This window comes from Gymnoscopelus microlampas (genome assembly GCF_963454915.1).
Source record: "Gymnoscopelus microlampas genome assembly, chromosome: 14".
Classification (NCBI taxonomy): domain Eukaryota; kingdom Metazoa; phylum Chordata; class Actinopteri; order Myctophiformes; family Myctophidae; genus Gymnoscopelus; species Gymnoscopelus microlampas.
The window spans coordinates 46,711,448-46,783,536 of record NC_139951.1 but is presented as its reverse complement, the minus strand read 5'-3'; the positions used below and the strand labels follow the sequence as shown (position 1 = coordinate 46,783,536).

General features: G+C 39.7%; 2 protein-coding genes and 1 long non-coding RNA gene across 6 annotated transcripts; 2 read left to right on the top strand and 1 right to left on the bottom strand.

Moving 5' to 3' along the window:
- Positions 1–29,314: 29,314 nt before the first annotated feature.
- LOC311059710 (uncharacterized protein) lies at positions 29,315–68,265 on the top strand. 4 transcript variants are annotated; one of them, XR_014602190.1, is made up of 8 exons: positions 29,315–29,622; positions 48,840–48,898; positions 55,112–55,171; positions 59,307–59,921; positions 61,102–62,316; positions 62,573–64,897; positions 65,546–65,585; positions 66,127–68,265. XR_014602190.1 is itself a non-coding variant. In XM_084077736.1 (8 exons), the coding sequence occupies exons 3-7, from the start codon at positions 48,880–48,882 to the stop codon at positions 64,867–64,869; spliced, it is 4,206 nt and encodes a 1,401-aa protein (XP_083933862.1). In that variant the 5' UTR covers positions 29,315–29,622; positions 40,213–40,270; positions 48,840–48,879; the 3' UTR covers positions 64,870–64,897; positions 65,546–65,987. The 4 variants fall into 4 exon arrangements, 3 of the variants coding, with proteins under 3 accessions (XP_083933862.1, XP_083933861.1, XP_083933863.1); XM_084077736.1 differs by lacking the exon at positions 66,127–68,265 and adding an exon at positions 40,213–40,270 and having other exon boundaries at positions 65,546–65,987; XM_084077735.1 differs by lacking the exon at positions 66,127–68,265 and having other exon boundaries at positions 65,546–65,987.
- LOC311060777 lies at positions 33,679–34,934 on the top strand. The gene is made up of 3 exons (XR_014602310.1): positions 33,679–33,739; positions 34,231–34,302; positions 34,485–34,934. It is a non-coding gene; the product is annotated as an uncharacterized lncRNA (long non-coding RNA).
- A 2,175-nt stretch (positions 68,266–70,440) lies between the features above and the next one.
- LOC311060262 (serine incorporator 5-like) lies at positions 70,441–71,848 on the bottom strand (the record flags this gene model as incomplete). The annotated part of the gene is made up of 1 exon (XM_084078398.1): positions 70,441–71,848. One exon carries the CDS (start codon positions 71,846–71,848, stop codon positions 70,577–70,579), a length of 1,272 nt encoding a protein of 423 aa, XP_083934524.1. The 3' UTR covers positions 70,441–70,576.
- Positions 71,849–72,089: the final 241 nt, after the last annotated feature.

Here is a 72,089-nt window from a genome sequence, read left to right as displayed (position 1 = left end):
CCACAACACGATGACCCATTGTTGTTCTTTTAAGCAGTTGTTTATTAAGTCTGCTGAGCTGAGCTAATAGGTTCATAACCTATTACATGTATATTCGCATTGCGGTTATATATGTTGGACTACTGTGTGTTAACACTCTGCACGAGAATGCTGCTCACACCAAAGTCCTTGTAGTGGTGGCCCACGGCAGAATGGACTAAATAGTGGTCTTCAAGAGACAAGAAGGTGGCTGCACACAGTGGTAGTCAAAGTGTCATGTGTGCGGACACCTTCTTGTCTCTTGAAGACCACTATTTAATAACGTGTTAACACACACACGTGGTGCATGTCGTTTACAAGTAATGATTAGAAAACACAGGTAAGGTGGTGTCTGGTGTTGAAGCTAGTTAGTACGAATTACTTTTTATATGGATGCCTTCTGACTTCTTGTATTATCCTGATTGCTGCTATAGATACCATACCTGTCATCATGGTATGTTTAACTTCATTACACCTAGTTGTTATATTGCATTGTTGTTTTATCACTGTCTTTGCTGAACATGTCCCATCAATATTTCAGTTATTGTACTAAGTGAGTGACAAATAAACCCTTCTTGATTGATTTTTTTGTTTTGTTTTCCTTTTATCTTGTATGACGAATGTTCATGGTAATAATGATATAATCACAGTAAGTTGGTGTCTGGTGGTGCCTCCAGTTAGTGCACTTAACAAAGTACTATTTAATCATATAATTATCTTGTTATAAAGACCATTCAACGTCATTTGGTGGTGGTGTGTGTGTGTGTGTGTGTGTGTGTGTGTGTGTGTGTGTGTGTGTGTGTGTGTGTGTGTGTGTGTGTGTGTGTGTGTGTGTGTGTGTGTGTGTGTGTGTGTGTGTGTGTGTGTGTGTGTGTGTGTGATATGATGACTGTAGTTACTATAAACACAACACCCCAAACATGGAGAAATTAAAATATGCGGGTTACTAGGGTTTAGACGGTGGCGGAGATTAGCTGGTCGCAGACAGAAGGACGGACACACGGACGGACAGACAGACGGGGGGGAAAACATACTCTCTCGCCATGCCTTTCGGCCTGGCGAGACAATAACAGCAGCACATGTATTTGTGGAAACCAGGGCAGTGTAAGGCTTTAAGTCATTGTTCAGGTTATATTGATCTGAAGGAATGTGGAGCACAGGTTTGTGGAATTAGTTTCAATAGGGCCTTTATTCAATGTATTTTCAAATGCAAATAAATAATGAAGAAACCCCACATTCTTTCCCCAGGTTAAAATGCAAATAGGCGAAATGATGGTGGCTGATGCTTCATTATAGACAATACATTCAAATGCAGAGATTAAACATGTTAATGGTCACTGGTTGTCTGGCATTGAACAGATAACATGTTAATGATCACATTATGGATGGACTGAGACCATTTTACACCTGATGGGTTTCAGCAAAACTATAGAAATAGGCCTATCACATGGAAATTATTATTACCCTTTGTGAAATGTTAAAGGTGCTGTAATAGAGTAATTTTGAAGGAGCCTTATCTATAGTTCATAAGTTTTAGTATACTTGATTGTATGCTCTGTTAATTGTGTGCTCCAAGTTAGAATACACCCCTTACAATGGTATAGTCCAGGCTGGCTCATTAGCTCAGCTCAGCATAAAAGGCAGAGCTATGAATGTGATGTTCTTGTCCTTGTTGTCTGTTATATGGTGAAAATATACAGATTAAAGCCTACTCAAGGCCCCTATACTGCTTTCAGCTGTAAGTCGGGCATTTTCACACAGATATTTAACGTGGTAATGGTCACTGGTTGTCTGGCATTGAACAGATCACCTGTTAATGATCACATTATGATGAACTGAGACCATTTTACTGCTCTTTGAGTCTGATGAGTTTCAGCAAAACTGCAGAATAGGCCTAACACATGGAAATGATTATTGCTCTTTCATAATGTGAAATGTGTTCATATAATTGAGCGATGGTTATATGAAGGGGGGATCCTGGGCTCTACCGTATTCAAGAACTTATGCAGGCACAACATTTCTTTCAAGGATTTTATTTCAATGCATGTTCACAAGTGCTTACAACATATCCGTAGAAAATACATCTTTTCTGTGTCAATGACCAAATCACAGCACTCACATGTGCCACAATGTCAAATATAAAATATGGACTATCTAATATAAAATGTAATATATGTCAAATATAAAATGTTAAATATATACATAAGTTGCATGGTCAAAATATAAATAAAAAGAGGAAGAAATGCTTCTTCTGCAAGAATATAAATATTTGCATCAGAAATGAATAGCAGCATAATATAGAATCACAGTGTTTAGTGCAGGTGAGAGACAACACTTAGCAGCAGATATCATGAAGTGTCTTATTGAAACGACGGGGGGGAAAACATACTCTCTCGCCATGCCTTTCGGCCTGGCGAGACAATAACAGCAGCACATGTATTTGTGGAAACCAGGGCAGTGTAAGGCTTTAAGTCATTGTTCAGGTTATATTGATCTGAAGGAATGTGGAGCACAGGTTTGTGGAATTAGTTTCAATAGGGCCTTTATTCAATGTATTTTCAAATGCAAATAAATAATGAAGAAACCCCACATTCTTTCCCCAGGTTAAAATGCAAATAGGCGAAATGATGGTGGCTGATGCTTCATTATAGACAATACATTCAAATGCAGAGATTAAACATGTTAATGGTCACTGGTTGTCTGGCATTGAACAGATAACATGTTAATGATCACATTATGGATGGACTGAGACCATTTTACACCTGATGGGTTTCAGCAAAACTATAGAAATAGGCCTATCACATGGAAATTATTATTACCCTTTGTGAAATGTTAAAGGTGCTGTAATAGAGTAATTTTGAAGGAGCCTTATCTATAGTTCATAAGTTTTAGTATACTTGATTGTATGCTCTGTTAATTGTGTGCTCCAAGTTAGAATACACCCCTTACAATGGTATAGTCCAGGCTGGCTCATTAGCTCAGCTCAGCATAAAAGGCAGAGCTATGAATGTGATGTTCTTGTCCTTGTTGTCTGTTATATGGTGAAAATATACAGATTAAAGCCTACTCAAGGCCCCTATACTGCTTTCAGCTGTAAGTCGGGCATTTTCACACAGATATTTAACGTGGTAATGGTCACTGGTTGTCTGGCATTGAACAGATCACCTGTTAATGATCACATTATGATGAACTGAGACCATTTTACTGCTCTTTGAGTCTGATGAGTTTCAGCAAAACTGCAGAATAGGCCTAACACATGGAAATGATTATTGCTCTTTCATAATGTGAAATGTGTTCATATAATTGAGCGATGGTTATATGAAGGGGGGATCCTGGGCTCTACCGTATTCAAGAACTTATGCAGGCACAACATTTCTTTCAAGGATTTTATTTCAATGCATGTTCACAAGTGCTTACAACATATCCGTAGAAAATACATCTTTTCTGTGTCAATGACCAAATCACAGCACTCACATGTGCCACAATGTCAAATATAAAATATGGACTATCTAATATAAAATGTAATATATGTCAAATATAAAATGTTAAATATATACATAAGTTGCATGGTCAAAATATAAATAAAAAGAGGAAGAAATGCTTCTTCTGCAAGAATATAAATATTTGCATCAGAAATGAATAGCAGCATAATATAGAATCACAGTGTTTAGTGCAGGTGAGAGACAACACTTAGCAGCAGATATCATGAAGTGTCTTATTGAAACGACGTTTTTCCAAATAGCACAAGTGCAGCAGCAGTGATAACGCCTGTGTCCTTACAGAATATACAGTATATTACTAAGAGTACTGTGATCACAAATGGTACACACGATTGATGGCAAGTGATCTCAGTTTCAGTTGACTGTAGTGTCTTAGGTAGCATAGTGTCCTGTCAGGATCAGTGTTGGTGGACATCACCATCTTGTGGCATTGTCATTGTCAAACATGTACTGTACACTGCATCAAATAACAATAACTAGGAGTACCTTACATTTGTAATCGTTGTCCCCACAAACACCTTAGATCAGTCTACAGATGAATGTCCCACAGTTCATAGAGACATCGTCACAAGCATGCACCTCCAAACAGAGACTGCCAGTGGCGGAGCGTCCGGGGAGGCAAGGGAGGCGGCCGCCTCCCGGCCCGCGACCCTGGAGGGCCCGGCCACCGGGCCCTCCAGGGTCGCGGCCCCGACCCGGTCGCCGCGACCGGGCCGGGGCCGCGACCTCTCCGCGGCGCCTCTCCGCCTCTCATTTAATTAAAGCAACAACATAACCCTAACCTAACCCTATCCTAACCCTAAAACCGAAATAAAGTGACAAAAAGCCCCCCAAAAGGTGACCCGACCCGACCCAAACCCGCAAAATTTTCCGCGCGCTTCGCGCGCGGGATGTGCACCCACGCACGCGCGCTGCGCGCGCGTGGTGGCACGGGGGGGGCCTGATCACTGTGCTCTGCCTCCCGGCCCGGCTTTCAGTTGTTCCGCCACTGGAGACTGCATACTTACTATGAGACGCTGTGAGGTTTCAGGTCAGACATGGTGATGAAGGGATGGTTCAACACCTGGTCAGGTGTTATCCTCTCCTTTGGATCCAGATGAAGCATTCGTTTCAACAGGTCCATGAAGACCCACATGTCACCAGTTTCATCAGCATCGTCACACAGGGAGGTGAACACTTCTTCCAGGCAGCAGGTATCATCCAAGAGGTCTTCATCGTCTGCCTCAAACTCCTGCTCTATGCAATACTCCTCTGGTTTCTAGAAAATACAAAACAAAAATATTTTCAGTTTTAGTGATTTGATTGAATGACGTGCAAAGATAGCCTACTCGAAAATGTCAGAGATTAAGTTGTTACTCCAATATTAGTTGCAGTCATACCTTAAATCTCCATGTATCATTGTCCTTGGTGAAAAAGCTGCAAGTTGTTTGTCCAGCATCCAAGAGAGATTGTTCTGGCATACCAAGCGTCAAGAGGATGGATTGAAGCTACAGAAAAACACAGGATATTTCACTTAATCAAAATGTTTAATTTAAAAGTCTTATACAAACTTAGTGTGTGTTTGGTCATTGACCCTTACCTGTACATGTCCTTGCAGAGCGCTGGTATGGTTCAAAGCGATGCATTTTCAGGCCCCTTCTTCTTGTCTCCTGGCCTTTAATGTAGTCATTGTGTGTTTGTTGAGTCCTCTTTCTTCTGCTGCTTTCTCTAGTTTCAGATGCTTTCTCTAGGTTCAGATGATCTGTTCTGAAGAAAACACTGAGCCCACATTATATATGCAGTCTAGCCAGGGTACTTAGGGAAGATGTTACCTGGTTGGTCAGAGTAGCATGGCCCAGTCTGACCAATCAGGTGACACCTTTCCCAAGGTGTATGTGCAGGGGGGGGGCTGTTTCCCTGCATTGTTATAAAGAACTCTTATATTAAAAGGCTATTGATCCAATATACTTAATATATTTTTCTAAATGCATTGTGTAATGTAATTACTACTTTACTTCAACTGTCAGTCAGTCAGTTTAGTTAGTTTGTTATTACTTAACAGGTAATAACAGAAACTAATGTTTTATATAGAAGACATTCTTCTGTATTCTCTTATATTTCTGTTTCATTGTCTTGTTGTCCTCACTGTGATGCTTTTATCAAGTGATGTGTGGGATGTATTATTATTTGTATTTACATTAATTGCAGTGTTTCACCTACATTTTTACTGCAAATTATTATTAACAACAAAGTAGTCTATTGTCAGCAGTATTTCTTAAGTTCTCTTTCCATATTTGTACTTCATGGATTTGCTTGTGTGTGTGCGCGTTCCTGGTTATTTTTTCATATTTCTAATCAATTGAAAATCTCTAGTGTGCTTTATATGTTCTTATTTGATGTCTTATCTTTATTTACAGTGAAATCCAGTGGTGGAAAGTAACTAAATACATGTTCTTAAGTAACCAACAAATTTGAGGATATTTTACTTTAATGGAGTATTTAAAAATGTCAGTACTTTTACTTCTACTCCACTACATCTCATAGGCAAATATTGTACTTTTACTCCACTACAGTTATTTTTGAAAACCTTACTAGTTACTTTATAGATTTGTATTATTATTACAAAATATGCATTAACCACTTTATCCCTATATACTTCGTTCTTATTAACAACAGAGACACAATAACAGCAACACATGTATTTGTGGAAACCCTGGAAACCAGGACAGTGTAAGGCTTTAAGTCATTGTTCAGGTTGTATTGATTTGAAGGAATGTGGACCACAGGTTTGTGGAATTAGTTTCAATAGGGTTCTTATTGTGCTTTTATTCTATGTATTTTCAAATGCAAATAAATAATGAAGAAAACCCACATTCTTTCATTTAAATACAGAGATTAAACGTGTTATTGGTCACTGGTTGTCTGGCATTGAACAGATCACCTGTTAATGATCACATTATGGGTGAACTGAGACCAGTTTACACCTCTTTGAGTCTGATGAGTTTCAGCAAAACTACAGAAATAAACCATAGTGTTTGTTCAATAACAGAGGTCTCCCCATGTCTCCAGCTCTTGAGAACAAATATTTTATCCAATCAGGACAGAGAACTCAACAGTATAACTGAAACACAAGCTGATAAATGATCTTTGAAGGGTTCTCTCTCCTTATTGGATGGAATTTCTAACTTGATTATTGTGACTTGGTCTTTTTCCCCTAAAAATATGTGTTTTCAATGAATCTAACATGGTTAAATGGAGTTTACAATAGTTACAATGGGCTTGTATAGGAAGGGTGTCTGATAAAATGAATAAATACTGAATCAAGTAACTTAAAAATCAAATAACAATAACTAGGAGTACCTTACATTTGTAATCGTTGTCCCCACAAACACCTTAGATCAGTCTACAGATGAATGTCCCACAGTTCATAGAGACATCGTCACAAGCATGCACCTCCAAACAGAGACTGCCAGTGGCGGAGCGTCCGGGGAGGCAAGGGAGGCGGCCGCCTCCCGGCCCGCGACCCTGGAGGGCCCGGCCACCGGGCCCTCCAGGGTCGCGGCCCCGACCCGGTCGCCGCGACCGGGCCGGGGCCGCGACCTCTCCGCGGCGCCTCTCCGCCTCTCATTTAATTAAAGCAACAACATAACCCTAACCTAACCCTATCCTAACCCTAAAACCGAAATAAAGTGACAAAAAGCCCCCCAAAAGGTGACCCGACCCGACCCAAACCCGCAAAATTTTCCGCGCGCTTCGCGCGCGGGATGTGCACCCACGCACGCGCGCTGCGCGCGCGTGGTGGCACGGGGGGGGCCTGATCACTGTGCTCTGCCTCCCGGCCCGGCTTTCAGTTGTTCCGCCACTGGAGACTGCATACTTACTATGAGACGCTGTGAGGTTTCAGGTCAGACATGGTGATGAAGGGATGGTTCAACACCTGGTCAGGTGTTATCCTCTCCTTTGGATCCAGATGAAGCATTCGTTTCAACAGGTCCATGAAGACCCACATGTCACCAGTTTCATCAGCATCGTCACACAGGGAGGTGAACACTTCTTCCAGGCAGCAGGTATCATCCAAGAGGTCTTCATCGTCTGCCTCAAACTCCTGCTCTATGCAATACTCCTCTGGTTTCTAGAAAATACAAAACAAAAATATTTTCAGTTTTAGTGATTTGATTGAATGACGTGCAAAGATAGCCTACTCGAAAATGTCAGAGATTAAGTTGTTACTCCAATATTAGTTGCAGTCATACCTTAAATCTCCATGTATCATTGTCCTTGGTGAAAAAGCTGCAAGTTGTTTGTCCAGCATCCAAGAGAGATTGTTCTGGCATACCAAGCGTCAAGAGGATGGATTGAAGCTACAGAAAAACACAGGATATTTCACTTAATCAAAATGTTTAATTTAAAAGTCTTATACAAACTTAGTGTGTGTTTGGTCATTGACCCTTACCTGTACATGTCCTTGCAGAGCGCTGGTATGGTTCAAAGCGATGCATTTTCAGGCCCCTTCTTCTTGTCTCCTGGCCTTTAATGTAGTCATTGTGTGTTTGTTGAGTCCTCTTTCTTCTGCTGCTTTCTCTAGTTTCAGATGCTTTCTCTAGGTTCAGATGATCTGTTCTGAAGAAAACACTGAGCCCACATTATATATGCAGTCTAGCCAGGGTACTTAGGGAAGATGTTACCTGGTTGGTCAGAGTAGCATGGCCCAGTCTGACCAATCAGGTGACACCTTTCCCAAGGTGTATGTGCAGGGGGGGGGCTGTTTCCCTGCATTGTTATAAAGAACTCTTATATTAAAAGGCTATTGATCCAATATACTTAATATATTTTTCTAAATGCATTGTGTAATGTAATTACTACTTTACTTCAACTGTCAGTCAGTCAGTTTAGTTAGTTTGTTATTACTTAACAGGTAATAACAGAAACTAATGTTTTATATAGAAGACATTCTTCTGTATTCTCTTATATTTCTGTTTCATTGTCTTGTTGTCCTCACTGTGATGCTTTTATCAAGTGATGTGTGGGATGTATTATTATTTGTATTTACATTAATTGCAGTGTTTCACCTACATTTTTACTGCAAATTATTATTAACAACAAAGTAGTCTATTGTCAGCAGTATTTCTTAAGTTCTCTTTCCATATTTGTACTTCATGGATTTGCTTGTGTGTGTGCGCGTTCCTGGTTATTTTTTCATATTTCTAATCAATTGAAAATCTCTAGTGTGCTTTATATGTTCTTATTTGATGTCTTATCTTTATTTACAGTGAAATCCAGTGGTGGAAAGTAACTAAATACATGTTCTTAAGTAACCAACAAATTTGAGGATATTTTACTTTAATGGAGTATTTAAAAATGTCAGTACTTTTACTTCTACTCCACTACATCTCATAGGCAAATATTGTACTTTTACTCCACTACAGTTATTTTTGAAAACCTTACTAGTTACTTTATAGATTTGTATTATTATTACAAAATATGCATTAACCACTTTATCCCTATATACTTCGTTCTTATTAACAACAGAGACACAATAACAGCAACACATGTATTTGTGGAAACCCTGGAAACCAGGACAGTGTAAGGCTTTAAGTCATTGTTCAGGTTGTATTGATTTGAAGGAATGTGGACCACAGGTTTGTGGAATTAGTTTCAATAGGGTTCTTATTGTGCTTTTATTCTATGTATTTTCAAATGCAAATAAATAATGAAGAAAACCCACATTCTTTCATTTAAATACAGAGATTAAACGTGTTATTGGTCACTGGTTGTCTGGCATTGAACAGATCACCTGTTAATGATCACATTATGGGTGAACTGAGACCAGTTTACACCTCTTTGAGTCTGATGAGTTTCAGCAAAACTACAGAAATAAACCATAGTGTTTGTTCAATAACAGAGGTCTCCCCATGTCTCCAGCTCTTGAGAACAAATATTTTATCCAATCAGGACAGAGAACTCAACAGTATAACTGAAACACAAGCTGATAAATGATCTTTGAAGGGTTCTCTCTCCTTATTGGATGGAATTTCTAACTTGATTATTGTGACTTGGTCTTTTTCCCCTAAAAATATGTGTTTTCAATGAATCTAACATGGTTAAATGGAGTTTACAATAGTTACAATGGGCTTGTATAGGAAGGGTGTCTGATAAAATGAATAAATACTGAATCAAGTAACTTAAAAACTGTCTAGGGTCCTAAAAAAAAAGCCTGAATAGATGTTGAATGACCCAAAACATATTTGAAACTAAAATATCCCTTTAATATAATTGAGCAACAGTTATGTGATGAAAAATATTGAAGCAGGGACTGTACCAGATATATAAGAATGTACACCATATTTGTTTCAATGTAACACGTTTTATTTCAACCATGCTTACAACATATATCACTAGAACAATATTATGTACAAAATGCATGATGTGCTCATTTCTTCTCTCTCTCTCTCTCTCTCTCTCTCTCTCTCTCTCTCTCTCTCTCTCTCTCTCTCTCTCTCTCTCTCTCTCTCTCTCTCTCTCTCTCTCTCTTTTGGAATGCCAACAATGATGTGAAACAGTAACCAGAGAACTGGATACTAGAGATGATCCAAATGAAAGAGAGAGAAGACAGATAAACAGCTGACCTAACAGTAAAAACACCATGTACTGTCTGATATGAACACAGACAGGACACACTTCACAATGTGAAGACGTATACTGGATGAGGATGGAAGAGAGACCACATCTTTTCTGTGTCACTAACAACACTCACAATATCGAATATAAAATGTCTAATATAAAATGTCTAATATAAAATGTCTAATATAAATATCTATAAATAAACTGCATGGTGAAGATAGAAATACAATTAAGCAGAAATAATATAGAGAAACATTTGCGGCAGCTATGAACAGCAGCAGATATCAATTCAGTCTCTTGGCCTCTCAGGTGAGAGAAAACAACCAGCAGCAGATATCAGACATACGTGACAGTACCAGTGCAAAAGCAGTGGAGTGTAATCTCTCCATTGAGTCCGTTGTGAGTTCAAATTGTTTCACAAAACAAAAACCTCCACCTCATGATCCCACATTATTTGTGGACTATGAGGTGGTGATGTGAGACATGGTGATGAAGGGATGGTTCAACACCTGGTCAGGTGTTATCCTCTCCATTGGATCCAGACAAAGCATTCGTTTCAACAGGTCCATGAAGACACACATATCACCAGTTTCATCAGCATGCAGAAAGTTGAACACTTCTTCCAGTGAGCGGCATTCTGTTCTGCAGGCTGTATGTCCAGCATCCAAGAGAGATTGTGCCGGCATACCAAGCGTCAAGAGGATGGATTGAAGCTGCAGAAAAACACAGGATTATTATTTCACATTATTCACAATATTTCATGTAACAGTCTTAGGTAAACATAGATCCTGATCTAAGATGAACACAGTAACTTCAGTAGAACTCACCATATCATATTCAGTGTCCCCAGAGAATAAATCATGACTCAGCATGGCATTAGCCACCACACAGCCCAGTGACCACATATCAAGTGCTTCTGTGAGTGGGAGATCCAGGAATACTTCTGGTGCTCTGTGGGTTGTAAAATAAAAGGATGTTAGCAATATAATAACTGTCTGTTCAATTGCAGTCATTGCACTTATGTGCTTTCAGTAGAGAATACCAGGCCAATACAATTTAACACAAAATCTAGCTCATAATATTAACTCACCTGTACTCAAGAATCGGTTTGATCCTCCATTGCTTAGTCTCAGAGGCAGGAACGGCGAGACCAAAGTCGATGAGTTTGACTTTGAGGGGCTGTTCTCGTTGGTTCACCAGCATGATGTTCTCCAGTTTGATGTCTGTATGGATGAGACCTATACCCTTCAGGGCCTGGAGTGCAACGGCAAGCTGCAAGTCAAGAATAAAGACCATGATTAATATGTGCAGCACAAGGTGGTGTGAAATGCAACCGAATATTTGTCTTCTTAATGTGTAACCATCACTTATCATTTCAAATTCAAAACCAATACCTGCTGTATGATGGGTCTTATCTCCGCCATGGACATATGAGAATCTCTCCCATTCACAAACCCCAGGAGATCGATATCCAGAGACTCAAACACCATGCATTGAAATCCTTTATGCACGAAGCTGTCGAAATATCTCACTATTCCACACGTGTCAGGGTCCAGGACTTTCAGCTTTTGCAACATGGTCATCTAGGAATACAAGAAGACAGATTTAGACATGGGGCATAACATAACAAATTATGCCAACACTTTGAAAAGCTCACAAAGCAATGCTTACCTCGTGTTCTGCCACTTTATCGTAATTGCTGCGTTTTTTCAAAATCTTGATGGCCACCGTGTCCCATGTAGACGTTTTGATGGCTTTGGCCACCGTCCCGTAGCCTCCTTCCTCCATGAAGCTCAGGAGGATGTACTCTCCATCATCCAGAAATTCCTGCTCAGCTATGCACATCTTTGGATCAGAGTGTTGGGTGGAGCTGGTGGTCACCATGGTCAGTGGTGTTGGGGAAGGGACAGTTGAGCGCAGGGGGGAGGTGGTGGTCAGGATGTCAGCGTAAACCGCTGGGGAAGGGACATCATCATCACCATCCTGCTCATCTATGTCCCACTCTGGATTAGAGCTAGTGGAGCTGGACACGCTGGAGTGTCGGGGGAAGGCGGATTTGTGTTCGGCCGAGAGCCTTTGAAAAGATAGCTGCTTTTTCTTAGCACCTGTAGAGAGAGAAGAGGGAGAATTTGGATTATCATACGCACAAGAAAATCAATCACAGTAGTTTTAAAGCCCTGATTGACACACTCAATAAATTGTCACACACAATTACGCATGCATGTGTCTGCTTGCTGTTCTAATCATTGGCCCTTACCTGTACATGTCTTTGAAGAGTGCTGGTATGGTTCATATCCATGCTTTTTCAGGCCCCTTCTTCTTGCCTCCTGTTGTCTCTTGGTCATTAATGTAGTCATTGTGTGTTTGTTGAGTGCTGTTTCTTCTGCTGCTTTCTCTAGGTTCAGATGATCTGTTCTGAAGAAAACAAACCCACCCTATATATGCAGTCCAGCCAGGGTACTTAGGGAAGATGTTATCTGATTGGTCAGAGGTCAGAGCAGGCCCACTCTAGTAACACCCTTGCCAAGGTGTGTGTGTGTGGGGGGGAGGAGGGGGGGGTAACCCCTGCACTGTTAGGCCTATTTATCCAAAACAATGTACTTTACAGTATATGTTTTTCTAAATGCATTGTGAAATCTGATTGCTAATTTAGCTCAACTTTATTATGATCACAGTCAGAGTTAGTTTATTTGCAAGTGAACATATGAGAAATTGGACTTGGTTTAATATTCTCACATAGAACACGTTTGAATATATAAATGACGGTGGAAAGCGTAAAATATGATTAAAAGGGTATATATAAAAGGGCTGTTTTTTATATTTGTTTCTGTACTGTAAATGTATTCTCTTATTTTTCTGTTTTATATTAACTTTGTGTTCTTTCAATTATCTTTGTGCTCTTTGCATAGACCATGTCCATTTGTTTTCAAAACATATTTTCTTCTATATGCGTTTGAGCCTATAACCTTTACATTTCTAATATAGGCCTATTAAATGCAGACTTGTCATTCTAAAAATACGCTGCTTAATATGAGAAATATTCCCCCATAGTTATTTGTTATATTGTATGTGACTCTAATCTCGACCTAGACAAGTCTTCTAGCTTGCCAAAAGAAATGACCCGTACTGTTTCTCTGTAAATATACTTGTATTGCGCCTTCTATTGATGATTTATTGTATAGCATTGTATGTCTTTCTGTTTTGATGAACTGAATACATATATGACCACAATGGAAACAAGTCATCAGGGCTTTTTGTGTTATCCTTTAGCATTATTATATAACTGTACTTTTTGCAAACTGTTAATAAAGTGTTCAGTCAATCAATGTACTGTGTGAGTTTATTTTGTTCACATTTGTATTGAATTATTTGTACTTGTATGTAAACAGCAACAGGTTGTTCTTTAAGAATATGGACACCTGACAATTTAAGGCTTTGAGTTCAGGTTGTTCTGAAGGAATGTGGAGCACTCACATGACATTAGTTTCAATAAGGTTGTGATTAAGCTTTCATTCAATGTATTTGAAATAATGAACAAAGCCTGCATGCATTCTTTCCCCAGGTTAAAATGCAAATAGACTAAATGATGATGGCTGATGATTCATCGTAGACAATACATTCAAATGCAGAGATTAAACGTGTTAATGGTCACTGGTTATTTGCCATTGAACAGATCACCTGTTAATGATTACATTATGGATGAACTGAGACCAGTTTACTGCACTTTGAGTCTGACAAGTTCCAGCAAAACTATAGAAATAGGCCTATCACATGGAAATGATTACACCTTCGTGAAATGTTAAAAGTGCTGTTAAAATAGCTCTAGTAATCACTGCTATATTGTTTGTTCAGTACCAGAGGTCTTCCCATGTCTCCAGCTTTTAGAAGATACATTTTTGTCTTATAATAACCTTGGTTATTATAACAAAAACAAAATAACGACCAGCTTATATTTAGTTTATATTCTAATACATGTTATTTCATACAAGCCAATACATTTTCCATGTTGAACTGTGAATACATTTTTACTTGTATGAAATATGCACACTGCTTTATTAATCTCACCCCTGAGAAAAATACTCAATATTACAATACAAAACATTAATAACAATTAAATTGTTTATTGGCTTAATAAAAGTAGGTACATGATTTGAATTTGAAGGGGTAAACATCTAACATCACAAAGATATAATTCACTACTATAGGCCTACTAGTATTTATGAATCTATGCTATATTTATTATGGTTATGTAGGCTATTATGTATTAGTTTTGTATAATAATTACATAAAATAATGTTAAAACATTTAGTTAAAACAGTTTTTTTTATTGAAAAGCAATGAGGAGCCACCATGATTTTTTTCTTTAATTTCAGCAACAGTAAAGAAATACGCCATAGTGTTTGTTCAGTAACAGAGGTCTCGCCAATGTCTCCAGCTCTTCAGAACATATATTTTCAGGTCAGGATACCTATTTCATCGAATCAGGAGAGAGAACCATACAATTCAACATATCCATCAAGACACACTCAACAACCTTATTTTGATATGCCTGGTATACAGAAAGAATTTAGTTGACATGTGTAACAGATATAGTATGGTCTGGGATGGTGTGAGAGCCCTTATGTGTATGTTTTGTTGTTAGTGAATGTTTTGTGATTGTTTTTTGTCATTGTTTGTATGTTGTGCCTGAGGACCCCCTGGAAGACGAGATGATGCATCTCAAGGGATTTATCCTCCAATACATAAAAAAAAAAACTCATACAGGAAACAGGATAAACAAGTGCAATTAATGTGTGTGGATAATAATGAATAAATCATGTTCACCTGAAGTTAATCACTACTCAGACAAATTGCATTGAATTAGCTATTCTCATTGCTTGATTTATTTTTTTCATTTACCTATGGATAAATACATTTTAATTATGTTTAGGCTATTGCCTTCTAAAGCCTTTATTTTATTACTTTCAACGTGATTGAAGTTTCATTTTTATTTTTTGGTCAGGCTGCTGTAATTCCACTTTTAAGCAAAGACAATACAATGTGTGTGTAGAGAGAGAGAGAGAGAGAGAGAGAGAGAGAGAGAGAGAGAGAGAGGCACACACACATCAGAAATAGAACATTATTTTGTGGGGATAATAACTAATAAATCATTTTCACATGATATTTCCGTAGTTCTGCTGAAACTCATCAGACTCAAAGAGCAGTAAAATGTTCTCAGTTCATCCATAATGTGATCATTAACATGTGATCTGTTCAATGCCAGACAACCAGTGACCATTAACACGTTTAATCTCTGCATTTGAATGTATTGTCTATAATGAAGCATCAGCCATCATCATTGAGCCTGTTTGCATTTTAACCTGGAGAAAGAATGCAGGTTTTCTTCATTATTTGCATTAAAAATACATTGAATGAAACAAGCAAAACCCTGTTGAAACTAATTCCACACTCCTGTGTGCTCCACGTTCCTTCAGAGCAACACAGCCTGAACAATTCACATTGTCATGTAAAATGTGTTTTCATTGATATCATCATGAGGTGAAAAACAATATTGGATGGTTATCATTGTTGTTTTAGTATTTGGGACGGGTGAGTTAAATCACAGGTTAAAATTGACCTGTTAATACCAAAAGTGTCGGCAGCTTTCTATCACAATGCAAGGGTTAATCACTTTGAATTACTTTTACAAAAAAATATATGTGTTTCATAAGATATGAGTTTCAAATGATGTAATATAAACAAAATAAACATACAGGTCAAAAATTGAAAGAGTGGGTTGAGAGAGTAAAACTAAAATATAACAAATGGGGGGGAAACAAACAAAACAAAAAAGCCTATTTATTTCCTATGTTAAGGAATATTTTTTAGAATTACAAAAATCTTAATTAGAATACTCTGTTTACCTTAAAAGCAATAAACAGTAAAAACAAAACAAAAAACACAAGATTGAAAAGAAATATAGAAAAATCTTGTGTAACATGGTCTAGCTATATATGCACAGAGCATGGAGATAATTTGAAGGACATTTGAATACAGGTTTTAAAGAAGTTGAAATAAAACAGAAACATTAGAGAATACATTTACAGTTGGCCTACAGGATAACTTATATTAAAATAACCACTAAAAGGCAGCTGCAAACAGGAAGGTCTTTATGAATATACAATTTATATCTCACTTAAGTATAAACTAATGATATGACTTCACTCAACCATTACTGTTCACACTGACAATGTATGCATCACCTGCTCTAACCAATACTCACTTATTGTAACTTTGATACTTTAATTTGTCTCTCTTTAATCATATGTTACTTCCCACTCTGATGTCTTCTTCTTCTTAGTTGTTCTCCTTCATTTGCTGTATATATTTTGTATTCTTATTCTTTCCATGTGAGAACAGAACACCAAGTCCAAGTCCTCATATGTGCACATACCTGGCCAATAAACTGTTAGTGTGATCATAATAAAGTTGAGGTAAATTATCAGTCACATTTCAGAATGCATTTAGAAACATATCTAAAGTACATTATTTTGGATAAATAGGTTCTCAATATAACAGTTGGATATAACGATGCAGGGGTCCAATACCGCCACCCCACCCCCCTCAACACACACCTTGAAGGTGTTACCTGACTGGTCAGAGTGGGTCACACCCTGACCAATCAGGTAACATCTTCCCCAAGTACCCTGGCTAGACTGCATATATAATGTGGGTTTAGTGTTTCCTTCAGAACAGATCATCTGAACCTAGAGAAAGCAGCAGAAGAAAGAGGACCCAACAAACACACAATGTCTACATTAATGACCGGGAGACAACAGAAACTGAAAAAGCATCGCTTTGAACCATACCAGCACTCTTCAAGGACATGTACGGGTAAGGGTCAATGACCAAAAAACACACAGACATATACAAACTCTGAATACAAACTTACAAGCAAACATTAATCAATAATATTGCAAGTCAACTGACCATAAGTGTCATTTATTAGTGTGGCCTGAGTCGCCTAAACATGTCTAGATATGTATGACGACATTGTATTAGATTAGAAGTGAGGTTACTTGAGCAAATACATTGCTGAATGTGATTGATTGATTGGTTGTATGCTTACAGTAACAGTTTTCAGAAAGTACAGACGTACAGTATATACAATAAAAAACACAAAAAAAGATATCCAGTGTGTCAATCAGGGTGATCGGGGCTTCTCTGGCATTTTGTTTTATACTAAATATGGTCATGGGTGGTATGGCAAGGAAGGGAACTAGATCTTCTTTTGTGTGTGATAACCCAAGAGTCTAAATTCTACCTCTTCTCTACCTATAGTTGCTAAGAAAAAGCAGCAGCTCTCAGCTGAACCCGCCATGGACACATCCATCTTCCCCCGACACTCCAGCATGTCCTGTTCCAGTGGCTCTGAAGCAGAGTGGGACAGAGATGAGCAGGATGTGTTCAAATGTGATGGCCCCTTCCCAACGACTTACATTGACATCCTGACCACCACCTCCCCTCTGCACTTTGATTCAGAGTGGGGCACAGTTGAGCAGGACGTGTTCAAATTTACCATTGTCCCCTCCCCTGCGGTTTATGTTGACATCCTGACCACGTCCGCCCCCCAACACACCATCGTGACCACCAGCTCCTCCCAACTCTCTGATCCAGAGAGGTGTATTATAGCTGAGCAGGACATGCTGGATGGAGGCCAGTACATCGTCCTGAGCTTCATGGAGGAAGGAAGCTATGGGATGGTGGCCAAAGCCATCAACACATGTACATGTGACATGGTGGCCATCAAGATAATAAAAAAACGTAGCAATTACGATGAAGTGGTAGATCATGAGGTAAGCATTGCTTTGGGAGCTTCTCAAAGTTTTGGCATCATCTATTATATGATGACACCTGTCTAAATTTGTCTTCTTGTATTTGCAGATGACCATGTTGCGAAAGCTGCAAGTCCTGGACCCTGACACATGTGGAATAGTGAGATTCCACGACAGCTTTGTGCATAAAGGATTTAAATGCATGGTGTTTGAGTCTCTGGATATTGATCTCCTGGAATTTGCGGAAGCAAGAAATAATTCTCCCATGTCCATGATGGAGATAAGACCCATCATACAGCAGGTATGGGGTTTGAAATGATGAAGTGATGGCAACACATTCAGACACAAATATTCAGTTGAATTTCACACCACCTTGTGCTGCACAAATTAATATTAATCATGATCTTTACTCTTGACTTGCAGCTTGCCATTGCACTCCAGGCCCTGAAGGGTATAGGTCTCCTCCATACAGACATCAGACTGGAGAACATCATGCTGGTGAACCAACGAGAACAACCCCTCAAAGTCAAACTCATTGACTTTGGTCTCGCCGTTCCTGCCTCTGAGACTAAGCAATGGAGGATCGAACCGAATCTTGAGTATAGGTATAAGAGATACTTTTTTTTGTCCTGGCCTTGCCTGCTCTCCTGTAAGCACACAAGTGAAGATTCAAAGTGTAATGACTGCAATTGATGATAGTTATTATATTGCTAACATCCTTTTATTTTACAACCCACAGAGCACCAGAAGTATTCCTGGGCCTCCCACTCACAGAGCCACTAGATATGTGGTCACTGGGCTGTGTGGTGGCTAATGCCATGCTGAGTCATGATTTATTCTGTGGGAACACTGAATATGATGTGGTGAGTATTCTACTGATGCACTACACAACATAATGCATTCTGATTCAGCCCAGAATAAGCATACAGTAGTTACATGTTCATCTTAGATGTGGATATATTGTGATTATGTGAAATATCCTGTGTTTTTCTGCAGCTTCAATCCATCCTCTTGACACTTGGTATGCCAGCGCAATCTCTCTTGGATGCTGGACAAACAACCTGCAGCTTTTTCACCCAGGACAACGATACATGGAGATTCATGGTATGACTTTTGCTGTAACAACTCTCTGAAATGATCTAGTATCCTTGCAAATATTCATTCAAATCGCTACAACTCTAACTTTGTTTCATTTTTGTCTAGAAACCAGAGGAGTATTATGTTGTGGAAGAGTTTGAAGCAGAAGATGAAGATGAGAGCTGCTCACTGGAAGAAGTGTTTGCCCTGCATGAAGATGCTGATGAAACTGGTGACACGTGGGTCTTCTTCATGGACATGTTGAAACGTATGCTTCACCTGGATCCAAAGGAGAGGATAACACCTGACCAGGTGTTGAACCATCCCTTCATCACCATGTCTCACCTCACCACCTCATAGTAATTCCACATAATGTGGGATCTTGAAGTGGAGGTTGTTGTTTTGTGACACAATTTCAACACACAACGGACACAATGGAGAGATTACACTCCACTATACTGAATGTATATCTGCTGCAAATGTTTCTCTACTTGCACAAGAACCATTCTGCCTAATTATATTTCAATTTTGACCATGTATAGACATTGTATGTATATTAGAAATTGTATATTAGAAATTGTATATTAGAAATTGTATATTAGAAATTGTATATTAGAAATTGTATATAAGAAATTGTATATAAGAAATTGTATATAAGAAATTGTATATAAGAAATTGTATATAAGAAATTGTATATTAGACATTGTAAGTGCTGAGATGTGGTCAGAGACACAGAAAAGATGGATCTTTCTTTCATCCTCAGCCAGTATACGTCGTCAAACTGTAGGATTCATATCAGACAGTACTGTGAGGTCAGCTGCTGCCCACTGCAGCATGTCTCTCTGTATTCTCTCTCTTTCATGTAGATCATCTCTAGTGTCCAGTTTTCTGGTTACTGTTTCACATCGTTGTCTGCATTCCAACTGAGAGAGAAATTCACTCTCAATACATTTTGTACATACGTTTGTTTTGTGATATATTTTGTAAGCACAAGTTGTAAACGTGGTTGAAATAAAACGTGTTACCTTGAAAGAAACATTGTGTACAACGTTATTATTATCAAAGAAACTCATCAGAGTCAAATGGGAGAGTAAAATGGTCTCAGTTAATACAGAATGTGATCATTACTGTAACAGGTGATCTGTTCAATGCCAGACAACCATAAACAAGTTTAATCTCTGCATTTGAATGTATTGTCTAATGAAGCATTATTTAGCCGATTTGCATTTTAACCTGGTCCAGATGAAATAATGTGGGGTTTTCTTCATTATTTGCCGGTTTACTGGGTTCCTGGCTAGTGCAATAGATCCTTGGTTGCCATTGTACACCTCGGTTTGTGCATACTGATATTAATCAATAAAAAGAGTAGCTGTTGTAAATACATACCAGCAAGTGCCACCACAATAAGACTACTAGAATGAATGTTTTCAACGACTCCCAACGACTAATAATGGATAATAATGAATAAATCATTTGCACTTGATATTTCTTTAGTTTTGCTGAAAATAATCAGACTCAAAGAGCAGTAAAATGTTCTCAGTTCATCCATAATGTGATCATTAACAGGCGATCTGTTCAATGCCAGACAACCAGTGACCATTAACACGTTTAATCTCTGCATTTCAATGCTTTGTCTATAATGAAGCAACAGCCATCATCATTTATACCATTTGCATTTTAAACAGGTGAAAGAATGCAGGTTTTCTTCATTATTTGCATTTAAAATACATTGAATGAAACAATCAGTTTCATCACAATTCCACACACCTGAGTGCTCCACATTCCTTCAGATCAACACAACCTGACCAATGACTCTGTCATGTAAACAGTGTTTTCATTGATATCAATACATAATAAGTTAGCTACTGTATGAGGTGAAAAATAATATCGGATGACAAATCAATCATTGTTTTTTTTTTCTTACCAAAAGTGTTGGCAGCTTTCTAACACAATGCAAGGGTTAATCACGTTGACGTACTTTTACTCAAAACAAATAACACGATATGAGTTTCAATTGATTTAATATGAACAAAGTAAACAGGTAAAAAATGGAAAGAGCCGTGTTTAACAAATAACATCTATGCACAAAGTATGGAGAGACTTAAAAGGGCATTTGAATAAAATGTTTAAAGAGGTTGAAATAAAACTGAAACAATTGAGAATACATTTACAGTAGGCCTAGAGAATAAATTATAAATAAAAACACACTATAAGGCAGGGGCAAACAGAAAGGACTTAATGAATATATAATTTATATCTCACTTGAAAGTATAAACTGATGATATATGACTTGACTCGTCCTTCACTGTTCACTGACAATATGCATCACCTGCTTTGACCAATACTCACTTATTATTTTTACTTGTATTTACCTTTCTAATCACTCTGATATCTTCTGATACCACTCTGATATATTCTTCTTCTTAGTTATTCATCTGCTTCATTTGCTGTGTATATTTTTTTCCATGTGAGAACATTACATTATATCTTCATATGTGCACATACCTGGCCAATAAACCAACTCTGGCTGTGTTCATAATAAAGTTGAGCTAAATTATCAAACACATTTCACAATGCATTTAGAAAATATATAAAGTACATTATTTTGGATAAATAACTTCTTAATATAAAAATGCAGGGGTCCAATATCCCCCCAACACACACCGTGGGAAAGGTGTGTGTTGACACCTTGGTCAGGGTGGGTCACGCTCTGACCAATCAGGTAACATCGTTCCTAAGTACCCTGGCTAGACTGCATATATAATGTGGGTTCAGCGTTTTCTTCAGAGCAGATCATCTGAACCTAGAGAAAGCAGCAGAAGAAAGAGGACTCAACACGCCATCATGTCCTGCTCAACTGTACCTTCCCCAACACCATTGACCATCCTGACCACCAGCTCCTCACAACTCTCTGATCCAGAGAGGTGTATTATAGCTGAGCAGGACATGCTGGATGGCAAGTACATCGTCCAGAGCTTCATGGTGGAAGGAAGCTATGGGATAGTGGCCAAAGCCATCAATACGTGTACATGTGACATGGTGGCCATCAAGATAATAAAGAAACGTCGCAATTACGATGAAGTGGTAGAACAAGAGGTAAGCATTGCTTAGGGAGCTTCTCGGTTTTGGTGTAATTTAGTATATGACACATGTCTAAATCTGTCTTCTTGAATTTGTAGATCACCATGTTGGAAAAACTGCAAGTCCTGGACCCTGACGCATGTGGAATAGTGAGATTTTACAACAGCTTCATTCATCATGGATTAAAATGCATGGTGTTTGAGTCTCTGGATATTGATCTCCTGGAGTTTGTGGATGGGAGAGGTTCTATATCCATGATGGAGATGAGACCCATCATACAGCAGGTATATGGTTTTGAAATTACAAGTGATGGCAACAAATTGAGACAAAGATATTCAGTTGAATCTCACACCACCTTCTGCTCCACATTAATATCAATCATGATCTTTATTCTTGACTTTCAGCTTGCCATTGCACTCCAGGCCCTGAAGGGTATAGGTCTCATCCATACAGACGTCAAACTGGGGAACATCATGCTGGTGAACCAACAAGAACAACCCCTCAAAGTCAAACTCATTGACTTTGGTCTCGCCGTTTCTGCCTCTGAGACTGAGCAATGGTGGATCAAGCCGAATCTTGCATATAGGTGAGTTCTAGCTACTAATTTCTGTTTATTTATTGTGTTTATGCTGGCCATATCTGCTTCACTGAATGCAAATGCAAGTACATATTCAAAGCAATGACTGTAATTGATAGTAGTTATTATATTGCTAACATCCTTTTACAACCCACAGAGCACCAGAAGTATTCCTAGGACTCCCAATCACAGAGGCACTGGATATGTGGTCATTGGGCTGTGTGGTGGCCAATGGGATGCTGAGTCGTTATTTATTTTGTGGGAACACTGAATATGATGTGGTGAGTATTCTACTGATGAACTACACAACATGCATTCGGATTTTACTTTGAATAAAAATACTAGTTACCTGTGTTGCAATGCTGAATTGGAACGTGGTTGCACTGTATTTTAATGACGTTACACACACGTCGCTTAACAACTACACTGCAGGTCACACAATGGACAATTGATATGCATATAGGCTCATTCCTATGTTAATTCGCCAGGTGTCTTTGAAAACTTGTTGAGGTGTGAATTTAAAGTAGCTTTAAATCTATACGCGTACCTGCACATGCTCCTGGTCAAATAGGTGCAAGGACGTGCAAGGCCGTCCTGTGAGCATTGCACCACTGCTAGTTACGTGTTCATCTTAGATCTGGATCTAAGTTTACTTAAGATTGTTACATTAAATATTATATGTGACATATTCAGTTTTTTTTTGCAGATTCAATCCATTCTCTTGACGCTTGGCATGCCAGCACAATCTCTCTTGGATGCTGGACAAACAACCTGCAGCTTTTTCACCCAGGACAACGATACATGGAGATTTATGGTATGACCCCCCCCCCCCCCCCCCCACACACACACACACACTCTAAAATGTTCATGTATCCTTGCAAATACACATTCAAGTCACTGTGTAACTTTTTAGTTTATTCTTTTCTAGAAACCAGAGGAGTATTTCATACTGGAGGAGTTTGAAGCAGAAGATGAAGACCTCTGGGATGATGATACCTACTCACTGGAAGTAGTGTTTGCCTTGCATGAAGATGCTGATGAAACTGGTGACATGTGGGTCTTCTTCATGGACCTGTTGAAACGAATGCTTCATCTGGATCCAAAGGAGAGGATAACACCTGACCAGGTGTTGAACCATCCCTTCATCACCATGTCTCACCTCACCACCTCATTAAGTCCACATAATGTGGGATCTTGAGGTGGAGGTTGTTGTTTTGTGACACAATTCTAACACACAACAGGTACAATGGAGAGGGAGCCATGCGTTAATCCGACAGACCTTTTCTCCGACTATGTGGCATCCGCGTGCGGTTAGGGTTAGGGTGCGGGTTTGGTTCGGCTGTTGCACTGGTACTGTCACATACAGTATGATATCTGAAGTGTTTTCTCTCACTTGTACTAGAGACTGAATGTATATCTAGTGCTATTCATAGCTGCTGCAAATGTTTCTCTAATTGCACAAGAACCATTCTGCCTAATTATATTTTAATTTGACCATATATATTTGATATTGTGTCTTAGACATTCTATATTGGACCATGCAGCTTATTGTATATTAGACATGTTATATTAGACTTTGTGGCACAAGTGAGTGTTGAGATGTGGTGAGTGACACAGAACAGATGTGGTATTTTTTCCATCTTCAGCCAGTATACGTCTTCATAGTGGGATCAGCTGTGGGGTCAGTTGCTGCCCATTGCAGCATGTCTCTCTGTATTCTCTCTCTTTCATCATCTATCAGGCACTGGTTACTGTTTCACATCACTGTCTGCATTTCAACTGAGAGAAGAAGATATTAACATTTTTTCTTTGCTTATATATGTTGTTAAGTTGTTAGCATGTGTAGCCACTAGAGGGAGGCAGAGATAAAGTGATGTCATAAGTGACCCAGGTATTTAAAGCCTTTTGAACAGGCAGGTAGCAGATCGCCAATCTGTGGGTCCTCACACCACACTGGTGCATGTTGTGAGAGAGGGGGCTGTTGGTGTGCAGCTGCTGACCTGGTAAATGTTTACTTGTTTCCTTGCTTTTACTGTTGTGTTTTACTATTGTGTTATTTTGTATGGTCTACAATGAGATTTCTGGTGCTGTAGTGTAGTCTTGGATGTCTACCTGTCCAGTATTGTGTGGGGTGTGGCCTCTTCAGTAATGGGTTGGCATGTAAACTGGAGAATTGTGAGTATTATGTGATGTGTGTGTGCAAAGAGGAACAAAGAAATGGGTTGATATGTTTTCAGTCTGCCTGCATGTGTGAAACCATCACCTGATTCGGATGCTATCAATGCATTGAATGGGACATTATCACCTTTTATTAGACCATTGAATGGGCGAAGTAGGCGACCTACTTATATTTACCCGCGATTTATCAGACCATTCATTGGGTGTTATCAAGACATACCAACGGAGATGACTTAAATAGTTCAGTTTCGGTTTTGGTTGTTTTGGTTTCGGACCATGACGGAGGCGCGCAGTCTCAGGCGAGCTGGAGCCCCGCGAAGGACCACCGAGGGAGCTAAAGCGACCGAGTTGCCGTCCTGAGTGGTGCGACGCTCGCCTGAGCCTACTCAGCGCCGTTGGAGTTATGTACCGATAGGCACAGAATTGTAAATATTGTTGTGGGGACTGCTCCGCCTCCAAAGTAGGTCAGTAGCTCCTGATTACGCCCGATGAATGGTCTGACAAATCGCGGGTAGGTCCGTGTATCGCCTACTCGTCACCATTCAATGGTCTGATAAAACGTGATAATTTCCCATTCAATGCATTGATAGCATTCAAAGCAGGTGAAACCATTGAGAGGAGTCTCATGTGTATAACCTTAAGAGCTATCTGGTAAGGTAATCCTTTTATTGGTTTGCCTATTGTTACATTACCTGTGATATTTTGCAGATGGTCTTAGTCTTATTATATTGTGTTATATTACATGCTGTGTGCTAGTGCATATTATGAACACATTATGAACTATGTGCTTTGTCGTTGGTTGTAGGTTCATGTGGAACAAGCTGTATTTTTGTACCCTACATTGTGGTCCGTCTTACACTTAAGTTATTTGTGGGGTAACACATGGTTGTAATAAAACTTGTTACATTGAAAGAAATTGTGTATGTTCTCATATATATAAATATGGTACGGCCTGGGGTTTATTATCGGTTTCATCAGATATAAGCTTTTTATGTTTATTCTGTTGTGTTCTCACTGGACACAACAGTTTGCATTTGTATACGTGAATGAGAAGTTGAGAACTACCACTATAGTGATGAAGGTGCTTCGTCTATGAAAAAGGCAACGTGTCACGGTTTCATAATATTTGTCTACTAAATGTAGTGGCGTATAGAAGTATATAGTACTGGAAAAATGGACATACTCAAGCAAAGTAATAGAACCTCAATATTGTACTTACTGTACTTGAATACAAGAACGGTCGGCACCAATACCTGCTCGGCACCATGCAGGTCTTTATATAAATATATAAAGCAGTGTTTGATTTATACATTCCATGCTTGTGCAAGTGCCTCAATAAATGACTTGCTGAATATTTGCTTTGTTCATGAGGGTCTGATGGGCTCAATTACAGGTCTATATATCTTATTTAATGGGTACAATTTGACTGTCATGTTTCATGTCCTGCCTCTCTGTATATTACTTTAGTGGCAATATTTAACCACTAGGTGGTGTTACTGTAACATATAGTACCACCACCATAAGTGAAGGACATTGGATTCTGATGGACTGCTATACTAAAGGTGTGTGTTAATATGTGTGGGTTTGTGAGTTCATGTTTTTCTGCTTTGCAATAACCACACATGTCCTCTCAATGATATACATTTGAGAAACATGTTGAGGGCAATTGCTTGCTTTTTTGAATTTGTTTTTATCCAGGGTTTGGTTTCATTGAGCACTAATCTTCCAGCAATGTCCTGCTTCACACTAACACAGTTTACAGTTTAGGCATTTAGCAGACGCTCTTAATCCAGAGTGATTTACAGTAAGCAAGGACACAAGATAATACATCATAATACACATAATACATCAAATGCATAAAAATAGTAATCTAATAATAAAGTAATACATAAGTAAACCAATAATCTAAACTAATACATATGTAAACCAAGAACCTATCATCAGCCTACATTGAAACTATACACACAGGATGCCAGGTCAACAATAACCTGGCATCTGTCTACATAACATGCTCTCTAAGTTACATTTTAGCCTTTGCATAATCCTGCAAATTATCGTCTCACCACACAATGATACCATAGCTAGATAGATATGGGTGTAAAAAGGCTATATTACCCCTTACATTAATACATTAATGCAATCTGAATGCAACTCTGCACCTAATGCAACACATTGTGCTAAATATTATTATTTCCATAATACACAGACTCTCTCTCACATGCACAAATGCACACACACGCGTGCACACGCGCACACAGCAAATGTAACATATGTTTTTTAAAGTCTAGTTGTCTTAATCATTTGGTGCCCCTCCATGACTGGTGCCCCAGGGCACTCGCCTCATACTGTCAATGGATGATCCAGCCCTGCTTAGAGCTTAGTTTGGTAGGTTGTGAGAATCACCCAGTTACACAATTATTTTCGATAAGTAGGATGAAAACATTTCGTGACCATTGTGCAGATAACTATAGGCAAAAACACGCACACAAATTACAATGGCATACATGCAAGCAAAAGTTGCTGCTGTAAATGTCTTTGGATTTCCTGAACATTGTTTGCACAGTGAGCACCATTGACTAAGAAAAGGGTAATCTAGTCATCTATGATTCAACAACTCCATTCAATCCTCCATTTTAGTTTTAGAATTGCAGTTCATTTTGTTTTGTATGCTTTCACGTGCACACATACGCCTACGCATAGAATGCAGTTGGCATGAGCACAGCTCCTGTGTGTGTGTGACACGCAGGAAAGAGAGAGGGAGGGAGAGATTCACCGTCCTAGTAAAAATGATGCTTAAAGGTCATGATTATACATAAAAGTGTTGTGTTACTTTGTGACATTGCAATCAAATATTGTAGGTATAATTCACTGCAATTATACAAAGAGAACAACGGTGCGTTTGCTGACTGGTTGTCAAAATGGCAGACCGACTTCTACTTGCAGTACGATAGAGGAGGGAGGACAGAGCATGTGTGTAGATATGATCAGTTGTGAAGAAAACCAGTTTCTCTGCAGCTCACCACTTTAAATACTTTTTTATGCAAAACTGCAATATGTGCAATATTGAGGTTATTGCTCACACATAAAAACACAATTGAAAGAAAAACGAAGAGTTCTAAACTGGACGTGTTCCTGAAGTTTCATAGAGCCCAGGATTCTAGGGTTAGTTCAAGTGTGTTTTAGAGTACTTAGAGCCTAGGTTTGTAGATTACATCATTCTTGCCTTTCTGTCAGTAGGTCAAGAAAACATTTTAGGACCATTGTCAGGCAAAATGCGCACAAATAGTGAAACATGCCAGCAAAGGTTGCTGCGTAAATGTCTTTTGACGTCCTGAACATTGTTATCATCGTGTCAATCATCACCTGTCACGAATCAAACCCTCCAGTTTAGGATTGCCGTTAATCTTGTTTAGTTTGCTTTCACGTTGGCATCAGCCCAGCTCCTGGACACGCAAGAGATGTATGGAGAGGGAGGGAGAGAGATTCACAATCCTTGTACAGAAAATGTGATGCATATTAAGTATGCCGGGTTTAACAATGTAGGCATTTAGTAGACGTTTCTATCCATAGCGACTTACAATAAGCAAGGTAATCACAGCAGAGAGACTTTCTAGAGTGCCTCAAGAAACTAGGATCCCAGGGAGAAAAAAACAAATTTATACCCTTGGCATTAACTAAAATAAACAAAAGGCATTACCATAGGTACATTTAGGGTAGGGATGTGGTATACATAGGCAAATGGAAGATGTGGATTATAATGTAGGTTATTTATTATATTGTATTCTAATACAATCTGTTATGCAGTGAGATCCTAGGGTGCATGATAGATACATAGGGCAGTAGTAAACATGATTAACAGTCTTTATGGTGGTATCATTTTCCTGTCACAGCTCAAGCACATTGCTGTACTTCACCCAGTGTGTGTGTGTGTGTGTGTGTGTGTGTGTGTGTGTGTGTGTGTGTGTGTGTGTGTGTGTGTGTGTGTGTGTGTGTGTGTGTGTGTGTGTGTGTGTGTGTGTGTGTGTGTGTGTGTGTGTGTGTTGATATATGAGGGCCACTGTGAGCATTGAGCAATGTACATTATCAGGTCATAAAGGAATCTCAGGTGGAGGTGTTCAGACTTGTTCAACTGAAACAGTGTACCAGGACATGCAGGAGTGTGTGGATGTGTGCCAGGTACAGAGAATGAGACAAAAAATACAACATTTAACACAATGTTGAAATCAGTCACTTCAAACCCAGCTATTTTCACATCTGTTCTGTGGGTTTATACACTTAAATAAACATTGAAGGTGGAGGCTTATTTGTGAGAATGCAATGTCAGTAGCCATGGATCTTAAGCAACCTGTGTTCTTCTGTTGTTGACAACACAATGACCACGGATGTACCTCCCTCAGAGGGCGGTACTTCTGAGAAAATGTTTGCAGAAAATAGCAGATCAACAAGGTCACCACACGTCGCGTTGTGAGCTTGTCGATCGGCTGTTTTCTGTGAATATCTTTAATGTCGAGCGAAACCAGAAAAGGCATTAAGCTATAGAGCCCTAAGCGACTCAACTCAACAATGCATGAGGTTTAAGAAGTTAAGAAAGAGTTAGAGAGAGGGCGAGAGGGAGAGAGAGGGTGAGAGAGAGAGGGAGGCAGAGGGAGGACTAACTGTAGACAGATACAGTAAGTGAAACTTGACTCCATGTCATGAAGCTTGTTCATAATGTCGCTAACTTGAGGAATAATCCTGAATACCGCCGTGAGACGACCATTCAACCTCCACACTCACTGTAAGTAGCTTACTATATCACTGCAAATGTATAAATATAGGCTTAGGCAACCACTTTGTTGTTCTGGCTCCTATTTATTTGTATTGAGTCACTGTAAAAGTTTGCCAGGCTTTTAAACTCTTCCCACAGTTTTTGCGGCAAACACATGACCAGATCCACTGGGAATCCACTTGTATTCATATAGCTAAGTGATGTGTTTTATATTTTAATTCAGTGGTGCCCTTGGGGAACCCTCTTTATACAGCTGATCACAAGCTGAGACCACCCCATGTGCACTCATTCTCTCTCTCTCGCACGCATACACACACACACACACACACACTCACACTCACACTCACACTCACACTCACACACACACACACTAGCAATACATCATGTTGTGAGCTTGTAGATCTGCTACTTTCATTATTTTAGAAGTACATTAGGAAGAGATGCCATGGGGAGAAGCCGTATTATTATTTTTTGGTCATGTAAAACGGGAAATGTAACTGCCTATTTAGCAACAACTCTGCAACAGTGGTGAAGAAAGGGAACTTGGAAATACACTTTATGGCAAACAACACATGATTTGACTAGACTTCTCCTGCCGAGAAAAATAAGGTTAAGTCTAACTTCGAAACTATGAGTATTCCTGTATAGGCAAACAATACCTATTGTATTAATAGACTCAGCCCAGCATACACTCACACATGCTCCACAGAGAGAATGTTTAACCCACAGGTCCATTGAATAATTAAAAACCTCTTACGACTTCTCTCGTAGAAAAGGAGATTTATTTAAAACTCAAGGGTCTAAACAATAGTATAACATATTAAAAAAAAGGTACAATTTGGGTAAAACAGACAAGGACCCCCAAGCTCAAATCGCCATTTATCTACTTCTACAACATCCCTCGCACGGCCATAGAACAAAATATCCCCAGACAGTTATTCAACTAAGAGTACTAAGACAACGCCTCAATCCTCAGCTGAATGTAAATCTGAAAATACCATCAATGCCATGCATGTGACTGAGCAACATTAATGCTAGTGTTACCCCGCTAATAAACATGAGACAGGATCAAAATGTATTATTTTATTAATAGATACTCACTAGAAAATGCATGTGCTTAATTTTAATATATTTTATTTCATACATGTAAGCCCATCTATTTTCAACTTTTTTTTTACTGTGACAGTTTGAACTCCGAATACATTTTTACTGGTAGGCTATATGTGATATTTACACAATACTTTTCCTGACCTTTATTCATCTCACCCCTGATAAAAAATACCCAATACTACAATAACAATCTAACATTTAACTAAATCGTTTTTTATTGGCTTAACACATTGACTGCCAAGATCGAATTAATTCGATATTAGCATCCCATCGCTTGCGTGCCTAGATCGAATTAACTCGATATTAGGTCTTTTCATTGGTATACGGTAGATTGCAATCTTCCACAACCTGTGTATTAATATTAAGCTTCTACGACAAAAGAAAAGTCACATGATCGCAAAAGTCACATGATCTGAGCAAAACACTACAAATCCGGGTGCAGAACAACAGTCCCTGTGGCATTCTAAACAAACAGTGAGCAGAGACGAACGGACAGAGAAATAGAGTGAGAGAGAGCGAGAGACAGCGACTGAGAGACAGAGAAAGAGCAAGCGATCGTTAGTTAGTTAGTTAGTTTGGTAAAGTTAGGAGAGGTGCAAGATATATATATATATAGGTGAGAGTAAGACGTTTATATAGTATAGTAGTACATAGATATATAGGTGAGAGTTAGGTGTACATATTTATAGGTGGGAGTCGGACTCGGGAGTATAGTTTTTAGGCGAGATGCGAAGAAAAAGCAAGGCCAAATGGCCTCGGAGAGACCCGACCCAAAGAACTATTTTGGAGACAATGTCCTTCACTGCTCCCCCGGGACCCCCATCACCACCGGGACCACCATCACGACCTGTGGAGGAACCACCACGACCTGAGAAGAAGCCGTCGGCGGTGGCGTCTTTCACCGCTCCCCCGCGACCACCTTCGCCACTAGCTGGGGGCTCCAAGGAGGTGAAGCAGGCGGCGTCTCTCACTACCCCCGAGGGATCTGTTGACGTGAAGCCATCTCTATCGGTGAAAGATACCTATGTCTTCACGTCAGCAGAACCCTCGCGGCGACCACCTCCGCCGCGACCACCTCCGCCGCGACCACCTCCGCCATTGGAGGGATCCGAGGAGGCGAAGACTGCTCCCCAGGGATCTGAGGAGACATCGGTGTCTTCGACCGTCCCCCGGCGCGGGCGGCGACGACCACGGAGGCCTAAGAAGCAACCACCCCCCCCACCACCTCCCCCACCACCTGCGGAGGTATCTGAGCCTGAGGAGGACACGAACCCACCGGTACCAGACCCCGATCCCGGGCACCGATTGCGTCGTAGCAAAAGACCGACTCCGAGGACCGTGTCATATCGCCCAGAACCAGACACTACTGACGGTGAAGAGAGCTCCGATTCGGATTGTTCTGGCAGCTGGGAGCCAAGCGAGCCAAGCCCAAGGAAACATTGTCTGGATCCGTTTACCAGTGGTAAGAATATATATATATATATATATATATATTTTTTTATCATATTTTACCTTTTGGTTGTACTCTGAAAATAGCAGATCTACAAGCTCACAACGCCTCGCGCTGCGACGCGTTGTGAGATTGTAAATCGGCTATTTACCTCATATTTGTATAAAGTCTGTGGGGCACTACTTACTTATATCAACATATAAAATGGCACCAAACCATTCAATCGCATCACAACGTAGTGCTTTTATCTTGTTATGATCATTGAATGGTGCCATTTTATATTTTGATGAATTGAATACCTATGAATGGTTTCATCCTTTTTAGACAAATTGTTTGACTGGGCCTCTAACAACTGGAGGTGTGTGTAACACCTTATTTATATATGGACAATGTAGAAGCCCGGTGTGGATTTCTAGGATATTGCACTCTGGGTCAGCCAGTTATAAAATATGTATTTATTTTATTCTGTATCTATTTATATGCATGTGATTTATTTGAATATGTTGACGATGTAGCCTATGAATTTGTTGACTTGTAGATCTGGGTTTTTTTTGGGGGGGGGGGGGGGTGGCATACTTCAAAGGGAAGAGGTCATGTCATGTCATGACAACAAATGTTTTGATTTTGTTGGGGGTCGACATGAGGCCATGTCAACAAAGTCTTTTGTAGTGTTGTGGGTCACATGAGGACATGTCAACAATGATTTTCAAATCCCTTTGATGGCTTTAGTTTTTGGGGTGGAGGCCAGGTGCAGCGAGGCCCCCACCATCATAATACAATTCATCAAAGGGGACTAAGGTCACCTTATGTCCACAACATCAACAGTGTTTGATCTTGTTTACTTTCAGACGACGAATATGCGTCTGATGATGCAATGGAGTCGTCATCTCATCACACACAGTCTGCTAGTTGTAGGAAAGGTAAGACTTGTAGGACTACTTAGGTAGACAAGACACTTGTCTTGTGTGTGTGACATTACTGGCAGAAATAAGTAAGAACGATGCCAGCTATGATGTAAAAGCAATCAAATCTTGAAAATGTTTGACTTACAATGTCAGTCCCCCATAAACTCTTGAGTGTGCGTCGCATCGCGACATGTTGTGATCTTGTAGATCTGCTATGTACAATGTGTACAAATGGAACCAAATGGTCCATTTGGTTCCATTTGCACACACTCAAGAGTTTATGGGGGACAGGGGGACTGACATTCAGTATTGCTTTTACATCATAGCTGGCATCGTTCTTACTTATTTCTGCCAGTAATGTCACACACACAATGATATGTTGTGCCATTTTGTACTTATTTGATGTATATACTATTATTGCATTCAGCTTTGCCACAGTAATAGAAAATGTCTAAAACCCCAATCTGCTATGATAAATGTCATTCATTCTAAGTTCCACAAAGTAATGCACCACCTGCGTGACACATGCTGGTAGTAAAAATAAATGTACATCTTATTTAGCAAAATATTTTATGTTTTACTGTGATTTCAGACATGATGGATTTGGAGGAGGAAGCAGGTCCATCGCGTTCAACTGTACCACCTGTCCGCCGTGAAAGAGGTAAGACCGTTTTCTGTTTATCACAGCTGTACCACACATGATTTTGACAGCACATTTTGATTCAGTCATAGTCTGTTGAATAAAATTCCATTTAGTTTTAGTCACACATAATGTAGTGTCACACATAGTGTGTTATTTCTGCCAGTAATGTCTGACACACACACACACACACACACACACACACACACACACACACACACACACACACACACACACACACACACACACACACACACACACACACACACACACACACACACACACACACACACACACACACAATGATATGTTGTGCCATTTTGTACTTATTTGTTTTATATAATATTATTGCATTCAGATTTACAAAATTGCTAAAACCCCACTCGGCAATGATAAATGTCATTCATTCTAAGTTCCACAAAGTAATGCACCACCAGCATGACACATGCTGGTAGTGAAAATAAATGTACATCTTATTTACCAAACTATTTTATGTTTTACTGTGATTTCAGACATGATGGATTTGGAGGAGGAAGCAGGTCCATCGCGTTCAACCGCAGTACCACCTGTCAGCCGTAAAAGAAGTAAGAGCGTTTTCACAGCTGTACCACACATGATTCTGACAGCACATTTTGATTCAGTTTTAGTCATAGTCTGTTGAATACAATTCCATTTAGTTTTAGTCATATTTTCATATAAATCAACACTGCCACACAAATAAAAAAATATGTATTTTATGGTAATTGTGTATTTCTGTAATTCACAGAACGTGGTGGAAAGCCCCCGGCTGTCTGGAAGGACACAGATTGGGAACCTAGGACGGACATACCATTCACTGCTAGTCCGGGTCCACGCAATGCTGCGGCTGAAATACAGTCTACACTTCCTGTTGACTTTCTGGCGCTGTTCGTGACTGATGAGCTGCTAGAGATGATCGTTCAGGAAAGCAACATCTATGCTGCAGCGTTCATCGCGGCCAGGAGTGAGGAGGAAGTGGCACAGCATCCACATAGCAGAGTGAATGAATGGAAAGCCGTTACAGTGGGAGAACTGAAAAACTTTTTCGCCCTGTTGTTCCTGACTGGCCTTGTGCGAAAGCCTGAACTACAGTACTATTGGTCGACTGATGACCCTGTGCTTACACCGTTCTTTGGCCAAAACATGTCGCGCAACAGGTTCCAGATTATCTGGCGGTTTATACATTTCACAAACAATGAGGCTGATGCTGCTGCTGCTGCAGCCGCCGCTGCTGCCGCCGAGGCTGCTGGTGAAGTCTTTGTCCCGGACAGGCTGTGCAAAATCAACCCGGTTTTGCTCTACCTCACAGAAAAATTCAAGGAGATGTTTGTTCCAAGTCGCAACATCAGCATCGATGAGGGGATGCTTCTGTGGAGGGGACGCCTATCCTTCAGAGTGTACAACCCACAGAAGCCCACCAAGTACGGAATAAAGTCATACATTCTGTGTGATTCTGGAACGGGGTACTGTTACAGCATGAAGCCATATGCTGGACAGTACTCTTCCCTACCAGACACAGTCACTTTTCTGTTGCAGGGTCTTACAGGGTACGGGTTTTCTTTGTTTATGGACAATTACTATAACTCAGTGGGGCTGTATGAACTCCTCCTAGATAACAACACACATGCCTGTGGTACTATGAGGCTAAAAAGAGGTGAACCACAAGCCATGAGGGATGTGACGGTGTCCAGCCTGAGAGTGGGAGAGAGAAAGATGCTCCACAATGGCAAAGTGATGTTGTTGGCTTGGCGAGACAAACGCATCGTTCGATTGATCACAACTCGGCACAAGGATGAGATGGCGACCAAGATGGTGAGACAGAAACACCACAGAGACAAAGTGCCACAGGAGAAGCCAGTTTGTGTCCTTGAATACAATAAGAGCATGAATGCAGTGGACCGGCTTGATCAAAACCTAAGCTACTACCCCTTCATCCGAAAGACAGCCAAGTGGAGCAACAAGTTTGTGGTGTACCTACTCCAAATCAGCATGTATAATGCATTCGTACTCTACAAAGCAAGGAATCCAGGTGGCGACTGTAAATGCATGTATGACTTCATCAACAGTGTTGTCAAGGCCTGGACCGCTGTGAGATATGTCCCAGTGGAAGCAGATTATGTCCCTCCACAAGATGTCCCAGCAGACCCGCCTGGCCCCCCCCCGGCCGCCTGTCAGCAGCAACCTCACCAGCAGCAGCCTCATCCTGCCCGCCCCCGCCGTCCCCCGCCCTCTCCGCCCCCCCCTGCCCCCCGGCGTCCTTATGCACCAAGAAGTCGCGAACCTCGTGACCGATTGAGTGGCGATATGAATGTCCATGTGCTTGTCAATATCCCCCGCACCGCCAAAAAAAAGGGCCCAACGAAATGGTGCAGAGTTTGTACCAGGAGGGGAAAGCGGAGTGAGACGAGGCTACAGTGCAAAAGCTGTTTGGTACCCCTCCATCCTAGTGAATGCTACAATGATTACCACAATATGGAGAAGTATTATTGAATCATTTTGATTGTATTTGTTTGTTTTAGCCATCTCTGCCTTATTTCGATTATGCTAAAATGCACTTTTGTTTTATTTTCATTTTGTATTTATTTTGACTTTGATTTATGATTTATTATGCTCTGAGACAGCCAACACACTGCCCCGGGGGATCTGAGTACGTGAAGCCATCTTTGTCGGTGAAAGACATCTATGCCCTCACGTCCTCAGAACCCTCACGGGGACCACCTCCGCCCTGAAGGATCTGAGGAGACATTGATGTGCTGGCCAGGCAAAACACACAATGATGATATATTGTGTCATTTTGTACTCTATTTTGTATTTGAAAGGTACTTGTACTTGAAAAAGTTGTACTTGTAAAAAGGCAAATATATATATGTGAAAGCCATATAAAGAGTGTTCAAATGTGTCTGCCTGAGTCGTTTCAAACTTTTTCTGTAGACTGTTGGTTTTATATCATAGATGTACAATTGCAAACTAGCAGTTATGTAACTCTTGTGTGTACAAATGGAACCAGTGAAATCAGTATCCTAATCTGAAGAAAACCTGGACATAGAATATATACATACATACACCCTATTTGACCATTACTGTGAGTTATGGGGGACTCACATTCAGTAATTGGGTGTCGTGATCAAAATAAGGCTGTATATAACTGTTTCACGCTATAAAAAGTCAAACATTTTCTGATTTGATTGGTTTATGTCATAGATGCTATCTGGATCTCAGTGCTTGTCTGCATGGCATTCACAGAAAATAATTCCTCCTCACTTACCTTGCATACAGTCTATATGTCTATATGGTTTCTATCAGGGGTCATCAATATGTCTGTATTGGATGGATGGATGTGTCCTATATAAAAGTATATTCAAAGCACTTTCTCAGTGTTGTTAGTTTGAAAACAACAACTGTGCAGATGTCTGATGTCAGTAATGTGTCACTGAAGGTGAAAATATAAGGGTCTAATCACTGTTCTGCCTGAGAGAGAGAGTTTCACAAAAGCCTCATTATCTCAGCTTTTTGATCCAGATAGCTGATTTTGGTGAAACCAAGCTATATTCAACTGCCAATAGCTAAAGAACAGAACATGCTAGGAACTCACTTTTAGGACGTACTGTTTCACTCTATAAAAAGTCAAACTGATTTGATTTCTGATTTGATTGGTTTATGTCATAGATGCTATCTGGATCTCAGTGCTTGTCTGCATGGCATTCACAGAAAATAATTCCTCCTCACTTACCTTGCATACAGTCTATATGTCTATATGGTTTCTATCAGGGGTCATCAATATGTCTGTATTGGATGGATGGATGTGTCACAATGTAGGGATTTATTTTGACCACCAGAGGGGGACAGTGCAAAATCTCTCCCTGTGTGTGCGTGTGTGTGTGTGTGTGTGTGTGTGTGTGTGTGTGAAATTATAATGGTGTGTAAAACAAACTCAAACAATTGGCACAGATAATGCCAAGTCTTGACACACACACACACACACACACACACACACACACACACACACACACACACACACACACACACACACACACACACACACACACACACACACACACACACACACACACACACACACACACACTTCTTTTGATCTTATAACTTTGAAAAGAAAAACGTTGAAATGAGCTTGAGATTTGTTTATCAACAAGACACATGTTGATAAACGTTGATGTGAAAAAGCTATATAAAAGTATATTCAAAAGCACTTTCTCAGTGTTGTTAGTTTGAAAACAACAACTGTGCAGATGTCTGATGTCAGTAATGTGTCACTGAAGGTGAAAATATAAGGGTCTAATCACTGTTCTGCCTGAGAGAGAATGTTTCACAAAAGCCTCATTATCTCAGCTTCTAGATCCAGATAGCTGATTTTGGTGAAACCAAGCTATATTCAACTGCCAATAGCTAAAGAACAGAACATGCTAGGAACTCACTTTTTTTCCTGGCGAAAGTAGAGATTCTGATCTTTGTTTTGAGGTATTCCATGTGTTCATAGGCCTAGCACAAAATGTTCTGTGGGCCTAGATAGACTGGCCAGAAAGCTCAAAAATGGCTGGCACAGGGAGCTATGGCTGGGGTTTTACCTCTGGCAGTCAATGTGTTAATAAAAGGGGTAAATATAACTTCACAAATATCACAATTTTATCAGGCCTACTATTATTTACATAAATCTATAATATATATTTTTTTATTGTTATGCATTATTATTATACAAAATAATTCATGTGTTTTTATTGAAAAGCATGCAAGAGGGGTCACCATGATTTTAGTTTCTGTAGTTTCAGCAAAACTACAGACATACAACATACTGTAGTGTGTGTTCAAACAGAAGTCTTTCCATGTGTTCAGCTCTTTAGAACATATATTTTCAGGTCAGGATACCTATTTAATCGAATCAGGAGAGAGAACTCATACAGGATAAACAAGTGAATTAATGTTTGGGGATAGTAATGAATACATCATTTTCACGTGAAGTTAATCACTACTCAGACCAATTGTATTGAATTTGCTATTCTCATTGCTTGATTTATTTTTTAATATACCTATGGATAAATACATTTTAATAATTATTTGTAGGCTATTGCTTTCTAAAGCTTTTAGATTATTACTTTCAACGTGATTTACAATTTGTGGCATTGGTGTAATGGCATGTTATAATGTTATAATGATACATTTATAAACCCCCAGAAACATATTTTCATTGTTTGGTAATTTCAACAGATACCTGGATTCAGAGACAGTACAACGTGTAGGACTAGCTACACTTCATGTGCAAACAAGGCAAATTATTTTGCAGGGATAATGATTAATAAATAATTGTCATGACATTTCTGTAGTTCTGCTGAAACTCATCAAACTCAATGAGTCAGTGACACAGAAAATATGTGGTTATTCTTCCATCCTCAGCCAGTATACAGTATACGTCTTCACAGTGGGAAGTGTGAGGGGAGGGCTAGTCCTACATGTGAAGCTCTTAGCGTATCAAATTGAAGGTTGTTTAAGTTAAATTGACATCTCAGAGCATGTTTTAACTAACAATATTCTGGCCAGAACAGTACAAATCACCTTCAGTACAATTGCAACATCACTTGATGTGAAATGTAGTTTTTTTCCCCCCAACTTCTCAAAAAAATGTTCTGCGTCAAGGCCTAAGAGAACGAAAACAAATTGTGAAAAAAAAAAAAAAAAATAGGCCTATACAGTATACCACGCCTATATCTCCCACAAACATTTGTCCAATGCAGTCATCAATTAACTCTGACAACAGCGGCTAACCCTTCATTAAGTGTCTTGACACTTAATAAGGCAACATGAAGTCTGGAGGAACCGAAGATCAAACCAGACAACTCCTGAATAATGATGCAGGAGAATACTCTGTTTGAACATGTTTTTGTTGATCAACGGTGCAATCACTTTATGCTCCCTTAAGATAGCAATGCACCAACCACACAACTCACACAACCTGGACACAGAGCATGACAATAAAAAATAGCCTTTTTCCCCCTTTTTAACCAAAACCGATTATGTTTATCAACTTAGACTGCTTACAGTTTACACACACACACACACACACACACACACACACACACACACACACGCACACACACACACACACACACACACACACACACACACACACACACACACACACACACACACACACACACACACACACACACACACACACTTAACTACATACCACAATGGAAATACATTCTCAAGATTTATTGTGTTTTATCCAATTATGTACGAATATGATTATGCATATGCAATAAAGATGTCAACTGGAACAGTGCACTCCTATGAGCACAGGTCTCCACCAGGCCGGGTTTTCTACCCAGGGCCCGTCACAATTTGGAAGTCATTTTGTGATGAATGCATGAGCAGTCATACTTAATCTTTATCCTCATCACACATATCTTCTTCTGTGATTGGAGCCCGTTAATGCCTTATTTTGTCTTTTTTTTCACCAACAGACTAAATTCATCTTTCCTGGGTGCCAGCAGAGTGACGTTATGGCTGAGGCAGCACATAGTGAGTCCATGTTACTGTAAACTTTATTTACTAGTTACTTTGCAGATATACACTTTATATTTCATATATTATATTTTATACATTAACCACTTGAGCCCTATTTCATACATAGGCTCAAGTGGCCGATTTGCAAGATCACAACGCGTCGCATCGCGACGCGTTGTGATCTTGTAGATCTGCTATTTTCAAAGATGTTAGTACTTTTACTTTTGGTTTAAGTATATTTTTAAGCCAATACTTTTGTGCTTTTACTTAAGTAACATTTTGAACAGAGGCCTTTTACTTCTATCAGAGTATTTTTATATTGTGGTATTGCTACTTTTACTTAAAGTTATACAGTGCAGATTTAAAAAAAAAGATTTTTAGCAGCCTCTGCTGGTCATTACCGTCACTGCAGGCCGTTCATTTATTACTGCGTTACCCAGAATTCCATTCGTTTTCACCGTAAGACGGAAGAGTTTCAAAAAGCGTTCTTTTAATTATTTTATACGATCTGTGGATTGTTTCTCTTAGCCAGTGGAGCTTTAGTTACCGTGAGCTGTGTTTTCTTCTTCTGTTTTTTTTTCGTTCTTCAAATCATACAATCTCTTAAAATCAGCGTGAGTTTCCTTTTGTTATTAGCGCGGTAGTTCCTGGCCAAACAGGAAACCGGTGCAGTAGTTCCTGGCCAAACAGGAAACCGGTGCATTTCCGCTTCCATTTTCCGGCCAGATGACGTCATTTTCGTGGGAAAATCATGCTCTACAACGTTCAATAGAAAATATATAAATAAAAGGCTTTCGGGGGTGAAATTCATGGAGTGGGTGTTGTGAAACATTTGCCACTCACAAAAGATATACAATTTAACTTTAGTTTTATTGAAAAAGTTACCTAGCATTACTTTAAGTACAATATCTGAGTACTTTTTACACCACTGAGCACCAGTGACTAAAACCATATGAAAAGGTTATATTAAGTATGCCGGGTTTAACAATGTAGGCATTTTGTACACGTTTCTATCCGTAGCGACTTACAATAAGCAAGGTAATCACAGCACAGAGACAGTTTAGTGCCTACTTTTTACACCACTGAGCACCAGTGACTAAAACCATATGAAAAGGTTATCTAGTCCTAACATCTATGATTCAACAACTCCATTCAATCCTCCATTTTAGGATTGCAGTTCATCTTGTTTTGTATGCTTTCACATGCACACATATGCCTACGCATAGAATGCAGCTGGCATGAGCCCAGCTCCTGTGTGTGTGTGACACGCAAGAAAGAGAGAGGGAGGGAGAGAGATTCACCATCCTTGTACAGTAAAAATGATGCTAAAGGTCATGATACATAAAAGTGCTGTGTTACTTTGTGACATTGCAATCACATATTGTAGGTATAATTCACTGCAATTATACAAAGAGAACAACTGAGTGTTTGCTGACTGATTGTCAAAATGGCAGACCGACTTCTACTTGCAGTACAAGTGACGATAGAGGGGGGAGGACAGCAGGATATCGACATGGCACACATCACGCCTAGACAGCCCTAATTTTTATGTACAGTACCTTCCTTCCTACTGATGTTGTAATGTAGATATGATGATCAGTTGTGAAGAAAACCAGTTTTCCTGCAGCTCACCACTTTAAATACTTTTTTTATGCAAAGCTGTAATATGTGCAATGTTGAGGTTATTGCTCACACATAAAAACACAATTGAAAGAAAAACGAAGAGTTCTAAACTGGACGTATTGCTGAAGTTTCATAGAGCCCAGGATTCTAGGGTTAGTTCAAGTGTGTATTTACAATGGTGTACTTATAGAGCTTAGTTTGGTAGGTTGGTCGATTACATAATTCTTGCCTTTCTGTCAGTAGGTCAAGAAAACATTTTAGGACCATTGTGCAAATAACTATAGGCAAAATCATGCACACAAATGGTGAAACATCACATGCCAGCAAAGGTTGCTGTGGTAAATGTCTTTTGACGTCCTGAACATTGTTATCATTGTTATTGTTAATCATCACCTGTCACAAATCAAACCCTCCATTTTAGGATTGCGGTTCATCTTGTTTTATTTACTTTCACAAGTTGGCATCAGCCCAGCTCCTGTACACGCTAGAGAGGTATGGAGAGGGAGGGAGAGAGATTCACAATCCTTGTACAGAAAAAAATGATGCATATTAAGTATGCCGGGTTTAACAATGTAGGCATTTTGTACACGTTTCTATCCGTAGCGACTTACAATAAGCAAGGTAATCACAGCACAGAGACAGTGTAGTGCCTCAAAAAAACTAACGTATTCCCTTGGCATTAACTAAAATAAAAGGCATTACTCATAGGGAAATTCAGGGTAGGGACGTGGTATACATGGGAGATGTGGATTATAATTTAGTTTATTTATTATTGTATTTTTATTTTTATTGTATTATTATTAGATATTTAAAGTATTATGTTCTCTACTGAGATCAGTAGGGTGCATAATAGATACATAGTGCAGTAGTACACATGATTTAAAGTCTATATGGTCGTTCCTGTCACAGCTCAAGTACAAGCTTCACCCAGCAGATGTTTTTTGGGTGTAATCTGTGAGATGTGTCTCTTATGTCTCTGTCCAGTGGTGGAGCGTCCGGGTAGGCTAGGTAGGCGGCCGCCTACGGGCCCGGGACCCGTCAGGTCTTTATTATGATGGATCTTTTGATGTGCCTACCGGCACGGCTTTCAGTTGTTCCGCCACTGTCTCTGTCTATGTAAAGTACAGTTGGGTGCGTGCGTGCGTGTGTGCGTGCGTGCGTGCGTGCGTGCGTGCGTACATGCGTGTGTGCGTTGATAAATGAGAGCCACTGTGAGCATTGAGCAATGTAGGTGAAATGCATTATCAGGTCATAAAGGAATCTCAGGTGGCGTTCAGACTTGTTCAACTGAAACAGTGATACCAGGACATGCAGGAGTGTGTGGATGTGTGCCAGGTACGGAGAATGAGACGAACAATGCAAAATGTTGAAATCAGTCACTTCAAACCCAGCTAGTTTCACATCTGTTCTGTGGGTTTATACACTTAAATAAACATTGAAGGTGGAGGCTTATTTTGACAAGCCATGGACATTAAACATACAACATACATTTGTTGTAATTTTTGAATAAATATTTGAAGTTTTGCAGAAAACTTAGGTCAGGATTTAGAAGCCGTTTTTAGAATCGGCCTCAGGTCTGAATGGATTAAGCAACCTGTGTTCTTCTGTTGTTGACAACACTACAATGAATCCTACAATGAACACGGATGTACCGCCCTCAGAGGGCGGTAGATCCGTGTTCAAAATAGCAGATCAACAAGGTCACCATGCGTCACGTTCTGAGCTTGTCGATCGGGTGTTTTCTGTGAATATCTTTAATGTCGAGCAAAACGAGAAAAGGCATTAAGCTATAGAGCCCTGAGAGACTCAACTTTTTGAGCGAGAGAGAGAGAGAGAGAGAGAGAGAGAGAGAGAGAGAGAGAGAGAGAGAGAGAGAGAGAGAGAGAGAGAGAGAGAGAGAGAGAGAGAGAGAGAGAGAGAGAGAGAGAGAGAGAGAGAGAGAGAGAGAGAGAGAGAGAGAGAGAGAGAGAGAGAGAGAGAGAGAGAGAGAGAGAGGACTTACAGTAGACAGAGATACAGTAAGTGAAACTTGACGCCATGTCATGAAGCTTGTTCATAATGTCGCTAACTTGAGGAACAATCCTGAATACAGTCCTGACTGCTGAGACAACCATTCAACCTCCACACTGTAAGTAGCTTACTATCACTGAAAATGTATATGTAAATATAGGCTTAGGCAACCACGTTAGGCTACTGTTCTTGCTCCTATTTATTATTATAGTCACTGTAAAAGTTTGCCGTGCTTCTAAACTCCTCCCACAGTTTTTTCAGCAAACACACGACCAGATCCACTGGGAATCCACTTGTATTTATTTAGCTAAGTGATATGTTTTATAGTTTAATTCAGCGGTGCCATGGAACAACCTTTATTCATCTGATGAAAGCTGAGACCACCCCATGTATACACACACACACACACACACACACACACACACACACACACACACACACACACACACACACACACACACACACACACACACACACACACACACACACACACACACACCGAATAGCAACGCATCACGTTGTGATATGTAGATGTGCTACTTTTGCTATTTTAAATACTTTTTGTAATACTAAAATATATAATTGTAAACTAACACAGGAATGACCCTGGTAGCATATCAATGGTCTAGGTGTGTTGCTTGCTTAGTAGTACTACTACTTTTCATCCACAGTTAATAAGATAAGACACCCTTAGAATGACATTAGGAAGAGATGCCATGGGGAAAATATATATTTTTGTCATGTAAAAAGTAAAATGAAATGTAACTGCCTATTTAACAACAACTGTGCAGCGATGGTGAAGAAAGGGAGCTTGGAAAGACACTTCATGGCAAACAACAAATGATTTGACTAGATTTCTCCCGCTGAGAAAAATAAAGAAGGAACTGAAATATCAGCCATGCACATGAAGCACATTGATGGCAAGGGAACTTGCAAAGACACTTTTGGACAAACCACAAATCTGACTAGATATTTCCAGGCAAAAAGTGAACTGACAAAAAGAAAAAAGAGAACTAGAATTTTGACCATAAAGGTACATGAAACTTCATCAAGTGTTGTGTCACAACCTGCGAATGAGCTAGATACGGCAGTATTCTGGCTGCATTTGATAGTTTCGTCAAAGACTCAACCCTTCCCCAACCATAAGCCTAAACAGAAATACCCCAGGTTAAGTGTAACTGTGAAACTATGAGTATTCCTGTATAGGCAAACAATACATGCACCTATTTATTAATAGACTCAGCCCAGCGTACACTCACCCATGGTCCACGGAGAGAAGGTTTAACCCACAGGTCCATTGAATAATTAAAAACCTCTTACGACTTCTCTCGTAGAAAAGGAGATTTATTTCAAGTTCAAGTTCAAGTTTACTTTATTTTGTCTCCCGTGGGAGAAATTTGTCTTGGACACACAGACCAGCAGCATACACAATACCATACAGTACAGGACAAGGACAAAAACAAACACATAAACACACAGTGACATGTAAAACTCAACCTAGGGTCTTAGCAATAGTATAACATAAAAAAAGGTAAAATTTGGGTAAAACAGACAAGGACCCCCAAGCTCAAATCGCCATTCATCTACTTCTACTACATCCCCTGCACGGCCATAGAACAAAATCTCCCCAGACAGTTATTCAACTAAGAGTACTAAGACAATGCCTCAATCCTCAGCTCAATCTAAATCTAACTAGAAAAAGTGCTCCTCGGAGCACAGGTCTCCGCCAGGTCAGTTAGGTTGTTGTAGGCCAGAAATGTTCTGTATTGGCCAATCAGGATGGAATAGGAAAAATAGGACGGAACCAACTTGATCACTTGACTACAGAGATAATGTGTACCGATTTGCATGATGTTTGGACAAAAGTTGTAGGAGTAATATAAAAAAGAAGTGTTGCAAAAATCGGCCTCCTGGTGGCGCTATAATAGGGCAATGTTAAAAGGGTGACATTTGCTCCTCAACGTAGTGCGAACTTGCGTGCAAAGTTTCACCGCAATCGGACGCTGCGTTCATGATTTGCGGCATTTTGTACAAAACGGGCCACTCCTGCAAAATGTAGATGTCAATCTTAGCCAATCAGGATGGAATATGAAACATCTAACAGATTTGTCTTAATCACATGACTATAGAGATCATGTGTAACGATTTGCGTGAAATATTGATACAATCTGAAGGCTTAATATCCAAAAATGTGTTTTACATAAGTCGGCCTCCTGGTGGCGCTATAAAGGGCAGATGTGAAAAATGCAGGGCAAAGGTTTTTCCTTGGATTTTAGGGAGTGCACATACAAAGTTTTACACAGATCGGTGCAGTTATAGGTAAAAACACGAATCGGGCTGTTATAGCGCCACCATGAGGCTGATTTAAAAATGTTCAAGTGGCATTTCTTCCTCGGCCTAGTGGGAATGTGCGTGCAAAATTTCACGGAAATTGCATGCTGTGTTCATGATTTGAGGCATTTTGTTCAAAACTGAGTACTCCTGCAAACTTTGGAAGCCAATTTTAGTCAATCAGGATGGAATATGAAAAATCTGAAAGACATATTTTGTTTAATGACTATAGAGATACTGTGTATCGATTTGCAGGATTTTTGGACAAAATATGTAGGAGTACTGTCCAAAAATGTGTTTTGCACAAATCGGCCTCCTGGTGGCGCTATGACAGGCCCATGTGAAAAATTTGGGGCAGAGGTTCTGCTCTGGCATCCAGGGAGTGTGTGTGCACAGTTTCGCTGCGATCAAGCCAACGGTGCCAGAGATTAGCTGTTCACAGACACACACACACACGGACGGACGGACGGACGGACGGACGGACAGACAGGGGGTAAAACATACTCTCTCGCCATGCCTTTCGGCCTGGCGGAGACAATAATACCATCAATGCCATGCATGGGCTCATAAGATAATGTGACTGAGCAACATTAATGCTAGTGTTACCCCGCTAATAAACATAACAGGATCAAAATGTAGGCCTAGAATACAAAATATAAATTATGTTATTAATAGAAACACATTAGAAAATGCATGTGCTTAATTTTAATATATTTTATTTCATACACGTAAGCCCATCTATTTTCAACTTTTTTGAACTGTGAATACATTTGTACTGGTAGGCTATATATGATATTTACACAATACTTTTCCTGACCTTTATTCATCTCACCCCTGATAAAAATACCCAATAATACAATAACAATCTAACATCTAACTAAATCGTTTTTTTATCGGCTTAACTAATAAAAGGGGTAAATATAACTTCACAAAGATCACAATGTTATCAGGCCTACTATTATTTACATAAATCTATAATATATATTTTTATTGTTATGCATTATTATTATACAAAATAATGAATGTTTTTATTGAAAAGCATGCATGAGAAGTCACCATGATTTTAGTTTCTGTAGTTTCAGCAAAACTACAGACATACGACATAGTGTGTGTGTTCAATAACTTTCCATGTGTTCAGCTCTTTAGAACATATATTTTCAGGTCAGGATACTTATTTCATCTAATCATGAGAGAGAACTCATACAAGATACAGGATAAATAAATTAAATTAATATGTGGGGATAACAATGAATAAATCATTTTCACGTGAGGTTAATCACTACTCAGACCAATTGTATTGAATGTGCTGCTAATCTCATTGCTTGATTTATTTTTTCATATACCTATGGATAAATACATTTGAATTATTTGTAGGTTATTGCTTTCTAAAGCCTTTATATTATTACTTTCAACGTGATTTACAATTTGTGACATTGAAAGGCATGTTATAATGTTATAACGATACATTTATAAGCCCCCAGAAACACATTTTCATTGTTTGGTCATTTCAGCAGATACCTGGATCCAGAGACAATACAATGTGTAGGCCTAGCTACACTTCATGTGCAAACAAAGAAGGCAAATTATTTTGCAGGGATAATAATGAATACATCATTTTCACATGATATTTCTGTTGTTCTGCTGAAACTCATCAGACTCAACTGAGTCAGTGACGCAGAAAATAATGTGGTTATTCTTCCATCCTCAGCCAGTATACGTCTTCACAGTGGGAAGTGTGAGGGGAGGACCAGTCCTACATGTGAAGCTCTTAGCGTATAAATTGAACGTTGTTTAAGTTAAATTGACATCTCAGAGCATGTTTTAACTAACAATATTCTGGCCAGAACAGTGCAAATCACCCTCAGTACAATTGCAACATCACTTGAAGTAAAATGTAGTTGTTTATTTTCCAACTTCTCAGAAAACTGTTCAGCGTCAAGGCCTAAGTGAACAAATACAAATTATGAAAACAAATAAAAATAGGCCTATATACAGTATACCACGCCTATATCTCCCACAAACACTTGTCCAATGCAGCCATCAATTAACTTTGACAACAGCAGCTAACCCTTCATTAAGTGTCTTGACACTTAACAAGGCAACATGACAACTGAATAATGCAGGAGAATACTCTCTTTGGACTTAGAACATGTTTGTGTTGATCAACGGTGCAATCCCTTTATGCTCCCTCAAGATAGCAATGCACCAACCACACAACTCACACAAACTCACACAACCTGGACACAGAGCATGACAATAAAAATAGCCTTTTTTTCCCCTTTTTAACCAAAACCGATTGTTTTTATCAACTTAGACTGCTTACAGTTTACACACACATACCACAATGGAAATACATTCTCGAGATTTATTGTGTTTTATACAATTATGTACGAATATGATTACGCATATACAATAAATATGTCAACTAGAACAGTGCACTCCTATGAGCACAGGTCTCCGCGAGGCCGGGTTTTCTACCCAGGGCCTCACAATTTGGAAGTAATTTTGTGATGAATGCATGAGCAGTGATACTTAATCTTTATCCTCATCATATTCTCACATATCTTCTTCTGTGATTGGAGCCCGTTAATGCCTTATTTTGTCTTTTTTTCACCAACAGACTAAATTCATCTTTCCTGGATGTCCAGCAGAGTGACGTTATGGCTGAGGCAGCACATAGTGAGTCCATGTTACTGTAAACTTTATGAATGTGAACTTTTAGTGAATAATATCAATATAGTAGTTCTACTTGGTGGAGAAAAAAACAAAGGATAATTGACTGAAGGTATTTTGTTTAGTTTAGCTTTTTTTTTACGCCTACAGAATGTGTCAATTAATTAATCAGGGCCCTGGCAGGTTTCTGCTAGGCATTTTTTATGGCGGACCAACATGACCGACTGAAAATATTATACTAGGAGGTGGATTTGGATGTCCAATGTAAGATGATATTTATACATTTTTATATCCACACAGCAATTTTGTTTTTTACGTTTTGACTGTTTGATACACTAATCAAGACAGACTGTGATTAAGTCATTATTATCATTATTTTGTCATTATTAATTATTTTCACAGATTCTTCTTCTTCTTTTAAGAATAATAATATTAATAATCTGGTCCTCGCCACGGTTGGTCACATGTGTGTACGCATTACCCTCTTTGCATTACTTATTTTATGCTTTTATGCTGCTAAAAGGAGTGGAGTGGACTGCTGCTGAATTAAGTTTCATTGGCCCTCATTTATCAACGCAGCGTATAAACCGCCATATATTTTTCCATATATTTGGCCGTACACCAACGTCGAAGTCACATTTATCAACGCATCCTACACAGCTGATCCGAGCGTACACCAATAAGAAACGGTTTGCCCTGCTCGCCTCGCCTCGCACACACGCACACGCACACGCCTCTCTCTCGCTCTCGCTCTCTCTCACACACACACACACACACACACACACACACACACACACACACACACACACACACACACACACACACACACACACACACACACACACACACACACACACACACACACACACACACGCGCCCGCCCAACTTCGTCTTTCCGTAGCGTAGCGGTACATGAGACTCGGGCGGAATGCAGTGATTCCGTGCCCCCACGTTAATATTGGAGCGTCGGGTTTATATCCTTAACCCAGCCAGGTTGTGTAGCCTACATAACTCTCTATGACATAACTCCATAACATAGGACAAGCTACTGTAAGTTTGTAGACCTCACTGTCCATGAAAAGGTGGCCGGGAGTCCCGACCGGACTCCCGGCACAAAAGCGCTCGTATATTTTTGAAAATAGCAGATCTACAAGCTCACAACGCGTCGCGATGCAACGCTGGCTTGTGAGCTTGTACAGACAGATCTACGATCTTATCTGAATGACTGTTAAAGCAGTTTGTTTAAATTACTTCATAAAATGATATATTTTCACAGCGATTATTTATTAGTGTGTAGATATACACATTTAGGAGTGGATTATGTGTCCAGATGCTTGTCAGACAGTCAGACAATGGTGCTCCGCAGGTCTAGAATGGAATAAACGGGTGCAGCCAACGTCAACAACTTATCTCGACCAGACGTGAGATCTCAGCGTACCGTAGGATAAAGCCCACGTCAGGATATATTGATAAATGCCGAAAAGTGCGGTGAAAACGCCGTACGCCCATTATTTGGGCTGCACCGCGTTGATAAATGAGGGTGTTTGCCGTATCTGACCATAGCGAACCGGCAGAAACAAGAACCCATATCCGGGAGGAAATAAGCCAGCACTCAGAGTCAGAGTTTTTCTTTCTTAACAATTCCATTTATTGTCAGAGTTCTCAGCAATCCATACATTCGAGTCAATTCAACATATAGCGCATTTTGTTCATAGAATCTGCTTTATCCTGCTGAACGTGGCATCTGCATGGGTTCAGATTCACAGAATTGCTTCCAATACAAGTCATTATATACTAAAACATTTGAAAGATAGATTTCCTTCTTTCTGTGACAATCAATCAAAAACAGGCTCCTGTCTAAACAATAGGCTTGGGCCAGCCCCTTCTCATGCAATGAATTAATGGTCTGCCTCCTTCACTTTAATACATGAAATCTTTCTTTATCCCTATCTATAAAACCGTACTTTCCCATATGCTCACATTATAACATTATTATTCAACATTTTATGAGCTTCGAAATAGGTCTAAACATTAACATGTCCGCTGTATGAATGATCTTTATAGTTAAAGTTACTTAAAATAAAAGCGCTCTGCTCCTCGTCATTAACCTCGGACTTAGACACAGAATGATCATACTGTATTATCCCACTAAAGGGTTTTCCCTCGGCTTTATTTTACTAAAACTTAGTCCTATCTATCTGTGAATTTAGAAGAGACTAGTATACATTTTATAAGTTTGTTCTACTTAATTCTTAAGTCAGTTTGCTGGTTGAGAGAGCAGCTGTATGTCAACAGGCACTTCTTGCATAATATTAGAATGGCTCTGTGGGAACAAAAGAACTCGGCCGGGTGTGGTGTCTTAGATTCACACCTAAGACAATAGACAGAAGTGTTATCTTGATCAATTCACTGCTAGACTGAAAGAACGAGCCCAATCGATGGTCTTGAAGGGCGGAGCCAAACCCAGGCGCTGGATTCCAGCGCCTGGGTTTGGAGCACTCTGATTGGTTAGGAGATAACAAGGTCCTAAGACCAGCGTTCCTGCAAGGCTCTCCCAGGCTTTTTTTCTTTTGAAACAAAAAAAAAGGCATGGGTTTCCGAGGCTAATTCACTGCAGCTGGCAGTCACCACTAGAATCTTCCCAAATAGCTTAGTGACTTTTTGGTCTCCTCTTGTTATGAGACACTTTAACGGTTTGTGTTTATAATGCATTAATAGCAAAGTAATTTCATATTCCATAAACACAGGACCCGATACATGACATGTTTTATAATGCAATGACAATAACCCATCTAATCTAAACTAATCCAGAAGCTTCATGAGGTGAGCCGGCTGTGGAAAGTAAAACAGGTGATAATTCATCTGAATTTCACTTGCGTAGATGATCCTACAAATGAAAACTGAGACAGGTGAATCCCACCAAAACAAACAGCTTACAGCAGCAGTGGAGGAGCAGCAATGGCTCCCTGATGCTTAATTTATGCTCCTTTGTACGATAAAGAATAAAGTGGGTCTCTCCAGCCAAGACAGTCAGTCTGTCATTGACCATTCACATTATGGTGCACTCTTTATGGATGCTCTCATCTTGACTATACCTGAGGCAACATTTAGTTGATGTTTGATATGTTGTGTTTTCTTTGATCTGATAGTGTGATGGTATAGTGTGAAGTCGTACCTCCTGATTCAGCAGTTTATATGAATACCCCAAGAAACCGTATACAGTCCCGGCGTGGGTACCTAGTTAGCAGTTTATATGATTACCCTGAAATACAGGACACAAGGATTAGACAGCAACATGTAGTCTCTTTCACAAGATCCACAAGATGATGGAAGTTTGCAGAAAATGAGGTCAGTATACTGAGATTCCCCAGAGTGAACAGACCTACACTGCCCCCTACTGACAGTAGTTAGCTGTTGTTTGGGCTCTCTCAAATTATTATCATCCACATGGATATAATAAAAACGAATGACCAAAATACACAATAATGACAACTTGTTATGGCCATATACAGACTCAGAGACAACAAGTGAATGAAATACATCCTAACACTAACACTAAGTGAATAACAAGCAATATAGCCATAACAAGTGAACAATAATAACAGTGAAATCCTGTACTGAAAAAGCAGTGAGTTTGTTGGTGCAAAGGTGCATTTAGAATGTTCTCCTAGAATATATTCAATTTTGATTAATTGAATGGAGGTGCGTTTTATACCAGATCAGAATCCCTCCTGAGTCTCTGCCCTGAGTGACTCCCTTTAATTTGGTAGGTGGCACAATGATCTCCCTGCATCCTGTGGGACAGCAGTGGACTCCTCTCCTCTCCTCCATGTTTCCTGCAGTATCACAATGTGTGGATCTTCCAGTTCTCTCATGAAGTCTGGGTCTCTGCTCCTGGAGAAAAAAACAAATGACCTCAGACCTTGAATGTCCTAACATGCCACAGCAAAACACTTTTGCTCCATGAAGAGACTAATAGGCTCAGTAAATATTGTAGGTTATAGACTGCAAATCTAAAGTAGTGCGTTTGCCCGTTCTGGGTAGCGTGGGTTCGGGATGCCCCTATAAAATGATTGGCTGAGGGGCCTCCTTGAGTCTTCTCTCTCTCTCTGTGTGTGTGTGTGTGTGTGTGTGTGTGTGTGTGTGTGTGTGTGTGTGTGTGTGTGTGTGTGTGTGTGTGTGTGTGTGTGTGTGTGTGTGTGTGTGTGTGTGTGTGTGTGTGTGTGTGTGTGTGTGTGTGTGTGTGTGTGTGTGTGTTGTGCTAGTTACTGAAAACCAGTAACTAGTTACCATTACTAGTTACTTCATTTAAAAGTAACTCGGTTACTTTACTAGTTACTTACACCAAAAGGTAATGTGTTACTGTGAAAAGTAACTTTTTAGTTACTTTAAAAAAAGGGCTCCCATTATTGCCCCTATAGCCTTCATTTCAGTACTGTTATTGCATTGGAGAATAATACAATCTGTTGATCAACTTGACATGCATTTGCATCACTGAACTCTGCTAAACAATGTGGTCTATACCAGGGGTCGCTCTATAGGATTGTAATCTGCTGGTCCCAATGTCCGGAATGATTCAAATTTATCAGACATCTGATAAAAAATCACACCCAGTGTGAAGTGGGCGGTGTGTGGTCATCACAACATGACTCACTTAAAAAAAAGGATAAATTACTTTTTTTTAAGTCCATGCTATTCATAGGGCTGCACATGTGTCATGTGTTTCGCTAGCCAATCACAGTCCTGAATTTGCAAAGTCAGCCAATCACATTACAGCTAGTGGTGATGACACTAGCTGTAATGTGATTGGCTGACTTTGCAAAAGTATAGATTTGCATTGACTGTGGAAGGGTTAGGGTTGTAGACTGCGTTGTAGACTATTGGCCAATCACGGTGCAGGATTGGTCAGTGTCCAAAACTCACTTATAGGGGGCGGTTACACCGCCCCAAAAATACCGGTCATAATTATGTTTAAGCATTAATTACAAGCAGGTGCGTAAATGCAGCCTAACACTTAGGCCTACAGCATTATATTTTGGATTGAGCTATTTGAACATGAACCATGATGAACGAGTAATATAGCCTACACATTTTATATACAGTAGCAGGGTCATCTTGCACAAATACATTAATTACCTACTCTACCATTTGCGCCTGGCAATCTCTGCTTCTCACCCATTGACTTGCATGTTAAATGATGGCTTTTCCCCTTAGAAATAATCGATCATTTCAGGAGCAAGAGATTCAAAATCTCTTCTAAATCTAATCAACAAGGCCTGCAGTAGGCTATGCACTGGAAAATGTGCATGACATTATTTCAATAAACTAAAAACACGGAAAATGTTAGAGGGAGTAATAGCCATGGATACACGATGGTCGACTGTCACGACCTTCATGGATGAACTTCAACCTGGTGTTTGCACTTTCTCCATTTATGGCCCGTACATCTACATAAACGTTCATATTTCAAATATAAAGTGCTTATCCCATGGCCACGGATGTTACATGTATATACGGGCTCTCAGAAGTACCTGTATCATCCGTATTGTTCAATAAAAAGCATTTCAATCTGATCGGTGGCCATTTTCTCCATATGCTTTCAACTGAGTGACCCTATCGGTCGGTAGGTGTATTGCACTCCAATACATATGAGAAAATGGCCACTGATCGGATTAAAATGCTTTTCATTGAACAATACAGAATATACAGGTACTTTTGAGAGTCCCGTGCATAATTTTAACCTCCGTGGCCATGGGGTAAGCACTTTATATTTGGAATCTGAACGTTTATATAGATGTACAGACCGTAAATGGAGAAAGTGCAAACACCAGGTTGAAGGTGATCCTTGACTGTAACGGGAGTTTTCATGTACCCACCGCAGGGACTGCAGTAGCAGTTAATAAATAGAAGAACAAATGAATTAATATACTTTAACGTGCAGAATCCGAAACAGGCAGCGCTGTGGCACACTATACAGTAGCTTATGCCGCTTTTGAACTAGAAAAATGCAGGTTTCCCTGATTCCACTAGGCAGAGTGAATCTATGTTATTAAGAATTCATTGTTTTCATAGAGAGAGAGCAGTTGGTGTGAGAATGAGACTGAAATTGTTTCAAATATTTAGAATTGATCTGTTTTGAAAAATAAATACACACTAATAAAATGGTTTTGGATGTGATTTTGCATATTGATTGAATTGTATTGTATCATATTGTTGCAGAAGTCCAGGGTGAGACACCTCTGAAACGGACCGAAAGCTATGAGTTACTACCCCCTGACAGTGAGTAAAACTGAACTGAATCTGAATCTTATTGGTGTTTCATTTTATAAAGGTTTGATATTTTTGCAACATTCTATATGAATATTTGGAGTTATCACTCAGCCTAGTTAGTAATAGTTAGAAATGATTTAATCTGATACAGCTGATCTCACAAGATATAAACAGACTTTGTAAAGCTAGGCTCAGACCGCAGGACATAATGAACCTAAGATCTTAAGGGTATTTCACTTTAAACTAACATTTTAGCTCCCCACACAGTTTTGAGTTGCTTGATTCAATCGTTAGATATTTGACACTCATTTGATCAGATATGCCCCTTAAGCCTATTCAATTTCAAACTCCATGTTAGATAAGACCAGGGGTGATCTTATTTACGAAATCCGCGAATGGCATCAAACTGCTCCGCTCCCATTGAAAAGCATTGTCAGAATCCAATAGGTTAAATTCCAGTTTGGTGCGACTCTGCCCCTAATGAGTACTTTCTACTTTTGGTACATTTTGATACCAATACTTTTGTACTTTTACTCAAGTAAATTTTGAATTCCGGAGTATATTTCTACATTGCAGTATTGATAAGTAAAACAATTGAGTACTTTTTCCAGCACTGGGTAAACCTAATTGAAAGCACAAGTCCTTGCTGCTGGTGACTGATGTTGTCCTTGTGGAGAAAGGGAGACCATAATATTTTATTTAGTTATTTATTCATGTCAATATTTTCTGTAACATAATGAGTCCTGTAAGTCCATGCATGAAACTCCATGAAGCACATGCATGAAACGAAAAGAAAAATGAAGGTCTCCCCGTCGAGTCTGGACCATATTGTCCTTCTAATAATCTGGACTCCAGACAAACATCAAGATCTCCCATGATCTATGATTTTCCTCTCAATTCCAAAGTTGTATGGACGTTCAGTCTGGCCCAGTAGGTGGCTAAAATGTGTCTTTTTTTCCTCAAAAAGGTTGAGTTAGGTCGAAATGACTGAAGTTAGTTCCAAGAATATATCAGGGATAATCCATGATATCAATTTATATTCACTATTGACATTGTATAGTGGTATATGTTAGTTGGCTATATTTATGCTTAAATATTAAGAACAAATATAGCTGCAAGCAGCGATAATACGGGGCCAGGAGAGAGAAAGAGAAATGATAATTCCTTTAACAGGTCAGTTCATGAAAGTCCCTTGCGGTCTTGTTTCCAATGAGTGCCTGTGAGCAATTAGGGGTTAAGAGTCTTGCTTGTGTCGATGAACAAATTTCATCGACACATTTGCTGACCTGGCCTGGAATCGTACCTGGGGCAACCAGAGTCTCTGGTTGCCTAGGCGGGCTCACTAACCACTCAGCTATGGCCGCCCCTGAGAGAGAGAGAGAGAGAGAGAGAGAGAGAGAGAGAGAGAGAGAGAGAGAGAGAGAGAGAGAGAGAGAGAGAGAGAGAGAGAGAGAGAGAGAGAGAGAGAGAGAGAGAGAGAGAGAGAGAGAGAGAGAGAGAGAGAGAGAGAGAGAGAGAGAGAGAGAGAGAGAGAGAGAGAGAGAGGAGAGAGAGAGAGAGAGAGAGAGAGGCGTTATTATGATTCCACACCGCGTCGTGGCAAACCCGCTGAGCGGGCGCTGTGATTGGTCAGTAGTCGCTGTGATTGACAGTTCTCGTTTTTGCTACTATGCCTATACCTAACCTCAACCCTAACCCTAACCTCAGTAAAACTATGCCTAAACCTAACCCTAACCCTAACCCTACCTCAGTAAGACTATGCCTAAACCTAACCCTAACCCTAACCCTAACCTCAGTAAAACTATGCCTGCCGGGGAGCCAATCAGACACGTAAGGCGGGTCTAAATCCAGGACGCGGGTGGGATTCATAATAACGCGAGAGAGAGAGAGAGAGAGAGAGAGAGAGAGAGAGAGAGAGAGAGAGAGAGAGAGAGAGAGAGAGAGAGAGAGAGAGAGAGAGAGAGAGAGAGAGAGAGAGAGAGAGAGAGAGAGAGAGAGAGAGAGAGAGAGAGAGAGAGAGAGAGAGAGAGAGAGAGAGAGAGAGATGGAAACGGAAACGGAATAGATTGAAGATAGAAACGGAATAGATTGAAGAGACAGAGAGAGAGACATGGAAACGGAATAGATTGAAGAGAAAGACATGGAACGGAATAGATTGAAGAGAGAGAGAGAGAGCATGAAACGGAATAGATTGAGTCATGTTTTTTGCAATTCAACTTAAATGAGTGTGCATCAAGTGAGGCTTGAACCAGCAACCTTGCGGTCGTGAGGCACTCTTAGGTAGCTGCAACACTACCTATAGTGCTATAGCTTTGTCCAGGCTGATGTTGTCTGTTGAGGATGACAAACGCTTGCCTTCTGTCATGACCCAAGCCCCTGTTTCACTAACACTAAGATCACTCGTTCACAAACCATTTACCAATGAAGAAATTGTACATCTCCTCAGAAGCAAAACTAGTGAAAGTAGCCGATCTACAAGCTCACAAACCATTAAAAGTTGTCAGATTGTACATCGGCTATTTTCACAATGAAGTATGTTATACATTGAAAAAACATACTCTCATTGCTATCTGAAAAGTTGTGAGATTGTAGATCAGCTGTATGTAAAAAACACTCAATTAAGTATTTCATGTTATCTTTAACAATTGCAGATGTATTCATTGATAGTCATGTTGTGTGAAATGCAACTTAGATGAAGTCTGCACCAAGTGAGGCTTGAACTGGTGACCTTCAGGTTGTGGGGCACACATTTAAGCGAGAAGCCACAACAGACAAGAACCTGTGAAAGGGAGATCACACAGATGATACAGTTTCACGCAAATAGCTGAAAAATCCTGGGTTTAAGTGTTTTTCAAACTGCTCAAGATTGCGGACAATCTAAGGGCTGTGCTTACTGGTCAACGTGATAGATGGGTTCCTCATTAGTCAAGGCACATGTGTAAGCAGGTCTAATGGCTGTCGGCCAAACGAGGCATGACTTTTGCCTGTTTAAAGTTTCAATTTTCAAAAAATTGCTATAGCGCCCCCGTTTGACCAATTGGAGTAAGATTGGTTTCAGTGATATTTGGAATGGCCCTTTACATTTCTGCAAAGTTTCAAAGAATGGTAAGTCTGCATGTATGTGTTAGGGGCAGATGAATAATTGTCATAAAACTGCAATATTCATTGGCTCATTAAAGCTTCATTTTTTCACTTATGGAAAATATTTTGCAAACGTTTTTTGGCATAGGTCCAAAGTTCATGTGTAAAAAGTTTCGTGCAGATTACTCAAAAATCCCAGGAGGAGATAGGTTTTAACTGTTTTTCATATAATTCAAAATGGTGGGAGATCTAAAGGTCAGAGGTCAAAAGTCAGAGTGTGAAAGTTGTTCAGCATGAGGAGACGCATGTGTGCATCGAAGTTTCATGGCTGTAGGTGAAACAGGGCATGAGTTGTACCTGTTCAAAGTTGGCATTTTTCAATTGAGTGCTATAGCGCCACCTTTTGACGAAAGATTGTGAGAATTATTTCTTGATCGTTTTTCATGACCATCTATCATATGGCCGAGTTTCATAAAAAGCGACTGCACGGTTCAGCCAGAACTGCCAAAAGTGGCAGAAGAAGAAACGGAATAATGCGAATAACAATACGGGTCCATGCTGGAAGCCTGGCCCCGTAATTATAGTGTAACCTGTATGGGGTGGCAGCAAAAGCCCAGTATAGAGGTCGTCTCTTCATACCAGTAACCTGTAAACTGATTGTATGACATTCTATAGTAGTTGTGTATATCTGTCTGTCTCTTATATGTCATCATGATTTGTGTGCATGGGGAACTCATTTGAAACAAGCTCAGTGCTTTTATGAGTCTTCCAGTTTAGTAGACCTTGTATTGTGAATTTGTACTTCCATGTACTGTTGTTCTCATGTCTTACTAAATAAAGTACATCAATCAATCAATCAATCAAGTCTTGGAAACATCAGGTCCCCGGTTCTCACACTTAACCCCTAACTGCCCCTATAGCATGGTAAATGCGGAGGACAGATTTTATGTATGTATTTCATATGTGCAAATATACAGTGACAAAAATACCCCAAAGGAGTGTGGACCTAATTATTATTATATATGTATTAATGTAATGTTTTAATGTAATGTTTTCATTTCAGTGTCTGAGGTGAGGGTTGTTCTGTTAGGGAATAACCAGTCAGAGAGGAACAGAATTGGGAACCTCCTACTGGGACAGCCTGTGTTCAGTGGTGGTCTCATAAACTCTATGAAAGTTATTGGTGTAGATAAGAACAGTCAGATGGTGGTCATCAATACTCCAGACCTGCTAGATCCCAAAATCTCACTTGAAGAACTGACAGAGAAGGTCCGAAGCTGTGTGACATCGTCTGATCCTGGACCTCATGTGTTTCTACTGGTGCTTCAGCCTGAAGACTTCACTGAAGAACAAAGACTCAGGTTACAGACCTTTCTTGAATTCTTCGGTCATCGCTCATTTGATCATTCACTTGTGTTAGTATCAACACGCAGAAAAGAGAATATAGGTCATATGATAAACTATGTGGAGTATCCTTCACTAGATGACATGATCAGAAAATGCAGGTACAGGCACATACAGCAGAAGAACCGTGAACGCCTTGAGCTGTTGGCACGATTGGGTCAAGTTGTTAAAGAGAACAATGAACAGCATGTCCTCTGTGATGTCTATGAAAATGCCAGTGGTCCCACCAGCAACAGACCAGATGCCGTGAGCTTGGGTCCAGAAAGAGATGCTGGTAAGTGTAGGACATCATGGCATTTAATTTGTATATTATTTACACTTATTATTTACACTTTCTGCTAATGTATATACATCCTACCTAGGAAAAAAGAAAACAATGAGAAGAAAAAGAAAGAACATGGTCAATTGCTCAAACGAATTGGTCACAATTCATTTATTTTCCCCCCCAGCCAATACAGGTTTCTATTTTAATTTAGGAAGGATTTTACTATAGTAATTATATACATGATGATAGATTATTCTCCACCAGGAGATTTGTGTTCTCAATTCTTGAACTGTCATTTTTGTGAATTAATAATCACAGAGCAATATGGAAGGCTATTGACCAGAACAAGCCAATCGGACACCTGTCTGTCCGGCTTAGGATCAAGATACTAACAGCCACTTACAATGTCACTCTGGCTTATGGGATGTACTAGTAGCCAATCACTGCATGCAATTCACTGAATCTCTAGTTACACCATCACTGTTCTTGTGCAGTAGTTTTGTCATTGTTGATGATGATTACCATTGCGGTAACACTTGCTATGCATCCCATGTCTATAATGCATTATAAGCATATTTATAATTCTTTATAACCTTATTTATAACACTGTATAAGTATAGTTATAACTCATAAATACTCAGAATGCTTTACAACAATAATCATGACAAATCATAAAGCATTTTATATTATAAATGCAATGTCATCTCTTAAAAAACTGTACAATTACAGTTATAAACAATCATAAGTACTCATAATGCAATCATTCTTCACATTCTAAAGCCTCTAATTCACCAAGCGTTGGATTGTTCACCCACTAATAGGGAACGTGAGCTGGGTTTAGACCGTCGTGAGACAGGTTCGTTTTACCCTACTGATGATGTGGTGCAATAGTAATCCCACTCAGTACGAGAGGAACAGCAGGTTCAGACATTTGGACACATCATAAAGTCAACTATTATAATGATCCATAATTACTGGTCACTCACTGACGTTTTCTTTTGGCGAGGATCATAGTGTATTATAATTCTTATACTTGTAATACATAAATGATTGTATAATGCATTGTAACCAACCTTTGAGTGACTGTGATGCAAACATAATGCATAGTGCACTTAGTAGAACCTTTCTAGATATCAGAATGCCTCTAATCTATGTCTTAAAAAATCTTTAAAATATATATCTTTTGTAGATTCTGGACTCAGGATTGTGCTTCTTGGGAAAAGTGAAAAAAAAAAGTCAACACTTGGCAACTCAATCATCAAAAAAGATGTTCTTTCATCGCTTAGTCGCTTTAATTACATCCAAGGTCAAACCAAGCAGGTGGTAGAGGGGAAGTGTCAGGGAAAGTCTGTCAGAGTAGTGAAAACCACAGACCTCTTCAGTCAATCTGTTGGAGCAGTGACAAAAGAAATCAAAGAGATCTGTGCATCTGATTGTTCACCTGGACCAGATGTATTCCTGCTGTTATTGAAGCCTTCTGAATTTACTGAGGAAGACAGACACACACTGAAGTTCATCATGGATTTGTTTCATCAAGAGGACTTTAACAACTTCATTGTCATCAAAACTGATGAGGTTCAAGCAAACGACTCTGTGAAACAGACCATTGAAGACTGTGGAGAAAGACTTTACAGCATGAATGAAGACAACATTCCATCACTGATGGAGAAGATGAAGACAATTGTGAGTGAACATAAAGGAAGATGCCTTGCCTCGGTTAAAGGTAGCGACACGATGAAACGAATGTCCAACCCTCCTCTAAACCTGGTGCTGTTTGGCACAAGAGGAGCTGGGACCTCTGTAGCCAACACCATTCTGGGTCAGACCCAGTACAGCTCAGAGTCTAGTTCCCCTACAGAGTGTGTGAAGAGACAGGCGGAGGTGTGTGGCCGCAGGGTGACCCTGGTGGAACTGCCTTCCTTGCATGAAAAATCGGAGGAAATGATTCACAATGCGTTGAGATGTGTCTCTCTCTGGGATCCTGAGGGTGTGCATGCCTTCCTGTTGGCCGTTCCTGTGGGTCCCCTCACTGATGAAGACAAGGCAGAGTTACAGAGCATCCAGGATGTATTTACCTCTGAGATCAATGACTTCACCAGGGTTCTGTTGACTGTAGAATCAGATCAAACTGCTCAAGCTTGTGCCAACTTTGTAGATCAAGACAATCCCATCAAGGAACTGTGTCAGAGCTATGCAGACCGATACACTGTATTCAACATTAAGAACAGCAAGCAAGTTCCTGAGTTGTTGAAGGCTGTGGAAAAGATGAGACCTTTGGAGGGTAGACCACTCTGCTTCACAAGAGAAATGTTTATAAAGGCCCAGATGGAAAAGATCAAACAACAAGACAAAGTCATCACCACGCTACAGGCTGAAGGAAAGAAGTCGGAAAAACCCAGCATGTGTAAGTGTATCACTTGTTGGCTTTTCATAATTCACCTCTTGTGCATATTGAGAATCTGTTGAAAACACCCAAAATGGGTTCTTGTTTCTGGTTAAAAAGTCTTCCTTCTGAAGCACGAATGAAAATTGTGCAAAGCTTATTTTGACTATGGTTTACATGCATGCAGCTTTATCTCTTTTGAAAAAAGCTGGATGCTGCTTAGCATTCTCTGTTACATGATGAAAGTGTACTCATTCTATGCCACTTGATATTTCAGGTGATCATGACGATCAGAGCCTCAGGATGGTACTGATAGGAAAGACTGGCAGTGGAAAAAGTGCCTCAGGAAACACTATTTTGAATCAGAAGACATTTACATCCAAACCCAGCCAAATTTCTGTCACCAAGGTTTGTCAGAAAGCGCACGCTGAAGTAAACAGCTGTCGTGTTGTTGTAGTTGATACACCTGGTTTGTTCGATACAAGTCTGTCCCAGGAAGAGGTTCAACAGGAGATGATCAAATGCATCAATCTGCTGGCCCCGGGGCCTCATGTGTTCCTGTTGGTGTTAGAAATTGGCCGACTCACAGAAGAGGAGAAAAAGACATTGCAGCTAATCCAGGATGCATTTGGAAAGGATTCCAAGAAGTTCACCATCATTCTTTTCACAAAAGGAGAGATACTGGAGCATCATGAACAGTCCATTGAGGAGTACATCAAAGACGGGTGTGATGATTCATTTAAGAAGCTGATTTCTGAGTGTGGAGGAAGGTACCACGTTTTCAAAAATCTTGATGGAAAAAACAGAGAACAAGTCAGTGATCTGCTGATTAAGGTTAAGGAGATGGTGAAGGAGAATGGTAGGGGGTGCTACACCACAGAGATGTTCCAGGAGGCTGAAGCAGCCATTCAAAAAAAGATGGTGAAGATTTTAAAAGAGAAGGAAGATGAGATGAAGAGAGAGGTGGAGGAGCTGAAAAGAACACATGAAGAAGAAAAGCAAGCAATGAAAGAAAGGATGAAAGAGCAGGAAGATGAAATTGAAAAGGAGAGGAAAAAAAGAGACACACAACTGAAAGAAAAGGAGGATTCTATTAAGAAAGAGCGTGAGGAAAGAGAGAAAGAATGTGTTAAAAGAGAGGACGAGGACAATAAACGGATGGAATTGGAGGAAAGTAAACGAAACGAGTGGAATGAAAAACTCAAGGCCTTGGAAAGAGAGAAACAGAAAGCATCAGAAGAAAAGGATAGAGAGTTGGAACTCAAGAGAAAAGAAATGATAGAACAAGGAGATGCTTGGGAGAAGGAAAGAAGAGCATGGTTGGATAAAAGACACCAGGAAGATGAAGAGAGAAGAGAAGAAGAAGAGAAGAAAATAAAAAGGCTTCAGGAAGAATTTGATCAGGAAAGACAAAAACATGAAAAGAAAAGAAAAGAAGAGGATCAAAAGAGACAAGAAATTCTGCAGCAAATGAAGAAAGAACAGGAAAAAAGAGAAATGGAGGACGGAAAGAGGAAGGAAGAAGAGGAAAATAAACTAAAGGCACGGGAGAAAGAACTTGAGGACTTGGCAAAAGAGAAGAAAATAGGATCAGAAGAAATGCAAAAACTAAAAGAGAACTGGAAGAAGGAAAGCCAAAGATGGGGAAAAAAAGAACATGAAAACAAAGAGAGAAGAGAAGAAGAAGAGAAGAAAATCAAAAGGCTTCAGGATGAATTTGAACGCGAGAGAAAAGAACATGAAAAAGACAGAAAAGAAGAGGACAAACACAGACAAGAAGAAGAAGAAGTGAGGAAACAGAGAATTGTGGATGAGTTCAGAAAGAAAGAACAGACAGAACAGCAAAGAAGAGATGAGGAGGACCGAAAAAGGAAGACAGAGGATGAAATGAAACAAAAGGAGTGGGAAAACAAAGTTGAGGCCTTGAAGAGAGCAGAAGAACAGGATAGAAAATTGTTGGAAAATCAGAGAGAAGAAATGAGAAAACAACGAGAAGATTGGGAGCAGGAAAGAAAAATATCGTGGAATAAAAGACAACAGGAAGATGAACAGAGAAGAGAAGAACAACAAAATAAAATAACAAAGCTTCAGGAAGAATTTGATCAGGAAAGAGAAAAGCACGAGAAGAAAAAAAAAGAAGAGGTGCAAAAGATACGACGAGAAGAAGAAAAGGAACGAGAGAAACTTGAGAAAGAACATCAAGAAAAACTAGACCTGATGGAGAATAAACACAAAGACGAGGCCAGAAAACAAGCTGAGGAATTCAATGAATTCAAAGAAAAATACCAGAAGGAGTACAACGATCTCATACAACAACAAGAAGCTGAAATACTTGATCTGGAACTGAAACGAGCCACAGAATTGAAACAGGGCCAAGTGAAATATGATCTTTTAAGCCATAAAGAGACTGAACTGAAGAAGGAAGTAGACGAGAAAAGTAAAGACATAGAAGAGAAAACTAAAGTCATAGACACGAAAGCAGGAGAATTAGAAGACGTGAAGAAGAAGCATGAAGAACAACTGAAAGCCCTGAAAAAGAAGTATCATTGGCGACCAGGGTGCATTAACAGCTGAGAACATTATCATGATGTCAACATTTTGTGTAAGTGATTATAATATATGCATAAGTCAATCACATCATTTGATATGATCATTCTATTTTACAATACTGCACTGAATGTTTTGCTATTTGCAAAGCATTTGAATGGATTTCGATAGTCACAATATCCTTACTAAAATTAACAGCTATGAAATAAAATCACGTCAGACGGGGGGGGGGGGGGGGGGGGGGGGGGCAGGGGTCTCCAGCAAAATGTGTCAATATAGCTTCACAATCATTTTAACCACTTTAACCATATTTTATACATTGACTATTAAAACATATCAGATATACAAGCTCATAATAAGTCCCTTAATGTCGTGCTATGACCTTGTATTGACGTGATTTATTTAATTTTTTTAAGCAAACATTTTTAACTAGAGGTTTTGAGATTGGGGTCCGCAGCCAAATACACATAATTTTGGGGGTCCCTGGCATGAAAACGTTTGAGAACCACTGGTCTGGCATACAGTATGTAAAACTATCTGTATTAACATGTTGTATTGATCCTGCAAAAGTAGCTGGTAATCAAGCTCAGCTATGATCCTGTTCAACTATCTGTCTAACTATGTGAGGACCCTCTCTACCCTGTCTGTCTGTCTGTCTGTCTGTCTGTCTGTCTGTCTGTTGTTTGTCTCTGTCTCTTTGCAGGTGCTGGAGATGGGCGTGGCAGAGGGTCATCAGCATCATGGTAACACCTGAGCCAGGGGTCATCAATGTCTCTGTGGCAAGATGTTTATGATTTTATTTTTTTAGAAAAAAAAGAAACAGGAAAACCTTTTGCTTTTACGTAAGAACATTATAATGTTCTTATTTTGTGCGATGACAGTTCTGACTGTACTGATAAGACCCAATTATTGAAGTTTGAATGTCCAGGTTTTCTTCAGAATTAGGTAGGGCACTGATTTAATTCATAATGTACAGTATAATTCATTGGAATAAATCAGCAACACTGGCCACACAAGGGACAGTGTGTGTTCCAGTGTTCCTTTTAGAAGCCTCTGAGAGCTCAGTGCTGACTCTCTCTTCCCCAGTAAAGGGCCGTCACACCAAGAACGATAACTATTGTTAATATGTTGTCATTACACTTAAAGATCTTTCTAATTCAAGTGGATGGCAGAGTCCACACTGCAACTAATTACGATAGTGGTTGTTACGTGAAGAGACTTCTGTCTGTGTTTGCTGTTTTTCTTCCCCTTGCCTTTGCCCTCTTGTCTATCATTCATTCCTAGGTCCCATTCTTTCAGAATTCAACTCCGCCTCTCACCACCGGTTGGTCCTCCACTCATCGGTCCACCAATCATCTCTCCAGCCATCACCATATATAGTTCACCTGTGTGCAGTCATGTTTTCCAACTCCCATGCCATGCCTCCACTCAGTCTCTGAGACAGACCTGTTTGCACTTTTGGTTCAACTTTAAATTGTGTCATTTAAGCCTTCTGTTGGTACAGGGAAAGATAGCCTTAGTTCTGGGGTACCCTGTACATTTCTGCACGTAGGTAACATTCTGTTATTCACTCTAGTATAGAGGTGAGTGCCACCCATTGTAATTTCTGTTTGTTGTTAGAGTAGGAAGGTTTTTGTTTCTCTTTCAATAGGTAAGATCTTTATTTTATTTAGATAGTGAGTTTTGGTTTTATTGTATTCTTTCCTTTGGCACCACCAAACCTTTTCCCTGTGTTTGTTAAGTTGGCTTTATTAGTACTTAAAAATAAAACCCTCAATGAATTCACTCATCCATCCATTTCTGTTCAATTCTGTCATTGGGTATTTGTTATTGTCCCTTATTTCCCTAGAACACCTATTGGGGACGTAACAGTGGTTAACAATAATATCCTTCCAAATACAGTATGATTTTTGTTTGAGTTTTTTTTGGTGCTCTTATGGATGTAGGGTCTTAGTGCATAGGTTTTGGCTGGGGCGAATTGAAATGGAAGAGCACACTTTTATAGTTTAAAGGATTCCAATCTTATCGGTGTGCTACATGAATGGCACTGATAAAACAGCATGGGCATTGGACGGCTCAGTCCGGGCACTCGCTAGGCTATCGCCTCACCGGGGCTACAGTATATCTACTGTATATCATTATTTTGTTCCTTAAATGAATAAACAAGTTGTTTGTTTACAATACAACACTTTAGTGTTTGACACTAAAGCTTTGCATTGATGTTAGACTATCTGGTGAAGTGGTAACTCTGGTAAACCTGTTTATTGATCTAGTTAAGTGGTAAACCTTTGTATTGATTATATGTAATGATCTAGTTCAGGCACAGTCACACCACACTTTTATTTTACCTATGGGGTGGAATCTGCCAATGCTTTGTCAATGCTAATGCGTGTATTCATGGTCTTTCTATGTTGCGCACATCTTGCGTTTATGCGCTCTATATGCCTGCTAGTGCCATACAATACTGGCTGCAAAAAACTGTCGGCCGCGCACAACCTGAGTTTAACAGCAGGCAAACATATTTTGGTGTGACCGTGCCCTTAATTGGTAAACCATTGTATTGATGTAAAACTATCTGGTTCAGTGTTTAACCAACAACGTCTTTTTTGCTTGGGAAGCAACAAATAAATGAATATGCAAACTGGTTCTCTTGTTGTGGCCCGTCATCAAATTCAAAAAGTTATCCACATGGAAAGACACATATGACAACCTACATGTATATGATGACTTATGAAATTGTAACCCTTATGTCACAGATAAAACATCCTCCTTATGTTAACCTATCTCACAATGACAGCTTGTTCTGCATGTTGCTTTGACAATATGTGCCTTTAATTACAGAGCTTGTTTTCTTTTTTATAAAAGATTAAAATGTTTGACAACAGAGGCCTTAACCACTTAAACCCAAAATGTAACTGAGTTGGCTCAGTATTTATCCATCTTCTTAATTTTATATTTTTGGCTAATATTCTCCCACAGAATATGGATGCTGGGGTTCAAGTGGTTAAAAATTCCCATTGAAATTATTTTTCAGAGTTGTAATGAGAAAAGTACATAGCAAGACAAAAGACAACGGGTACATCTCAAAACCTTGCAGTTCAGATAAAAAAAGGGACATGGGGCCAACCTTCTTTTATAGACTGTTATTCTGCAGCACAGTTGAGAACTATGCTGGTGCACTATGGACACACTTACAAAACTAACTATACATGACTGTCGTGTTTGTGTTGTTTGTATGAGGACCACAGTAGAAAAAAGTCCTGGACATTATTGTGTTTCATCCTCAAATTGTGCTGATCAGTACGATTTGTAATCTGTGTTTGCATTTCATCTAAACCCAATTCAACTAAACTCAACTAAACCACTCTAAATTAGACTAATGACACCTAGAAACTGAAGACTAAAGACACCTTGCTGTAAGCTAAGTGAACATTGCTCTGGGACAAGTTGATGAGGCTGACAGAGGGAGAGCTAGATTTTGATTGATATCCTAATTACCTAATATGTATTTTTATGTATTTATATATATACTTTTTGTTTACTTGTGAAAGAGTCAAATGCTGGTCTATACTGTGCCATGTCTATATAGTTTGTATTACTGTCGTGTCACAACAGTATCAAACCCATGTCCAAATTACTTTTCACCACAGGCCTCAGAGTCAGGGTGTTTATAATATTATCCGAGATGTTATGTTAAAAATAAACATAGCTGCATATATATCACACAAGTGCCCGTTGTAATAATGAATATAAAATACAACAGAATGGCATCTCAACATGGTTTAACTGGTCCTCATCATAAGTCATTCTACAAAAGAACAACCCAGTCTGTTTAGCTGCTACAGAGACAACATACAGGGGAGTTATTTGTGGTGCCAGAGGGTCTGAGGATGTTAGTATAGTTTTTATGTTCAATTGGAATCCAACATAGAGAAAACAAATGAGCCAATTATATGACAAAACTAAAAAAGTTTAGATTTTTTATTATTTTGTTAATCTCTCTGAACAAAAAAAGGAAAAATGTGCAAATGTTTTTCTTTGTTTTGGTTTGTTTCTGTATGTCAAAAAAATGTATTTAAAAATATTTTTATAAAGCACTGAATGGTTTTGGGCCAAAATACATTTATGATGTTGTTCTATCATGAACCATCCAGACCACTCAGGTCATCAGGTCTGTTCTTTAATCAGAACTAAATGTGTAGAAGCAGCATTTAGTTTGTATAAAACACAATCAAAAGATTGAGAGCTTATTTCCACTGTCCATTCAGTGCAAATATGCTCACACTTTCAGTATACTGATGTATCATCTGTCCTTATGGTGGTGGTGTCATAGCATGTTAGAGTACCGCCACCTAGTGGTACATTATCATCACCACCACTACAATAATACACAGAGATGCAGGTCTGGAAACTTATCAGAAATGAAGCAGTGGTGTAAAGTAACAAAGTACATTTACTTAAGTACTGTATGTGATTACAATTTTGAGGTATTTGTACTTTACTTGAGTATATCCAATTTCCAATACTTTTACTTCTATTCAGAGGCAAATATTGTACTTTTACTCCACTACAATTATTTGAAAACTTTAGTTACTAGTTACTTGAAGATGTTTGATTATTATTACAAAACATACATTAACCACTTCAGTCCTACAGTATATACATTTCAGCCATTTGAAAATAGCCGATCTACAAGCTCACAATGCGTCGCATCACTACGCATTGCGAGCTTGTAGATCTGCTATTTTAAAAATATTTTTACACATATGAAAACTTTAAATGGGACATTTTGCATAATGAGTACTTTTACTTTTGGTACTAAAAGTATATTTTGATGCCAATACATTTGTACTTTTACTCAAGTACATATTGAATTCCGGACTTTTACTTCCAACAGAGTAGCATTCTATATTGCAGGATTGATACTTTTACTTAAGTAAAACATTTTATTACTTTTTCAACCACTGCAATTGAGGAATATAAATAGACCTGTAATGGAGCTCATCAGACCCTCATCAACAACAAGGTAGACATTGAGCTTTAATACAGTCATTTATTGCAAAAGCCATGGAATGTATAACACCTTAACCTTTAATTTTGGTAAGGTATTCTTTTTCCACATTCTCACATTTGTAAACATGGTAAAAGTTCAATACAGATGATTCTCATTGAACTGTCCCACTTAAAAAGAAAGTAATAATGTGTAATAATAATTCACATCTTTTCAGAGGCGTAATTTCAGAAAAAATACTAGAGGGTGGCAAAAACAGTGATCACTTGAGCCCTACTTCTAAAGTACAGAAAATAGCTGATCTACAAGCTAGCTACAAGATTGTGAGCTTGTAGATCGGCTATTTTCAGTGGATCTTGAAGAAAAGAAAAAAAAATCACCCGTAATATTAAGCAGACATGAGTTACTTGACTTGACTTACATGAATAACTTGTTCTTTTCTGTGCGAAAATCAAGAGTCGTACTGAGTTCTGAACCTCATAATAACAACACAAGTATGTTTATAATAGCTGGATGTTTATAGATGATCAGGTTTCTGAGTATAGCCATATTTAACATTCTTGCACACACATGAGAAAAGAAGCAAATAAAATATATACACGTCCCTGTGTATTCGGGTGCCGACCTGTGGTATGTTGCTCTACTATCTTGCTATTACGACTTGCTACTGTTTTTGTAATAGTCTGAAAACAAAATGTCCTAAATATCCTGCACTGAGCCCCGCTATTCTCTAGGTGTTTGCGTTAGTTTCATGTAGTAGATGAAGAGGCAAACCCAGCAGGACGCCAACTTGATCCAGAACACAGACAAGCTCCCTTCCCCAACGTTCTCTATCTTATGGTTCTCATAGTGGAACCAGTTGGTGATGGTCATCATGCCATAGAGAGATCCCAGGAAGAACATGAAGTGGAAGTAAGAGTAGCTGTACATAGGATCGTTTGGGATCACGTTAGCTCCCCCAGGCTCTGTTCCTCTGTCCCAAGGCCCCATCAGAGCTGCTAAACTACTGTTAGAGGAAGAGGACAGACTGGAGTACAGCACAGAGCCGATCAGGATAACAATTGTCCCGGCGATCGCAAAGTTCTTGCTGATCTGTGAGCCGGAGTTTAACAGAGGCGCGCCCGTATTCCCTTTGGTCCCTTCCTCATTGGGTTTGTTGTGAAAGGCTGAGAGAGTCAGAAACATTACATAGACACTGATCACTCCTGTCTGTATCAGACCTATGGTGGGACCTACGGTGGGTTTCCGTTTCTGGACGAAGAGGTAGATGGCGAAGATCCACGCAGCCAGGCAGAGAATGGTGTTGAGTCCCAGGAACACTTTGTTTTGGAGACCGAGCTCAGGGATGGTGTAGAACACAGCCATGAACACGACAGCTCCCACGGCAATGTTGATTAACAAAAATGTCACAAACCCGTAAGCTGCCTTCCAACAAGGGGAGTCCTTAACTCTAGAACTCCAGTCTGCGTCCCACCTGTGAGCGAACTTCACCAGCAACATGATCTGGATGATCAGGAATAAACAACTACCCACGGTTCCGACATAGCGCAACACCTGCATGAATCTGTCCCCACTGGGGAGGAAGAAGCAGCACAACAGAGCAACGAGCTTCAGCAACCACAAACCATTGTGGACGGCAGCTCTGCATCCTGTGCTGGTCTTGTTCCCGAGGGTGAAGATACAGAAGAACAGGAAGAAACAGGCCATCCCAAAACACACCTTGTACACAGCAGAGTATCCGACCAGAGTGTTACAGTTTTCTTCTGGAGACAGCCGTTTACATCGGTAGAATCGGTAGAATCGGTGGTTGGGATGCCTTTTCATGTACTCGCTTATGGCCGTTTGTGCGGTCGGGGACATCAGGACCACACAGATGATAGTGACCATCAGGAAGTAGAGAGCGTACATGAAACGAGTCACTATCGCCTGTTTCTTTGGATCCAACTTACACTTTGTCCAACAGCAAATGACAAGCAGAAAGTGGCAACAACACATGATGCTGTGTTACTTTGTTCCAAAACCAGACAGAATGTTTTTCTTGCTTGTTCTGTTTTGGGCAGAAACAAGGAGAGAGTTTTTAAAAAAAAAGATTACAGAACCAATCCAAAGTCTTTAGGGTGGTTATTCATAGCGTGGTGGACACATGATTGGATTCCAAAGCAGTGGGCGTAGCTTTGTGAGCGTCTCGCCTATGTTCTAGCAACTACCTTGCGTTTCCTTGCTGTCGGGTGTAAAC

What these genes read in the sequence shown, in the direction of transcription:
- LOC311059710 (XM_084077735.1), top strand. Translation starts at nt 29,540, where the DNA reads ATGAAGCTTGTTCATAATGTCGCTAACTTGAGGAATAATCCTGAATAC. An exon ending in TATGGCTGAGGCAGCACATA is followed by an intron (nt 48,899 to 55,111) that starts GTGAGTCCATGT and finishes ATATTGTTGCAG; the next exon opens with AAGTCCAGGGTGAGACACCT. An exon ending in GTCGGAAAAACCCAGCATGT is followed by an intron (nt 62,317 to 62,572) that starts GTAAGTGTATCA and finishes TTGATATTTCAG; the next exon opens with GTGATCATGACGATCAGAGC.